We start from the raw sequence: 72,089 nt of genomic DNA on the forward strand, positions 1-72,089 counted from the left end.
TAAAACAAAAATTTAGTACGTATAGTAGTATGAATGATTGATTATAACTAGGAGCCTTGTAGAAAAAAGGGATAAACAAAAACCGCAACTCGAAAGCGCAACACTCCGATCACTAACACAACGAGCAAAGGATAAGCTAACGCAAGATCATATATATAAAGAGTATCAAAAACAGGAATATCAAGACTCAAAATCCGGCTGCGAAGGTAACCGGTTCGAGCATAGCAATATATACATATAATAAAATAAGGAAAACCCCAAGAAAAACCCAAAGGGACATAAATACCGAAAACCTAATCTCCAAAATCCCCTCTAGAAGGAGTCATCACAGTTTGTATTATTTAATGGAGATAAAAGTATCTAAACAAGATATATAAATCAAGATAGAGTCCCGAGAACAAGAATCTTCGCTAATCCCGAAGTCCCCAGCATGCCTCAACGAGAAGCCTCGCGTCCTGCATCTGAAAACCACAAAATCCGCATGGGTGAGAACCAGAGGTCCCCAGTACGGTAACAGCTTCCACATATATAATACATAATAATAGAGGAAAGCCGAAGGCAATCCTAGAACTTCCTCCAGGAAATATCAAAGCTTATAAACAAGCTAAACCGTAAGCGGCAACTAACTAAAGATCCTTCAGTCTAACTAATACTTCCCTTTCTACTTCCTTCAGACCTCCCAACAACCAGCAGGAGTATAATATAGCAAACACAGTTATATCAGACAAGAGATTTACAAATAGGAACAAATAAGGCATTTAGGCAATTAGCAAGTAATATGCAGTCAAATAGGCAATCTCAAACAATTCATGTAGTATGCTTATGATGCATGCCTGTCCCTAGTGGCTGATGATATCATCTGTCGGTTATAGAGCCAACCCGACAAGTCCTGGTAGCTAGCCATTGGACTGTCCCTCTGTCGTGCATCCCCAACTCGAGTTATACTCATCATAAACTTGATCATAATCATGATCCATATCCATCACCCTCACTGGTGAATATTTATCCATCACTATCACTGGTGAATATTTATGGGGGCGAGCTCATCCGGGCCTTTCACAGTGCTCGGCCACACTTACGACATAGGGTCAAAAGAGCTTCGAGTCTCAACCTGGAGCACATGGTGGCTAGCCATTGCTACTACCCAGGGAAACCCTCATCTCCAATGGTGGAAGTGCAAACCTTCACAATTCAATCAACATCATATATGCATTTATACTTGGCCATAAACATGGCTCCGCTGTAACACGGCAATAATCTAGCCATCCGGCTCATGGTTAAATCCATAACCAGCCAATTCATTAACAATTACGGCCCTTCGGCCCATGGCACAACAAGCACTTCCACCGCCATTATCCGCATCTCACATAATCATCTTTGATCCTCAATGATCATTCATTTTTCCCTTGCTTCACTCGCAAGTTACCACATTCACTAGCCCTTTTTCTCATGCTAGGCATATCATAATGATTTAAGACATAAGTGGTGAGATCGGAGGCTTAGAAGTATGAAATTTGGCTTTTAAAACTCAAAAATCAACTTTGGGATGAAAACAGGTCCACGCGTACGCGCACTCCACGCGCACGCGTGGATGGCGCTTTCTCGAAGAACGGCGCGTACGCACCAAGTGCGCCTACGCGCGAGGGGTCATTCTGCTAAAAATTTTCTAAGTTAAAAGCTGCAGAATTTACAGATTCAAACCCCAATCTTCCGACGGACATAACTTCCTCATTTTAAATCGTTTTTCACTCGTTCTTCGAACGGCATGGACATCCCGGATCCAATTTCATTTCTAAACAGATTTGGCACAAATCAAAGATCCGTAGTCCAAGTTATGTTCTGTCAAAGTATGCCCAAAAACCATGTTTTTATACAAAACCACAAGGTGCCATTTTCAAAACAAGCCACTTTCAACTCTTTTCAAAATCAATCAAACATGCCAATTTCAATCCTTCTCTTTGAAATCATTCAAAATGTACCAAAATCAACAACAAGCCATCCTCAACTCACACATTGACACTTTACCAAGGTTTCCAAAACCACATCCAACCATTTTAACACTTCTCAATCAAATGGCTAAAGGACAAACACAATATCATGTCATACATCCTTCCTCATCCCAATTTCCAATAATACCATTTCCAATTAACCATCATTATACATAATCAACATCATAATCACCATCAACATGGTACCACCCATCAATTCAACCTCAATCATCCATCAAGCATATATCACAACATGCATTTCTCATATTTCACACAATCAAGGCATCAATATTCATAATCACATATATGAACACATCATATATTTCAACCATTCAACAACACCAACAATTCAATGCCTATCTTAGGGCCTCTAGCCTAAGTATTTCCTACCACATTACATATTAGATACGGGAAACTAAAACCATACCTTAGCCGATTCCCCAAGCTCAACCGGAGCACTTCCAAACCACTTGTCCACAAGCTCTCAAGGTATCAACACCTCCAAGAACAGATTTTATCACACAAAACCCTCTTCCAAGCTTTCCAAAATCACCAATCAAGCTCCAATATTCACATATACACAACCTAAGCCACAATCATCATACCCATACACAACATCTCAATACCCAAACATCATAGAACAACAAATTATACTAGGGTTGAGAATCTTACCACACCCAAGGTCCAAGGAGACAAGATTAACCTTCTCCTTCAAGGGAGTTGGGTCCTATAACATCAAAGAACCCAAAATCTCAACATTTTTGCTCATGAAACTCGAAATCAAGGGCTGGAATTTCGAACAGTAAAACGTGGCTTACCTCAAGATTGATTGTATGGGTTTTGTAGAGCTCTCCGCGGTGAACGCGTGGCCGCAAACGGAGCGGCAATCGGAGCTCTAGATCAAAAGTTATGGTGGTTTGAAGATCAAGTGAGAGAAGGAAGTTGAGAGAGTGTTCTTCCCCCTTCCATCTCAATTTTCAGCGTGTTTTGGTGTTGTGTGAGGAGAGAGAGTGCTGAAAACTAGGGTTTTGGTTTAGTTATGTTGGGCCAAGGGCCCACTTTGGGTCCGGTTGGTCCGGTTTGGCCCGTTCGGTCCAATCTTGGTCCGATTTCTATAAAATTGGTACCGAAATTCTCGTCTCAATTTCCTCTATCACATTTAGCCATAAAAATAATATTTTTGGCTTTCTAGAATAAATTCTCATTTATGGGTTAATTATCCATTAATTAACCGGGTCTTACATTCTACCCACCTAATTGGGAATTTTGCCCACAAAATTCAAATTCAATTACCTGAGAATAAGTGCGGGTAATCCGTTCGTATCTCCGACTCAAGTTCCCAAGTGTGTTCTTCAACACCGCCTCGACTCCAAGCCACTTTGACTAATGAAACCTCTTTTCCACGCAATCGTTTGATACTAGTATCGTCAATTCTAACTGGAGCCACTGGAAGCGTCAAATCTTCTCTTAACTGAACTGATTCAGTTTCTAACACATGGCTAGCATCAGGAGTGTACTTCCGAAGCTGTGACACGTGAAACACATCGTGCAGGTTCGAAAGATGAGGTGGTAGAGCCACCCGATACGCCACCGGCCCAATCCTCTCCAGGATCTGAAATGGACCAATGTATCGAGGATTCAACTTCTTTGCTTTAATCGCTCTACCTACTCCTGTGGTCGGAGTAACCTTCAGGAAAACATGATCTCCTTCCTCAAATTCCAAGGGCTTCCGCCTCTGATCGGCGTAACTCTTTTGGCGACTCTGCGCCGTAAGCATCCTGTCTCGGATTTTCTTGACTTGTTCAGTGGTTTCAGCTATCATTTCTGGCCCCAACAAGCCTTTCTCTCCAGCTTCATACCAACATAGTGGAGATTGACATTTCCTCCCATACAATGCCTCATACGGAGCCATTCCGATGCTCGCATGGTAACTATTATTGTATGCAAACTCCACTAACGGCATATACCGATCCCAACTCGTCGGTTGGTCCAAAACACAAGCTCTCAACATATCCTCTAGTGTTTGGATCGTCCTCTCAGATTGACCATCTGTTTGAGGATGGTAAGCTGTACTCAAGCTTAATCGGGTTCCAAAAACTTTCTGAAATGCACCCCAGAACCTCGAAGTGAAACGAGGATCTCTATCAGAGATTATAGTAGCAGGTACACCATGGAGTCTCACAATCTCCTTTATGTATAACCGAGCTAGCTCCTCAAGGGTGTAAGTCATCCGAATGGGCAAAAAGTGAGCTGACTTCGTCAGTCGGTCCACAATCACCCAGATAGCATCAAAACCAGTCCTAGTCCTTGGCAATCCCGACACAAAGTCCATTGCAATACTTTCCCACTTCTATTGCGGAATCTCTAAAGGTTGCAACATCCCGGAAGGTCTTTGATGTTCAATCTTTACCTTTTGACAAGTTAAGCACTTTGAAACATATTCCGCCACATCATTCTTCATACCCGGCCACCAAAACATCACCTTTAAATCATGGTACATCTTAGTACTTCCCGGGTGAATGGAGAATCCGCTTTTATGTGCCTCCTTTAAGATATCTTGCCTCAAAGTGCCAACATCCGGCACCATGATCCTACCCTTGAATCTCCATAACCCATCTTTCTCTTCCGACACTCTCCACTGTTTTCCTTGCTCGATAGCCGGTAACACCTTCCATAACGCTTCATCATTTTCATGAGCCTTTAGGAGTTCGGACTTAAAGTCGCTCGAGATTTCTAATCGGCTCAAACACAAGGTTCTAGATACTTCTCGAGCACCAATTTTTAGACTCTCGAATCCCTTGAGCAACTTCTCCTCTTGAAGCATCATCCAAGACGCATATAACGACTTTCGACTTAACGCATCCGCCACTATATTCGCCTTTCCAGGATGGTAATTTAACTCAAAGTCGTAGTCCTTCAACAATTCCATCCACCTTCTCTGCCTCATATTAAGCTCTTTCTGATCAAAGAGATACTTCAAGCTCTTATGATCAGAGAAAACTTGGAACTTAACCCCATAGAGATAATGCCTCCACACCTTCAAGGCAAACACAACCGCAGCGAGTTCCAAATCGTGCGTAGGGTAACTAACTTCATGAGGTCTCAACTGTCGTGAGGCATACGCCACCACATTATGGTGCTGCATCAGCACGCACCCTAGGCCCTTTAACGATGCATCACAGTACACCTCAAAAGGCTCGTTCGGCTCAGGTAACACTAACACAGGTGCAGTGGTCAACTTTTTCTTCAATGTATGAAAGCTCTCCTCGCACTCAGGAGTCCAAACAAACGGAGTGTCTTTGCGAGTTAACTTTGTCAACGGCAAAGCTAATTGCGAAAAGCCTTTGATGAACCTTCGGTAATAGCCAGCTAAACCCAGAAAACTCCTTATCTCAGTTACTGTGGTTGGTTGCTTCCAATCCATCACAGCTTCTACCTTGGTTGGATCTACGGCTATTCCCTTCTTACTCACCACGTGACCCAAAAACTTCACCTTATCCTTCCAAAACTCACACTTAGACAGTTTCGCATAGAGTTTCTTCTCTTTTAGAATCTGCAACACGGTCCTCAGGTGTTCCGCATGCTCTTCTTCAGTCTTGGAGTAAATCAGTATGTCGTCAATGAAGACAACAACGAATTTATCCAAAAACGGACGGAATACTCTATTCATGTAATCCATGAATACTGCAGGAGCGTTCGTCAACCCAAAGGACATTACAGTGTACTCGTAATGACCATAACGAGTCCTGAAAGCGGTCTTAGGGATATCCTCACCCCTCACCCTTATCTGGTGATAACCGGATCGCAAATCAATCTTAGAGAAAACCCCAGCTCCTTGTAACTGATCCATGAGATCATCAATCCTCGGCAATGGGTACTTATTCTTTATGGTGACCTTGTTCAGCTGCCTGTAATCCACACAGAGTCGCATACTTCCATCTTTCTTCTTTACCAGTAACACTGGAGCTCCCCACGGGGAAACACTTGGTCGGATAAAGTTCTTACCCAACAATTCCTCTAACTGAGACTTTAGCTCGGCCATCTCTAACGGTGACATCCTATAAGGAGCACTTGAGATTGGTCCCGCCCCAGGCACCAATTCAATAGCAAACTCGACCTCTCGGTTAGGTGGAAATTCCTCAATATCATCGGGAAACACTTCCGGAAACTCACACACTACCGGAATCTGATCCAACCTTTGATCATCACCCGAAACACCCGCGGTTAACAACAGGATACCCTGACATTCGGTTCCAGAACAGTTCACCATCATTGAATTCAAGTAATAATTATTCACCACAACCGGCCCTTCTGTATCCTCCGGCATAAAGTACACCGACTTGGTAGAACAATCAAGCAGGACATGGTTTTCGGATAACCAGTCCAATCCCAAGATAAGATCAAGACCGATCATCGGTAAGCAGATTAGATTATGGACAAAATCACGCTGCTTGAACCTAAACGAAACTTTCGGGCATCCTAGTCTAGTTACCATAGCTTCATGGGTAGCATTATACACTTTTAAGTCATAACCTAAGGTTACGATCTTCAACCCTAACTCATGGGCTTTCTCAAATGCAACGAATGAATGTGATGCTCCCGAATCAAATAAAGCATTTAAAGTTTGACCAGCCATTTCACAGTTACCTCGAATGAGTGTCTCGGATCCCTCTGCACCCACAGCTGAGGTGGTGAACACCCGACCCGTCTGTTGTGCTTTCCCAGCACCTTGCTTTTGCTTCTCTGGACAACTTGCGGCTTTATGCCCCGCCTTTCCGCAATTGTAGCACAAACCCCATCCGGCCTTGCATGGTACTCCCGGATGGTGACTCCCACACCTAGTACAAGCTTGTTCATTCTGAGGTTGCTTCCCAAACTTCTTCCCTTGGAAATTGTTGTTGTTGTTGGGCCTCCTGAAAGAGCTCCCCCTCTTGAAAGACGGACCTCTAGGTGCAAAGCCCTTCCCTCGGTTCTGTGGAAATGAACCTTTGTGACTCCCTTTCTCAGCGGTTGCCCTTTTCACACACTCCTCAGCAACCCTACACTTGTTCACTAATTCGGAGAAAGTCCTAATCTCCATTGGTCCTACTGAACTGAAGATATCACTCCGGAGTCCTCCTTCATACTTAACACACTTCCATTCCTCATATTCCACCGGAGTCCCTTGGCACATACGAGAGAACCTGAACAGCTCCTCAAACTTGTCAGTATACTCTGATATGGACATAGTACCCTGCTTCAGTTGTAACAATTCAAGTTCCTTAGCCGTCCTAGCAGAAGTCGGAAAGTACTTCTTATAGAACTCTTCTTGAAAGACATTCCAGGTGATATAGTCATCACCCTGCTGCAGAAGACGTCGGATGCCTTGCCACCAATGCGACGCCTCACCGGTGAGCATATAAGTGGCAAACTCGACACGCTGTCCTTCAGGTACCACTTGTGCTTGTAATGCTCGCTCTATAGCCTGAAACCATGTATCAGCCTCAGTCGGGCTAGTAGTTCCCTTGAACTTAGGCGGATTAACCTTCAAAAAGTTTGCCAAGGTCATCGGACCCTGAACTCCACCTCCATCATTACCATGGTTGTTCATCTGTTGACCAAGAGCCTCAGCAGTGGCTTGCATAGCAGCAGCCATGTTCTCCAACGCAGCCATAAAGTTCACCGGGTCATTAGGATTATTCTCCGGTGCACGAGCATTCGTACGACCTCTCGCACTACCTCTACCGCGTCCACGAGGCGCCATCTGGTTCCTATACACACCCAACAATCGATATTAAGTTGATCAGTCTCAATATCGGAAGTCTAGTGCTTCAAAGTCCCAAATGCATGCTCATGAACGTTTATGCCAATTATATCAAGCAGATATACTAATAGCACATAACACACACACAGAGAATGCACAGAAGCATAGTCAGTCCATCCCTCAGGCTCTATAGGAACGAACTGCTCTGATACCATAATGTAACACCCTACCATACAGAGACTTATGCTTAAGTCATAATTCAGAGATGGCAAGGTATTACGACCTCTAAAACAAAAATTTAGTACGTATAGTAGTATGAATGATTGATTATAACTAGGAGCCTTGTAGAAAAAAGGGATAAACAAAAACCGCAACTCGAAAGCGCAACACTCCGATCACTAACACAACGAGCAAAGGATAAGCTAACGCAAGATCATATATATAAAGAGTATCAAAAACAGGAATATCAAGACTCAAAATCCGGCTGCGAAGGTAACCGGTTCGAGCATAGCAATATATACATATAATAAAATAAGGAAAACCCCAAGAAAAACCCAAAGGGACATAAATACCGAAAACCTAATCTCCAAAATCCCCTCTAGAAGGAGTCATCACAGTTTGTATTATTTAATGGAGATAAAAGTATCTAAACAAGATATATAAATCAAGATAGAGTCCCGAGAACAAGAATCTTCGCTAATCCCGAAGTCCCCAGCATGCCTCAACGAGAAGCCTCGCGTCCTGCATCTGAAAACCACAAAATCCGCATGGGTGAGAACCAGAGGTCCCCAGTACGGTAACAGCTTCCACATATATAATACATAATAATAGAGGAAAGCCGAAGGCAATCCTAGAACTTCCTCCAGGAAATATCAAAGCTTATAAACAAGCTAAACCGTAAGCGGCAACTAACTAAAGATCCTTCAGTCTAACTAATACTTCCCTTTCTACTTCCTTCAGACCTCCCAACAACCAGCAGGAGTATAATATAGCAAACACAGTTATATCAGACAAGAGATTTACAAATAGGAACAAATAAGGCATTTAGGCAATTAGCAAGTAATATGCAGTCAAATAGGCAATCTCAAACAATTCATGTAGTATGCTTATGATGCATGCCTGTCCCTAGTGGCTGATGATATCATCTGTCGGTTATAGAGCCAACCCGACAAGTCCTGGTAGCTAGCCATTGGACTGTCCCTCTGTCGTGCATCCCCAACTCGAGTTATACTCATCATAAACTTGATCATAATCATGATCCATATCCATCACCCTCACTGGTGAATATTTATCCATCACCATCACTGGTGAATATTTATGGGGGCGAGCTCATCCGGGCCTTTCACAGTGCTCGGCCACACTTACGACATAGGGTCAAAAGAGCTTCGAGTCTCAACCTGGAGCACATGGTGGCTAGCCATTGCTACTACCCAGGGAAACCCTCATCTCCAATGGTGGAAGTGCAAACCTTCACAATTCAATCAACATCATATATGCATTTATACTTGGCCATAAACATGGCTCCGCCGTAACACGGCAATAATCTAGCCATCCGGCTCATGGTTAAATCCATAACCAGCCAATTCATTAACAATTACGGCCCTTCGGCCCATGGCACAACAAGCACTTCCACCGCCATTATCCGCATCTCACATAATCATCTTTGATCCTCAATGATCATTCATTTTTCCCTTGCTTCACTCGCAAGTTACCACATTCACTAGCCCTTTTTCTCATGCTAGGCATATCATAATGATTTAAGACATAAGTGGTGAGATCGGAGGCTTAGAAGTATGAAATTTGGCTTTTAAAACTCAAAAATCAACTTTGGGATGAAAACAGGTCCACGCGTACGCGCACTCCACGCGCACGCGTGGATGGCGCTTTCTTGAAGAACGGCGCGTACGCACCAAGTGCGCCTACGCGCGAGGGGTCATTCTGCTAAAAATTTTCTAAGTTAAAAGCTGCAGAATTTACAGATTCAAACCCCAATCTTCCGACGGACATAACTTCCTCATTTTAAATCGTTTTTCACTCGTTCTTCGAACGGCATGGACATCCCGGATCCAATTTCATTTCTAAACAGATTTGGCACAAATCAAAGATCCGTAGTCCAAGTTATGTTCTGTCAAAGTATGCCCAAAAACCATGTTTTTATACAAAACCACAAGGTGCCATTTTCAAAACAAGCCACTTTCAACTCTTTTCAAAATCAATCAAACATGCCAATTTCAATCCTTCTCTTTGAAATCATTCAAAATGTACCAAAATCAACAACAAGCCATCCTCAACTCACACATTGACACTTTACCAAGGTTTCCAAAACCACATCCAACCATTTTAACACTTCTCAATCAAATGGCTAAAGGACAAACACAATATCATGTCATACATCCTTCCTCATCCCAATTTCCAATAATACCATTTCCAATTAACCATCATTATACATAATCAACATCATACTCACCATCAACATGGTACTACCCATCAATTCAACCTCAATCATCCATCAAGCATATATCACAACATGCATTTCTCATATTTCACACAATCAAGGCATCAATATTCATAATCACATATATGAACACATCATATATTTCAACCATTCAACAACACCAACAATTCAATGCCTATCTTAGGGCCTCTAGCCTAAGTATTTCCTACCACATTACATATTAGATACGGGAAACTAAAACCATACCTTAGCCGATTCCCCAAGCTCAACCGGAGCACTTCCAAACCACTTGTCCACAAGCTCTCAAGGTATCAACACCTCCAAGAACAGATTTTATCACACAAAACCCTCTTCCAAGCTTTCCAAAATCACCAATCAAGCTCCAATATTCACATATACACAACCTAAGCCACAATCATCATACCCATACACAACATCTCAATACCCAAACATCATAGAACAACAAATTATACTAGGGTTGAGAATCTTACCACACCCAAGGTCCAAGGAGACAAGATTAACCTTCTCCTTCAAGGGAGTTGGGTCCTATAACATCAAAGAACCCAAAATCTCAACATTTTTGCTCATGAAACTCGAAATCAAGGGCTGGAATTTCGAACAGTAAAACGTGGCTTACCTCAAGATTGATTGTATGGGTTTTGTAGAGCTCTCCGCGGTGAACGCGTGGCCGCAAACGGAGCGGCAATCGGAGCTCTAGATCAAAAGTTATGGTGGTTTGAAGATCAAGTGAGAGAAGGAAGTTGAGAGAGTGTTCTTCCCCCTTCCATCTCAATTTTCAGCGTGTTTTGGTGTTGTGTGAGGAGAGAGAGTGCTGAAAACTAGGGTTTTGGTTTAGTTATGTTGGGCCAAGGGCCCACTTTGGGTCCGGTTGGTCCGGTTTGGCCCGTTCGGTCCAATCTTGGTCCGATTTCTATAAAATTGGTACCGAAATTCTCGTCTCAATTTCCTCTATCACATTTAGCCATAAAAATAATATTTTTGGCTTTCTAGAATAAATTCTCATTTATGGGTTAATTATCCATTAATTAACCGGGTCTTACATTCTACCCACCTAATTGGGAATTTTGCCCACAAAATTCAAATTCAATTACCTGAGAATAAGTGCGGGTAATCCGTTCGTATCTCCGACTCAAGTTCCCAAGTGTGTTCTTCAACACCGCCTCGACTCCAAGCCACTTTGACTAATGAAACCTCTTTTCCACGCAATCGTTTGATACTAGTATCGTCAATTCTAACTGGAGCCACTGGAAGCGTCAAATCTTCTCTTAACTGAACTGATTCAGTTTCTAACACATGGCTAGCATCAGGAGTGTACTTCCGAAGCTGTGACACGTGAAACACATCGTGCAGGTTCGAAAGATGAGGTGGTAGAGCCACCCGATACGCCACCGGCCCAATCCTCTCCAGGATCTGAAATGGACCAATGTATCGAGGATTCAACTTCTTTGCTTTAATCGCTCTACCTACTCCTGTGGTCGGAGTAACCTTCAGGAAAACATGATCTCCTTCCTCAAATTCCAAGGGCTTCCGCCTCTGATCGGCGTAACTCTTTTGGCGACTCTGCGCCGTAAGCATCCTGTCTCGGATTTTCTTGACTTGTTCAGTGGTTTCAGCTATCATTTCTGGCCCCAACAAGCCTTTCTCTCCAGCTTCATACCAACATAGTGGAGATTGACATTTCCTCCCATACAATGCCTCATACGGAGCCATTCCGATGCTCGCATGGTAACTATTATTGTATGCAAACTCCACTAACGGCATATACCGATCCCAACTCGTCGGTTGGTCCAAAACACAAGCTCTCAACATATCCTCTAGTGTTTGGATCGTCCTCTCAGATTGACCATCTGTTTGAGGATGATAAGCTGTACTCAAGCTTAATCGGGTTCCAAAAACTTTCTGAAATGCACCCCAGAACCTCGAAGTGAAACGAGGATCTCTATCAGAGATTATAGTAGCAGGTACACCATGGAGTCTCACAATCTCCTTTATGTATAACCGAGCTAGCTCCTCAAGGGTGTAAGTCATCCGAATGGGCAAAAAGTGAGCTGACTTCGTCAGTCGGTCCACAATCACCCAGATAGCATCAAAACCAGTCCTAGTCCTTGGCAATCCCGACACAAAGTCCATTGCAATACTTTCCCACTTCCATTGCGGAATCTCTAAAGGTTGCAACATCCCGGAAGGTCTTTGATGTTCAATCTTTACCTTTTGACAAGTTAAGCACTTTGAAACATATTCCGCCACATCATTCTTCATACCCGGCCACCAAAACATCACCTTTAAATCATGGTACATCTTAGTACTTCCCGGGTGAATGGAGAATCCGCTTTTATGTGCCTCCTTTAAGATATCTTGCCTCAAAGTGCCAACATCCGGCACCATGATCCTACCCTTGAATCTCCATAACCCATCTTTCTCTTCCGACACTCTCCACTGTTTTCCTTGCTCGATAGCCGGTAACACCTTCCATAACGCTTCATCATTTTCATGAGCCTTTAGGAGTTCGGACTTAAAGTCGCTCGAGATTTCTAATCGGCTCAAACACAAGGTTCTAGATACTTCTCGAGCACCAATTTTTAGACTCTCGAATCCCTTGAGCAACTTCTCCTCTTGAAGCATCATCCAAGACGCATATAACGACTTTCGACTTAACGCATCCGCCACTATATTCGCCTTTCCAGGATGGTAATTTAACTCAAAGTCGTAGTCCTTCAACAATTCCATCCACCTTCTCTGCCTCATATTAAGCTCTTTCTGATCAAAGAGATACTTCAAGCTCTTATGATCAGAGAAAACTTGGAACTTAACCCCATAGAGATAATGCCTCCACACCTTCAAGGCAAACACAACCGCAGCGAGTTCCAAATCGTGCGTAGGGTAACTAACTTCATGAGGTCTCAACTGTCGTGAGGCATACGCCACCACATTATGGTGCTGCATCAGCACGCACCCTAGGCCCTTTAACGATGCATCACAGTACACCTCAAAAGGCTCGTTCGGCTCAGGTAACACTAACACAGGTGCAGTGGTCAACTTTTTCTTCAATGTCTGAAAGCTCTCCTCGCACTCAGGAGTCCAAACAAACGGAGTGTCTTTGCGAGTTAACTTTGTCAACGGCAAAGCTAATTGCGAAAAGCCTTTGATGAACCTTCGGTAATAGCCAGCTAAACCCAGAAAACTCCTTATCTCAGTTACTGTGGTTGGTTGCTTCCAATCCATCACAGCTTCTACCTTGGTTGGATCTACGGCTATTCCCTTCTTACTCACCACGTGACCCAAAAACTTCACCTTATCCTTCCAAAACTCACACTTAGACAGTTTCGCATAGAGTTTCTTCTCTTTTAGAATCTGCAACACGGTCCTCAGGTGTTCCGCATGCTCTTCTTCAGTCTTGGAGTAAATCAGTATGTCGTCAATGAAGACAACAACGAATTTATCCAAAAACGGACGGAATACTCTATTCATGTAATCCATGAATACTGCAGGAGCGTTCGTCAACCCAAAGGACATTACAGTGTACTCGTAATGACCATAACGAGTCCTGAAAGCGGTCTTAGGGATATCCTCACCCCTCACCCTTATCTGGTGATAACCGGATCGCAAATCAATCTTAGAGAAAACCCCAGCTCCTTGTAACTGATCCATGAGATCATCAATCCTCGGCAATGGGTACTTATTCTTTATGGTGACCTTGTTCAGCTGCCTGTAATCCACACAGAGTCGCATACTTCCATCTTTCTTCTTTACCAGTAACACTGGAGCTCCCCACGGGGAAACACTTGGTCGGATAAAGTTCTTACCCAACAATTCCTCTAACTGAGACTTTAGCTCGGCCATCTCTAACGGTGACATCCTATAAGGAGCACTTGAGATTGGTCCCGCCCCAGGCACCAATTCAATAGCAAACTCGACCTCTCGGTTAGGTGGAAATTCCTCAATATCATCGGGAAACACTTCCGGAAACTCACACACTACCGGAATCTGATCCAACCTTTGATCATCACCCGAAACACCCGCGGTTAACAACAGGATACCCTGACATTCGGTTCCAGAACAGTTCACCATCATTGAATTCAAGTAATAATTATTCACCACAACCGGCCCTTCTGTATCCTCCGGCATAAAGTACACCGACTTGGTAGAACAATCAAGCAGGACATGGTTTTCGGATAACCAGTCCAATCCCAAGATAAGATCAAGACCGATCATCGGTAAGCAGATTAGATTATGGACAAAATCACGCTGCTTGAACCTAAACGAAACTTTCGGGCATCCTAGTCTAGTTACCATAGCTTCATGGGTAGCATTATACACTTTTAAGTCATAACCTAAGGTTACGATCTTCAACCCTAACTCATGGGCTTTCTCAAATGCAACGAATGAATGTGATGCTCCCGAATCAAATAAAGCATTTAAAGTTTGACCAGCCATTTCACAGTTACCTCGAATGAGTGTCTCGGATCCCTCTGCACCCACAGCTGAGGTGGTGAACACCCGACCCGTCTGTTGTGTTTTCCCAGCACCTTGCTTTTGCTTCTCTGGACAACTTGCGGCTTTATGCCCCGCCTTTCCGCAATTGTAGCACAAACCCCATCCGGCCTTGCATGGTACTCCCGGATGGTGACTCCCACACCTAGTACAAGCTTGTTCATTCTGAGGTTGCTTCCCAAACTTCTTCCCTTGGAAATTGTTGTTGTTGTTGGGCCTCCTGAAAGAGCTCCCCCTCTTGAAAGACGGACCTCTAGGTGCAAAGCCCTTCCCTCGGTTCTGTGGAAATGAACCTTTGTGACTCCCTTTCTCAGCGGTTGCCCTTTTCACACACTCCTCAGCAACCCTACACTTGTTCACTAATTCGGAGAAAGTCCTAATCTCCATTGGTCCTACTGAACTGAAGATATCACTCCGGAGTCCTCCTTCATACTTAACACACTTCCATTCCTCATATTCCACCGGAGTCCCTTGGCACATACGAGAGAACCTGAACAGCTCCTCAAACTTGTCAGTATACTCTGATATGGACATAGTACCCTGCTTCAGTTGTAACAATTCAAGTTCCTTAGCCGTCCTAGCAGAAGTCGGAAAGTACTTCTTATAGAACTCTTCTTGAAAGACATTCCAGGTGATATAGTCATCACCCTGCTGCAGAAGACGTCGGATGCCTTGCCACCAATGCGACGCCTCACCGGTGAGCATATAAGTGGCAAACTCGACACGCTGTCCTTCAGGTACCACTTGTGCTTGTAATGCTCGCTCTATAGCCTGAAACCATGTATCAGCCTCAGTCGGGCTAGTAGTTCCCTTGAACTTAGGCGGATTAACCTTCAAAAAGTTTGCCAAGGTCATCGGACCCTGAACTCCACCTCCATCATTACCATGGTTGTTCATCTGTTGACCAAGAGCCTCAGCAGTGGCTTGCATAGCAGCAGCCATGTTCTCCAACGCAGCCATAAAGTTCACCGGGTCATTAGGATTATTCTCCGGTGCACGAGCATTCGTACGACCTCTCGCACTACCTCTACCGCGTCCACGAGGCGCCATCTGGTTCCTATACACACCCAACAATCGATATTAAGTTGATCAGTCTCAATATCGGAAGTCTAGTGCTTCAAAGTCCCAAATGCATGCTCATGAACGTTTATGCCAATTATATCAAGCAGATATACTAATAGCACATAACACACACACAGAGAATGCACAGAAGCATAGTCAGTCCATCCCTCAGGCTCTATAGGAACGAACTGCTCTGATACCATAATGTAACACCCTACCATACAGAGACTTATGCTTAAGTCATAATTCAGAGATGGCAAGGTATTACGACCTCTAAAACAAAAATTTAGTACGTATAGTAGTATGAATGATTGATTATAACTAGGAGCCTTGTAGAAAAAAGGGATAAACAAAAACCGCAACTCGAAAGCGCAACACTCCGATCACTAACACAACGAGCAAAGGATAAGCTAACGCAAGATCATATATATAAAGAGTATCAAAAACAGGAATATCAAGACTCAAAATCCGGCTGCGAAGGTAACCGGTTCGAGCATAGCAATATATACATATAATAAAATAAGGAAAACCCCAAGAAAAACCCAAAGGGACATAAATACCGAAAACCTAATCTCCAAAATCCCCTCTAGAAGGAGTCATCACAGTTTGTATTATTTAATGGAGATAAAAGTATCTAAACAAGATATATAAATCAAGATAGAGTCCCGAGAACAAGAATCTTCGCTAATCCCGAAGTCCCCAGCATGCCTCAACGAGAAGCCTCGCGTCCTGCATCTGAAAACCACAAAATCCGCATGGGTGAGAACCAGAGGTCCCCAGTACGGTAACAGCTTCCACATATATAATACATAATAATAGAGGAAAGCCGAAGGCAATCCTAGAACTTCCTCCAGGAAATATCAAAGCTTATAAACAAGCTAAACCGTAAGCGGCAACTAACTAAAGATCCTTCAGTCTAACTAATACTTCCCTTTCTACTTCCTTCAGACCTCCCAACAACCAGCAGGAGTATAATATAGCAAACATAGTTATATCAGACAAGAGATTTACAAATAGGAACAAATAAGGCATTTAGGCAATTAGCAAGTAATATGCAGTCAAATAGGCAATCTCAAACAATTCATGTAGTATGCTTATGATGCATGCCTGTCCCTAGTGGCTGATGATATCATCTGTCGGTTATAGAGCCAACCCGACAAGTCCTGGTAGCTAGCCATTGGACTGTCCCTCTGTCGTGCATCCCCAACTCGAGTTATACTCATCATAAACTTGATCATAATCATGATCCATATCCATCACCCTCACTGGTGAATATTTATCCATCACCATCACTGGTGAATATTTATGGGGGCGAGCTCATCCGGGCCTTTCACAGTGCCCGGCCACACTTACGACATAGGGTCAAAAGAGCTTCGAGTCTCAACCTGGAGCACATGGTGGCTAGCCATTGCTACTACCCAGGGAAACCCTCATCTCCAATGGTGGAAGTGCAAACCTTCACAATTCAATCAACATCATATATGCATTTATACTTGGCCATAAACATGGCTCCGCCGTAACACGGCAATAATCTAGCCATCCGGCTCATGGTTAAATCCATAACCAGCCAATTCATTAACAATTACGGCCCTTCGGCCCATGGCACAACAAGCACTTCCACCGCCATTATCCGCATCTCACATAATCATCTTTGATCCTCAATGATCATTCATTTTTCCCTTGCTTCACTCGCAAGTTACCACATTCACTAGCCCTTTTTCTCATGCTAGGCATATCATAATGATTTAAGACATAAGTGGTGAGATCGGAGGCTTAGAAGTATGAAATTTGGCTTTTAAAACTCAAAAATCAACTTTGGGATGAAAACAGGTCCACGCGTACGTGCACTCCACGCGCACGCGTGGATGGCGCTTTCTCGAAGAACGGCGCGTACGCACCAAGTGCGCCTACGCGCGAGGGGTCATTCTGCTAAAAATTTTCTAAGTTAAAAGCTGCAGAATTTACAGATTCAAACCCCAATCTTCCGACGGACATAACTTCCTCATTTTAAATCGTTTTTCACTCGTTCTTCGAACGGCATGGACATCCCGAATCCAATTTCATTTCTAAACAGATTTGGCACAAATCAAAGATCCGTAGTCCAAGTTATGTTCTGTCAAAGTATGCCCAAAAACCATGTTTTTATACAAAACCACAAGGTGCCATTTTCAAAACAAGCCACTTTCAACTCTTTTCAAAATCAATCAAACATGCCAATTTCAATCCTTCTCTTTGAAATCATTCAAAATGTACCAAAATCAACAACAAGCCATCCTCAACTCACACATTGACACTTTACCAAGGTTTCCAAAACCACATCCAACCATTTTAACACTTCTCAATCAAATGGCTAAAGGACAAACACAATATCATGTCATACATCCTTCCTCATCCCAATTTCCAATAATACCATTTCCAATTAACCATCATTATACATAATCAACATCATACTCACCATCAACATGGTACCACCCATCAATTCAACCTCAATCATCCATCAAGCATATATCACAACATGCATTTCTCATATTTCACACAATCAAGGCATCAATATTCATAATCACATATATGAACACATCATATATTTCAACCATTCAACAACACCAACAATTCAATGCCTATCTTAGGGCCTCTAGCCTAAGTATTTCCTACCACATTACATATTAGATACGGGAAACTAAAACCATACCTTAGCCGATTCCCCAAGCTCAACCGGAGCACTTCCAAACCACTTGTCCACAAGCTCTCAAGGTATCAACACCTCCAAGAACAGATTTTATCACACAAAACCCTCTTTCAAGCTTTCCAAAATCACCAATCAAGCTCCAATATTCACATATACACAACCTAAGCCACAATCATCATACCCATACACAACATCTCAATACCCAAACATCATAGAACAACAAATTATACTAGGGTTGAGAATCTTACCACACCCAAGGTCCAAGGAGACAAGATTAACCTTCTCCTTCAAGGGAGTTGGGTCCTATAACATCAAAGAACCCAAAATCTCAACATTTTTGCTCATGAAACTCGAAATCAAGGGCTGGAATTTCGAACAGTAAAACGTGGCTTACCTCAAGATTGATTGTATGGGTTTTGTAGAGCTCTCCGCGGTGAACGCGTGGCCGCAAACGGAGCGGCAATCGGAGCTCTAGATCAAAAGTTATGGTGGTTTGAAGATCAAGTGAGAGAAGGAAGTTGAGAGAGTGTTCTTCCCCCTTCCATCTCAATTTTCAGCGTGTTTTGGTGTTGTGTGAGGAGAGAGAGTGCTGAAAACTAGGGTTTTGGTTTAGTTATGTTGGGCCAAGGGCCCACTTTGGGTCCGGTTGGTCCGGTTTGGCCCGTTCGGTCCAATCTTGGTCCGATTTCTATAAAATTGGTACCGAAATTCTCGTCTCAATTTCCTCTATCACATTTAGCCATAAAAATAATATTTTTGGCTTTCTAGAATAAATTCTCATTTATGGGTTAATTATCCATTAATTAACCGGGTCTTACAATAAGAGCTCCCTATTTGTATTACTATAAACATAAAGATAAAAATTTAAAGGATTATAATGTATTCGTAATGCGCAGCAAAAATAATAAAATAATCCTATTAATTTATTTTGTACTTAATATTTTATTCAAATAACATAAGATTAGATAGAAATACTTCAGTATATTTTAGTAATTTTTTTCAATTGTTTGAAAATTCTATGCGCATTCACATCGAAATTAATCTTTATTATCAACTAATTGACTAATAGACTTTTGATTTAAATTGAGAAACTTCTTCCAACTCTTTGCACATTATAAATTTTTTCTCTAGGAATCAAACTCGAAAATATTTGTGTATATAAAAGTAAAAGAATAAAATTATGTCATTTCTTTACTATTGACATACATATATAACATATAAAATTGTGACTGATTTTAAATTTAAATTTTATTTTAAATTTAAATTTTATCTTATTTTAAAATTAAATTTTATCTTGTTTTAAATTAAAATCTTATAAATTATATTACAACTCAATTTAAAATATAATTAATTAGGATAGATTTTAACTAAACTTAAAAATTTAAATTTAAAAATAAAATAATTAATTATTTTTTATTTTTATTTAATATTTTCAATTATCATATTGTATATTCTTAGCTTGCTGCTAGCAAATAATATAATAGTAGGCTAGATTCATATCAATACTACACAAAATTTAATTAAATCTACCAACATGAAAGGAATTAATTCTCGAGTAAGTTTAGTAATCTATGATAAAATAATTATAGATCTAATAATAGATAAAAAAAAATAGGAATTGTCCATAAAATCTGACAAATATAAATGTTAAATTTTAATATCCACGTAGACTATGCTATACCCTTTTTTGTCAAAACAAAATTGTAGAAAGATCAATAAGCCTAGCTTATAAATTCCATAAATTATTCTTTAACTAATAGCATGGTTTTAAAAATCGGATCGGACCGGTCAGTCGAACCGGTCCAACTGGAACCGACATTGAAAATGGTCCAGTTTGTTTCTAATAACCGTTTCTTCGCAAACCGTTAGAAAACTATTGAACGGGATGAAAATTGGTCGGTTGGATCGGACCGATAACCAGCCGGTGCTTCAGAAACGGCGCCGTTTTGAATTTTTTGAAAAAAAAAATCAACGTTGCCTTTAACTCATTCACCCAGTCATCCTCTTCCCCCAACACCCCCCAATTCGTGAATCCCTCTGAACTCAAGCAAACTTAAATCACCAAACTAAAACCCTAGGCTCTCTCTGCATTTTGCAATGGTTCTGCCGGAGTGCTGCCACCGTCCGTGCTGTCGGCGCCGTTCGTGGCCTGGCCCTCTCTTGTAGCTCGGCGTCCTGCTTCCCCCTGTCATTCGTCCGACCTCCGTGGCTTCTCTGTTTTGTTAGCTTGGAGCAACTTGCTGGCGTATCGCCGCTCGCCATCGTCTTCCTGGTCGCCGTCCGTGTCTCCATCGAAGGTTAGTGTCTTTGTTTGTTTTGTTCGTGTCTCCGTCTTCTCTCCCCAGAGCCTCTGTTTGTTGATTTTTAATGTGAAATTGTGAAATTGCTAATTTTTGTTGATTTTGTGCTGCTGCTCTTTTTTTAATTTCTGAAATTTTTGTTGAAATTTTCTTGCTGCTGCTAAAAATAAAAATGAAATCATTATTGAAAATTTTGTTTAGGGATTAGGGATTACTTGATTCTGTTTGTAATGTTTGTTGAAATTTCAGGTTTAGTGTGATTATGGATTATTTGTTGCTGTTAAAATTTCAGGTTCAGTGTGTTTAGAGATTACTTGTTGCTGTTTGGCACTTGCTACTGCCGTTTTAGTGTTTTTAAACTGTTGAATCAGCTGTTTTTGAATTTTTGTTGATAGATTTAGGGGTGTGCATGAGTCGGGTGAAACCGGGTTTGATGTGATCCAGACCCAATCCGAAATATATACCGGGCCTATTTATTAGACCCGAACCCGGCCCTAGACCCGATGAAACCTATACACTTTCGGGCCACGATTATATCGGGTAAAAACCGGGCCGTTAACATTACATTACCTTGATACCTTCTTATAAGCTAGCATGTGAAAATATCTAAATTTCTAAGACTCCAACCATTATTTGACATGGTAAAATTCACTTAGAAAAATATAACAAGAACCAACTCTTCTCTAAAATTAAAGCATAACTGGTGCACGAAATTGTGATGTCACATTCATAATTTGTCACAACTTTGATACAACTAACCAGCAAGTGCACTGGGTCGTCCAAGTAATACCTTACGTGAGTAAGGGTCGAATCCCACGGAGATTTTTGGTATGAAGCAAGCTATGGTCACCTTGTAAATCTCAGTCAGGCAGATATAAAGTGATAATGGTGTTTTCAAATATTATATAATAAAATAGGGATAGAGATACTTATGTAAATCATTGGTAGGAATTTCAGATAAGCGAATGGAGATGCTTTTTTTTCCTCTGAACCTCTGCTTTCCTGCTATCTTCATCCAATCAGTCTCACTCCTTTCCATGGCTGGCTTTATGTGATACATTACCACTGTCAATGGCTACTTTCGGTCATCTCTCGGGAAAATGATCCAATGCCCTGTCACGGCACGGCTAATCGTCTGGAGGCATCACCCTTGCCAATGGCTTCATCTTATCCTCTCAGTGAATAATATGCTCACGCACCCTGTCACGGCACGGCTATTCATCTGTCGGTTCTCGATCATGCTGGAATAGGATTTACTATCCTTTTGCGTCTGTCACTAACGCCCTACAATCGCGAGTTAGGAGCTCGTCACAGTCATTCATTCATCGAATCATACTCAGAATACCACAGACAAGGTTTAGACCTTCCGGATTCTCTTGAATGCCGCCATCATTCTAGCTTACGCCACGAAGATTCCGGTTAAGAGATCTAAGAGATATTCATTCTAGCTTATTTCATGTAGAACGGAAGTGTTTGTCAGGCACGTGTTCATAGGGGAGATGGTGATGAGCGTCACACATAATCATCACCTTCATCACGTTCTTGGGTGCGAATGGATATCTTAGAAGCGAAATAAGATGAATTGAATAGAAAACAGTAGTACTTGCATTAATCTTTGAGGAACAGCAGAGCTCCACACCTTAATCTATGGAGTGTAGAAACTCTACCGTTAAAAATACATAAGTGAAAGGTCCAGGCATGGTCGAGATGGCCAGCCCCCAAAACGTGATCAAAGGATCATAAGGTAATCCAAAGATGTCAAATACAATAGTAAGAGGTCCTATTTATAATAAACTAGCTACTAGGGTTTACATGAGTAAGTAATTGATGCATAAATCCACTTCTGGGGTCCACTTGGTGTGTGCTTGGGTCGAGCCTTAACTTTCCACGTGCAGAGGCCATTTGTGGAGTTGAACGCCAGGTTTTGATCCATTTTTGGCGTTCAACTCTGGTTTTGGATCCTTTTCTGGCCCTGGACGCCAGATTTGGGCAGAAAGCTGGCGTTGAACGCCAGTTTACGTCGTCTATTCTTAGCCAAAGTATGGAGTATTATACATTGCTGGAAAGCCCTAGATGTCTACTTTCTAACTCAATTGGAAGCGCGCCATTTCGAGTTCTGTAGCTCCAGAAAATCCACTTTGAGTGCAGGGAGGTCAGAATCCAACAGCATCAGCAGTCCTTCTTCAACCTCTGAATCTGATTTCTGCTCAAGTCCCTCAATTTCAGCCAGAAAATACCTGAAATCACAGAAAAACACACAAACTCATAGTAAAGTCCAGAAATGTGAATTTAACATAAAAACTAATGAAAACATCCCTAAAATTAACTAGATCCTACTAAAAACATACTAAAAATAATGCCAAAAAGCGTATAAATTATCCGCTCATCACAACACCAAACTTAAATTGTTGCTTGTCCCCAAGCAACTGAAAATCAAATAGGATAAAAAGAAGAGAATATAATATAAATTCCAAACTATCAATGAAACATAGCTCCAATCAAATGACCGGGACTTATAGCTTTTTGCCTCTTGAATAGTTTTGGCATCTCACTTCATCTATTGAGGTTCAGAATGATTGGCATCTATAGGAACTCAGATTTCAGATAGTGTTATTGATTCTTCTAGTTCAGTATGATGATTCTTGAACACAGCTATTTTATGAGCCTTGGCCGTGGCCCTAAGCACTTTGTTTTCCAGTATTACCACCGGATACATAAATGCCACAGACACATAAGTGGGTGAACCTTTTCAGATTGTGACTCAGCTTTGCTAAAGTCCCCAATTAGAGGTGTCCAGGGTTCTTAAGCACACTCTTTTTTTTCTTTGGACCTTGACTTTAACCGCTCAGTCTCAAGTTTTCACTTGACACCTACACGCCACAAGCACATGGTTAGGGACAGCTTAGTTTAGCCGCTTAGACCAGGATTTTATTCCTTTTAGGCCCTCCTATCCACTGATGCTCAAAGCCTTGGGATCCTTTTTATTACCCTTGCCTTTTGGTTTTAAGGGTTATTGGCTTTTTGCTCTTGCCTCTTGGTTTTAAGAGCTTTGGCTTTTTCTGCTTGCTTTTTCTTTCTATATATTTTTTTTTATTCGCCTATTTTTTTTTCTGCAAGCTTTGTTCTTTGCTACTTTTTCTTGCTTCAAGAATCATTTTTATGGTTTTTCAGATTATCAAATAACATGTCTCCTAGTCATCATTCTTTCAAGAGCCAACATATTTAACATTCTTAAACAACAACTTCAAAAGACATATGCACTGTTCAAGCATACATTCAGAAAACAAGAAGCATTGCCACCACCTCAATATAATTAAGCTAAGTTCAAGGATAAATTCAAAACTCATGTACTTCTTGTTCTTTTGAATTAAAATATTTTTCATTTAAGAGAGGTGATGGATTCATAGGACATTCATATCTTTAAGACATAGTTACTAACTACTAATGATCATGTAATGAAGACACAAACATAGATAAGCACCATAACATAGAAAACGAAAAAAAACAAAAGAAATAAGAGCAAGGAATGAATCCACCTTAGTGATGATGGCGTTTCAATGATGTTTTTGAGCTCTTCTATGTCTCTTCCTTGCCTTTGTTGCTCCTCCTTCATTGCTTTTTAGATCTTCTCTGATTTCATGAAGGATGATGGAGTGCTCTTGATGTTCCACCCTTAGTTGCTTCCAATAATTGTGTGGAAGAAAATGAATCCCCTGAGGTATCTCAGGGATCTCTTGATTTGCAGTCAAATGTTCTACCACTGAGCTATAGACCCTTGATGGAAGCTTTTGTCTTCCCTTTCCTCTTTCTAGAGGTTTCTCTGGCCTTAGGTGCCATCAATGGTTATGGAAAAAACAAAAAAGCTATGCTTTTACCACACCAAACTTAGAATGTTGCTCGCCCTCGAGCAAAAGAAGAAAGAATAGAAGAATAAGAAGATATGGAGGAGATGGAGGGATCTGTGTATGGATGTGAGTGGTGAATGGAGAACAGAAGGGATGGTCATGAATGGAGAGAGAGAGGGTGAGGTGGGTGAGGGATTCACAGATCCTGAGATGATCCTGTGGTGTCCACAGATCTTGAGGTGATCCTGTGGTGTCCACAGATCCTGAGGTGTCAAGGCATTTACATCCCTACACCAATTTAGGCATGCAAAATGCCCTTGCACACAACTCTGGGCGTTCAGTGCCAGGTTGGTGCCCATTTTGGGCGTTCAACGCCAGACAGATGCTCCTCCAGGGTGTGATTTTTCTTCTGCTGTTTTTGATTCCGTTTTTGATTTTTTTGTTTGTTTTGTGACTCCACATGATCATGAACCTATAAAGACATATAACTAAGAAAAATATAGTTAGATAAATAAAAATTGGGTTGCCTCCCAACAAGCGCTTCTTTAATGTCAATAGCTTGACAGTGGGCTCTCATGGAGCCTCACAGATGTGCAGAGCTTTGTTGAGACTCTCCAACACCAAACTTAGAGTTTGGATATGGGAGTTCAACACCAAACTTAGAGTTTGGTTGTGGCCTCCCAACACCAAACTTAGAGTTTGACTGTGGGGGCTCTGGTTGACTCTACTTTGAGAGAAGCTTTTTCTGCTTCCTCTCCATAGTTGCAGAGGGAGATTCTTGAGTTTTAAACACAAGGGAGTCCTCATTCCATTGAAGGACTATTTCACCTCTGTCAACATCAATCACAGCTCTTGCTGTGGCCAGGAAAGGTCTTCCTAGGATGATGGGTTCATCCTCTTCCTTTCCAGTATCCAGGACTATGAAATTAGTAGGGATGTAAAGGCCTTCAACCTTTACTAACATGTCCTCTACTTGTCCATAAGCCTGTTTTCTTGAACTGTCTGCCATCTCTAATGAGATTTTAGCAGCTTGCACCCCATAGATTCCCAGTTTCTCTATTATAGAGAGGGGCATGAGGTTTATTCCTGAACCAAGGTCACACAGAGCCTTAAAGATCATGGTGCCTATGGTGCAGGGTATTATGAACTTTCCAGGATCCTGTCTCTTCTGAGGCAATGTCAGTTGATCCAGATCACTTAGTTCATTGATGAACAAGGGAGGTTCAACTTCCCAAGCATCAATGCCAAATAATTTGGCATTCAGCTTCATGATTGCACCAAGAAACTTGGCAGTTTGCTCTTTAGTAACATCCTCATTCTCTTCAGAAGAGGAATACTCATCAGAGCTCATGAAGGGCATAAGGAGGTTCAATGGAATCTCTATGGTCTCTAGATGAGCCTCAGAGTCCTTTAGTTCCTCAGAGGGAAGCTCCTTATTGATCACTAGACATCCCAGGAGGTCTTCCTCCTTGGGATTCACGTCCTCTCCTCTCCTCACAGGTTCGGCCATGGCGCTTATGTCAATGGCCTTGCACTCTCCTTTTGGATTCTCTTCTGTATTGCTTGGGAGAGTACTAGGAGGGATTTCAGTGATCCTTTTACTCAGCTGGCCCACTTGTGCTTCCAGATTTCTAATGGAAGATCTTGTTTCATTCATGAAACTTACAGTGGCCTTAGACAGATCAGAGACTAAGTTTGCTAAATTAGAAGCATTTTGTTCAGAGTTCTCTATCTGTTGCTGAGTGGATGATGGAAAAGGTTTATTATTGTTAAACCTATTTCTTCCACCATTATTAAAGCCTTGTTGAGGCTTTTGATCCTTCCATGAGAAATTTGGATGATTTCTCCATGATGAGTTATAGGTGTTTCCATAAGGTTCACCTAAGTAATTCACATCTGCTATTGCAAGGTTCTCAGGATCATAAGCTTCTTCTGCATAAGAAGCCTCTTGAGTACTGTTGGATGCAGCTTGCATTCCATGCAGACTCTGAGAGATCATATTGACTTGCTGAGTCAATATTTTATTCTGAGCCAATATGGCATTCAGAGTATCAACTTCAAGAACTCCCTTCTTCATAGGCGTCCCATTACTCACAGGATTCCTTTCAGAAGTGTACATGAACTGGTTATTAGCAACCATGTCAATGAGTTCTTGAGCTTCTGCAGGCATTTTCTTTAGGTGAATGGATCCACCTGCAGAAGTGTCCAGTGACATCTTTGATAGCTCAGATAAACCATCATAGAATATATCCAGGATGGTCCATTCTGAAAGCATGTCAGAATGACACTTTTTGGTCAACTGTTTGTATCTTTCCCAAGCTTCATAGAGGGATTCACCTTCTTTCTGTCTGAAGGTTTGAACATCAGCTCTAAGCTTGCTCAGCTTTTGAGGAGCAAAGTACTTGGCTAAGAAAGCCGTGACCAGCTTATCCCAAGAGTTCAGGCTGTCTTTGGGTTGAGAATCCAACCATAATCTAGCTCTGTCTCTTACAGCAAAAGGGAAAAGCATGAGCTTGTAGACTTCAGGATCTACTCCATTAGTCTTAATAGTATCACATATCTGCAAGAATTCAGTTAAGAACTGAAAAGGATCTTCAGATGGAAGTCCATGAAACTTGCAGTTCTGCTGCATCAGAGAAACTAATTGAGGTTTCAGCTCAAAATTGTTTGCTCCAATGGCAGGAATGGAGATGCTTCTTCCATGTAAATTGGAATTAGGTGCAGTAAAGTCACCAAGCATCTTCCTTACATTATTATTATTTTCGGCTGCCATCTCCTTTTCCTGTTCGAAAATTTCTGAAAGGTTATCTCTGGATTGTTGTATTTTAGCTTCTCTTAATTTTCTCTTCAGAGTCCTTTCAGGTTCTGGATCTGCTTCCACAAGAATGTTCTTATCCTTGCTCCTGCTCATATGACAAAGAAGAGGGCACAAAAAAATAATAATAATAATAGAGATCCTTTATACCACAATATAGGGATCCCTGTGTGAGTAGAAGAAGAGGGGGAGACAAAGAATGTAATATAATGGAAGAAACACAACTGTGAGGATGGCAGAGATGTGAGATGAGATGTTAGGACATGAATGAATGAATAGAATAAGATGGGGGAGGGATAATTTTCGAAAATTATTTTGAAAAAGAGTTAGTGATTTTCGAAAATGGTTTTTGAAAATTGATAGTATTTTTTCGAAAATTTTTTTTTAAAATTAAAAATAAAAATAATTAGTTAATTAAAAAGAAATTTTTGAAAAAGAGGGAAGATATTTTCGAAAATTAGAGAGAGAGAGTTAGTTAGGTAGTTTTGAAAAAGTTAAGAAACAAACAAAAAGTTAGTTAGTTAGTTGAAACAGATTTTGAAAAGATAAGAAGCTAGGAAGTTAGAAAATATATTTTTTTGAAAAAGATAAGATAAGAAGATATTTTTGAAAAGATATGATTGAAATTAGTTTTGAGAAAGATTTGATTTTTAAAATCACAATTAATGACTTGATTCATAAGAAATCACAAGATATGATTCTAGAACTCAAAGTTTGAATCTTTCTTAACAAGCAAGTAACAAACTTCAAATTTTTGAATCAAAACATTAATTGATTATGTTATTTTCGAAAATTTGATATAAAAATAAGAAAAAGATTTTTGAAAAATATTTTTAAAATTTTCGAAAATAACTAAGAATTTTGAAAAAGATTTGATTTTTGAAAAAGATTTTGAAAAAGACAAGATTTTCAAATTGAAAATTTGATTTGACTCATAAGAAACAACTTGATTTTTAAAATTTTTTGAAAAAGTCAACTCAAATTTTCGAATTTGATGAGAGAAAAAGGGAAAGATATTTTTTTTTTTTTTGAAATTTTTATGAAAAACATGAAAATTATGCAATGCATGAAATTTTTAGATCAAAACAATGAATGCATGCAAGAATGCTATGAATGTCAAGATGAACACCAAGAACACTATGAATGTCAAGATGAACATCATAGACACAATTTTGAAAAATTTTTAATGCAAAGAAAACATGCAAGACACCAAACTTAGAATTCTTTAATGCTTACGCACTAAGAATTCAAGAATGCATATGATAAACACCATACAGCACAAAACAAAAAATCATCAAGATCAAACAAGAAGACTTACCAAGAACAACTTGAAGATCATGAAGAACACTATGAATGCATGAAATTTTCGAAAAAATGCAAGATGCATATGCAAGTGACACCAAACTTATGATATGACTCAAGACTCAAACAAGAACCACAAAAATATTTTTGATTTTTATGATTTTCTAATTTTTTTGGATTTTTATTTTATATTTTTCAAAAAATTATTTTGAAAAAGAAAATAAGGATTCCAAAATTTTTAATATGAATTCCAGGAATCTTATGCTCTAAAGCTCCAATCAAAGGGTCAGGCATGGCTTAATAGCCAGCCAAGCTTTAGTATGTAACTCAGACATGACACGCCTGACATTCCTTACATTCAACAGCCAATTGGCTAAGAAAGATAAAGAAGCTCTTCTCTTGAGTATAAGAATTGAGACATGGCTTTACAGCCAGCCAGGCTTCAACATGCTTCATGAAACACTAGAATTCATTCTTAAAGATTCTGAAGCCATAGAATAATTTATTTTTGAAAACATTTTTTATTAAAATTTTTTTTTTCGAAAACAAAGGAGAAAATTTTGAAAGATTTTTGAAAAATTTTTGAAAACAAAACAAAAAGAAAATTACCTAATCTGAGCAACAAGATGAACCGTCAGTTGTCCAAACTCGAACAATCCCCGGCAACGGCGCCAAAAACTTGGTGCACGAAATTGTGATGTCACATTCATAATTTGTCACAACTTCGATACAACTAACCAGCAAGTGCACTCAGTCGTCCAAGTAATACCTTACGTGAGTAAAGGTCGAATCCCACGGAGATTGTTGGTATGAAGCAAGCTATGGTCACCTTGTAAATCTCAGTTCAGGCAGATATAAAGTGATAATGGTGTTTTCGAATATTATATAATAAAATAGGGATAGAGATACTTATGTAAATCATTGGTAGGAATTTCAGATAAGCGAATGGAGATGCTTTTCTTTCCTCTGAACCTCTGCTTTCCTGCTATCTTCATCCAATCAGTCTCACTCCTTTCCATGGCTGGCTTTATGTGATACATCACCACTGTCAATGGCTACTTTCGGTCATCTCTCGGGAAAATGATCCAATGCCCTGTCACGGCACGGCTAATCGTCTGGAGGCATCACCCTTGCCAATGGCTTCATCTTATCCTCTCAGTGAATAATATGCTCACGCACCCTGTCACGGCACGGCTATTCATCTGTCGGTTCTCGATCATGCTGGAATAGGATTTACTATCCTTTTGCGTCTGTCACTAACGCCCTGCAATCGCGAGTTAGGAGCTCGTCATAGTCATTCATTCATCAAATCCTACTCAGAATACCACAGACAAGGTTTAGACCTTCCGGATTCTCTTGAATGCCGCCATCATTCTAGCTTACGCCACGAAGATTCCGGTTAAGAGATCTAAGAGATATTGATTCTAGCTTATTTCATGTAGAACGGAAGTGTTTGTCAGGCACGTGTTCATAGGGGAGATGGTGATGAGCGTCACACATAATCATCACCTTCATCACGTTCTTGGGTGCGAATGGATATCTTAGAAGCGAAATAAGATGAATTGAATAGAAAACAGTAGTACTTGCATTAATCTTTGGGGAACAGCAGAGCTCCACACCTTAATCTATGGAGTGTAGAAACTCTACCGTTAAAAATACATAAGTGAAAGGTCCAGGCATGGCCGAGATGGCCAGCCCCCAAAACGTGATCAAAGGATCATAAGGTAATCCAAAGATGTCAAATACAATAGTAAGAGGTTCTATTTATAATAAACTAGCTACTAGGGTTTACATGAGTAAGTAATTGATGCATAAATCCACTTCTGGGGCCCACTTGGTGTGTGCTTGGGTCGAGCCTTAACTTTCCACGTGCAGAGGCCATTTGTGGAGTTGAACGCCAGGTTTTGATCCATTTCTGGCGTTCAACTCTGGTTTTGGATCCTTTTCTGGCGCTGGACGCCAGATTTGGGCAGAAAGCTGGCGTTGAACGCCAGTTTACGTCATCTATTCTTGGCCAAAGTATGGACTATTATACATTGCTGGAAAGCCCTGGATGTCTACTTTCTAACTCAATTGGAATCGCGCCATTTCGAGTTCTGTAGAGCCAGAAAATCCACTTTGAGTGCAGGGAGGTCAGAATCCAACAGCATCAGCAGTCCTTCTTCAACCTCTGAATCTGATTTTTGCTCAAGTCCCTCAATTTCAGCCAGAAAATACCTGAAATCACAGAAAACACACAAACTCATAGTAAAGTCCAGAAATGTGAATTTAACATAAAAACTAATGAAAACATCCCTAAAATTAACTAGATCCTACTAAAAATATACTAAAAACAATGCAAAAAAGCGTATAAATTATCCGCTCATCAATAACCATAATCAATACTAATATTGTCTAATAACACCAAATATTTAAATCAATATAAATAATACAATATATGCATTAGTCTAAAATCTTATGCATTTTAAACATAAAACATTAACTTATAGTCTTATAATAACTAATAACATAAAATATTAAGGTTTACAATACTTAAATTCCACATAAGAATAGCCATCATCCATCACTAATAATACAAAATATTAATTGTGTATGATGACTGGGCCACCGGGCCGACTTCGGGTGACCCGAGCCATGGCCTAGACCAGACCCGAAATAATGACCGGGTACCCTTACCCGACCCTAGACCCGGTGAAATCACACCAAAATAGCCCCTAAAGTGTTCGGGGCTGGACTGGGTCTTCGGGCCGGGCCGGGCCATGCACACCCCTAGATAGATTTATTCATTTCAGGATTTAGGGTGATTATTTGTTGCTGTATTTTAATTTTAGTTGCTGATTGTTCTTGATTTCTGGCTCTTTTTAGTATGTTGTGCTGATTGTTCTTGATTTCTGGCTGTGTGAATGTTGTTCTGATTTCTGGCTCTGTGAATATTGTTTTGTTTTTTTAAGGCCCTATTTTGTTCAATTTTCATTTTGTAGGAAATTGTTTGGGGTATATAAGAAATAAGAAGGAAGACTATCCCAACAGCTACTCTTTTGATTGATTCTATGCCCCCACAAACTTGAACATAGAATAGAATTGAGGAGAGAAATCCTTCATTATTTCATCATTGGTTTGTTTATGGCATTGCATATTATTGTAGTTTGTTTGTTTTTTTATTCATTGAACTTTCACAAAATTAATTGTTTATAATCTCCTTTTGTCCAGAATAAACAATTCTTGAGTCCTTACTTAACTTTAACTTTATATCAGGTGGATTATGTGCTGTTATACAAGTATAAGATTTCTCCTTGAATATAGTATATGCAGTCTAATTCTGATTTCATGAACCAGCATTTAGTGAAGCAAAGCCACGTAACTTTGTTAGGAGAAATTTAAAATTTAGGATATATATTTAAAATTTATTTACCATGGTTAGACTGGTTGGACCTGTAAACCAATAAACCAATAATTAGAGCAGTTCGTTGATCGATCCGATTCTCAGAACCTTGACTAATAGCCATCATAAAAACTTTTAAAAATAAAGAAAGAATCTATTTAGATAATTTTTTTTTTTAAAATTGTCAAAACAGAAATATCAAAATTTATAGCAATTAAAATCGATCCCTCTATTAATAAGAAATTCAATTGAAATAAAATTAAGAAATTCTTTCTCAGCAAATTTATATCTTTAAATTCGAAAATCTAAAATTATAAGTCCTCTAAATCTATCTAAAATAGATTAACATAATAATGAAGATTCTGAAATAAAATAATTAACATGAAAAGGTGAGAATTTAACTGAAATTCTTAATTAAAAAAAAAAACTATCAGAAATAGTAGGATAATGTATATAATGGTAAAAAAACTAAGGGATATTCATAACTATACCTATAATAACTTGGAAAAAACTTTATTCAAGATAAATAATTATAATGACAAGTAATACAGAAGATATTTATAAATCTTATTAAGATAAGAAAAAGACCTCTTTGAAAGAACAAACCTCCTAAATTCTCTGTGATTCTAAGAAATAAGTAAAGAAGCCTTTAAAACAATAGTAATCTGCAAAATGAAGTAATGGAGTTTGAGACAAATAAAATCCCTAGAAGGTAGTCAAGAAGCTAATGTTTTCGCACAGGTTAATTTTAGGCAATGACAACAAATAAACATTTACTTAAAGAAAACCTTCAAAACTTATATCGAGAAATATCTATTATCTATATGCGAAAAAATAATTTAATCGAAAATATAAAAAGAAATGTAGAAAGAGAAAATGCTTTTATCCTAAATTAATAGAAGAACTATATCAAATGTTAAATCAAACACTTGAAAATACAAAATAAAAAATTCTCTATACAGAAGAAATAAGAAATGTTAAAAATCCATTTATTTTAGACAATTTTCAAAATAGAAAAAGATAATTAAAAATATAAAATTCTAACAGTCTACCAATTTTAAATAATCTATAGAATTTAATTAGTCATGAGAAAAGTATTAAAATGATAATAAAATAGAAATAAAAAAATATTATTATAAAATTTACAAAAAATAGTAAAAGGGTAAAACAATCCTAAAATAAAATTTTTGGGCACAAAAATTTAAATTTTAAACAAAATGACAAAAATTGGTATAAAAAACAAAGGGACAATTTTAAAAAAATAGCAACACTTTTAAATAAAGATAATATTTTTATATCATGTCACGTATCAAAATCTAATATATTACAACTTTAGTTAAACGATAAGATCAAACGTTCTTATTTAAAAATATTATTGACATTTTTTCTGAAATATCTACCTTATTTTTAACATATTTAGATATATAATGTACTTAATTAATTGACCCTAAATAAATATTATAGGTTATTTATCAGAGAAATATAAAGAAAGCAGACGAGACAACTCTATAGTCTGAATATATAAAATATTTTCTTAGAGAAAATAAAATAGTTAAAAACAATCCCTATATAGGAAGTCCTTTGTATAATAAACTACAATTAGAATAAAAGAAGATTTCGTCTAGAAAAATATTTCTAAAACTTACTCCTCGTTACTTTTTCGCAAATTATATATATGATATTGAACTATCTAGAAAACCTTGAAATAAGGGAAGATTTTAATTTTTATAAAACAACAACGTTAATTGATAATGAAAATAAATTGTCTTTAAATCTGATTTGGATCTAAAAGCAAAACAAAATTTTGCTAAGAAAAATACTTTAAAAGAACTATTTAGTAGAGAAAATATAATATATTATAAAAAATCCAGTTAGAAGCACTTATAAAAATAAAATCTGCTAATAGAAAATTAGAAATAGCACTAATATAAGTGATGAAGAAATTAATAAATTAAAAAAAATAAAAATCATAAAAAAATCTAAAATATGCTGATTCACATCAGTATTATAAAAGTTTTAATTAAATCTACCTACATGAAAGGTATTAATTATTCAGTAAATTTAATAATCTATGAAAAAAGAATTATAGATCTGATGACACATCATGTAAGACTTAAGACTTTGTAACTTTTGAAAAATTTTATTACGAACTAATTTTAAATTATTTATTTATTAACAGCTTTAATTTTAGAAATTATTTTATTAAAAATAATTAAAACAAATTTTGATAAATTAAATTTAAAATAAATTAAAGTTTTTATTCAGCTTTATAATTATTGATTTTTTTTTACAATTTAAAGTTTTAGAAAGATAAAGATAATGAATTAAATAATAAATTAAATAGGAGCGATTATAGTTAGAAAATTTAGCAATCAGAATTTGATAATTTAAATATGATATTTGGACTCAGTGGATTTTTTTGAGTCAGAAAACATAGTTTTCTGCGTAAAAACGCGCACTGAAATTTTGACCAGCAGTACCGATTGAGATCTGTCTGGTACTATAGCTGAGAAAATTAGTTATAAGTGAATAAGGTTAAGAAATTAGGATTTATAATTAGGAAAGGTAGAAATATTTAAAATGCGATTTAAAACCCTAATCTTAAAGGTTTTGGCCCAAAATTGGGGCAACGGACAAAAATAAGTAAACCGGGCCCAAGTGGGCCCAAGACCCAACATATATAAACATTAGTTACGAGCATTTCAACTCATTAACCTTAAAGAAAGGGGCTTGGGGCGCTGAAATGGAGAAGGGAGGAAGAAGAGAGAAAATCCTAACTCCATCAAACTTCAAATCACCATAACTTTTGATCCGGAACTCGGATTGACGAGTTGTTTGCGGCCACGCGTTGCTCTTCTCATCCTCTACAATTCTATCTAAGTTTTTTGGTGAGTAATCCACTGTCCTCTGCCTAGTTTTTATTTTCCTCTTTAAATTCGAATTTGGTTTGGGTTTTGAGGAAATCTTGTGATTTTGGTTATTTAGGAGTGCTCTAGTATGAGCCATTGGTGATATTCATCACAAAATTTCGTGGGTTAAGATAAGGAACCCTCTAACCCTTGAGATTTATCATTTTCGTGAACCCTAGGTTGATGTATATATGTGAAATTGGTTATATTAGTGTATTTAGTGATTTTGGTGCACAATTGGGAGGTTGGTGTTGCTTGTGGAGCTTTGGTGAAGTTTGGAGCTAAGGGTTGGTGGAGACTTCCAAGAAGAAGCTCAATTATTTTGGCTACAAGAGGTACGGTTTCAGTTTCATTTAAGTACCGTGTGGTGTGATGAGAATTCCTAGGCTAGATGCCCCTAGGATTAAGTTTGGATTGTGTAAATGGTCGGTAATAATATGCATAGTTGATATGTAATGTGAATTAATGATTGAGTTGAGAATTGTGTGGATTTGTATGTTTGGTGTGTTGAGAATTTGATGAATTGGATAATGAATATTGGTTTGTGGAATATGCATTTATATTGTGAATTTGGGCCGGAGGCCGTAGATTTTGGGCCGGAGGCCGGAAATAGGTAAGGAAGGTAAGTTGATGTGTGTATTGCGTGATGATATAAGAGATTGGATGGATTTTAGATATTGAATGTGTGAATAATTGGTTTGGTTACTAAATAACAAGGTTTGAGGAATTGAGGTGTGAATTTGATAGTTTTGGGTGAAATTGTGTAAATGAGGAAGGTTTGGTTTGGTTGAGTGTAGTTATGTGAATGTGGTTGGGTTGTGGTCATTTGGATGAGTGAAAATAAATTTGGCTTGTAAACATTGGAAAAATTGGTGATTTCTAGTTTTGGGTAAAAACTAATTTTTGACCAACTTTGGCGGTTCATAACTCAGTCCACGGAGTTTAGAATTTTTCAAAATTGGATTTTTATGGAATTTTATTCAATGATCTTTCCAACGGTTCAGAAATGGTTGAAAAAAGAATTTTGTAGAAGAAGTTATGTGTATTGGAAGTTTGGGGTTTGAAAATGTAATTCTGCAGCTTTTTAATTTAGTAAAAATTTTGGAAAATTGTGCTTCCACGTGCACGCGTAGCCGGCGCGCACGCGTCAGTCTCAATATTTACTCATCCACGCGTGCGCCTGGCCGACACGTACGCATCGCTGCACGGTTGCGAATGCCTCGTAGAAAATCCAGAGAGTTGTGCGAGTATTGTGCTGGTTTTGTGCGAGGAGCACAAAACGCACCCACGCGTACGCGTGGCTGACGCGTATGCGTTGCTCTGCTTTTCTGCCATCCACGCGTGCACATGGGCGATGCGCACGCGTCACTTTGTTTTTCTGACTTCCACGCGTGTGCGTGGACGACGCGCACGCGTGACCCTGTTTTAAGCAAAAGTTGATTTTTGAGTCTTTAAAGCCGAATTTTAGACTTTTAACCCTCCATTCTCATCCTCTAAGTCTTAAATCCTTATAGTATGCCTAGTAATGGAAAGAAGTTAGGATATGTGGTAACTTGTGGATGAAGTAAAGTGAGAATCAATGATGAATGATGAGTAATGATGATTGTATGAGTTACTGAAGGTGATGATGGAAGTGCGGTGTATGCCGTGAGCTGAAGGACTGTATTTAATAATGATTATTGGCTGGTCATGGGTTATGTTATGAGCCGGATGGCTATGGTAAATATTGGTTTATGGCTGAAAATGAAAATATAACTTTAAATGATTGTTATCTTGAGCTCTCTTTCTCGAAAGTGCGACCCCAAAGAGTGAATGAAGGTGAGGATCCCCTTCTTTGTTCCTCCTGGTATTGTAAAATTGCCTCCAGCGAGATGGTAGGAGGTTAGGATCCCCTCCTTGGTTTCTCCTGGGCATATGAGAACATACCTCCTGGGTAGATGCAAGGGTTGTGGTTTCGCCCCACTTGCTCCAGGTTGGTTAGTATAGAGGCTCCCCGGGTGTACGCAAGGGTTGTGGTTTTGCCCCACTTGCCCCGGGTTATGATGAGTGATGTATAAAATGTGCAATCATGTGATGTATAAATGACGATATGGTCTTGATGAATGATTATGGAGTTATGAATGAATATGTATTTGTGATACCTGGGTAGTAGCAAAGGTCGTGGTTCCCGCTTGCTCCAGGTCATTGTCTGAGAATTGGTAATAATGAAGAGTGATTATGAATGAATGTGGTAAATGAATAATGATGGAAAATGTTGAATGTGAGTATGCTTGTGTTTTCTCTCTGGTTGTAAGGGCAACATGGCGCATATACCCTCTAATGGAGACAGCGCGCATATACCCTCTAATGACGACAGGGCGCAGATACCCTCTAATGGTGACAGGGCATGTATTTCCTCTAATGATATTAATGCGCAACAGAGAGACTGTGCCCGGATTAGCTATCGGACACATCGGGTTGGCTTGATAATCGACAGATGATATCATTAGTGATAGGGCAGGCATACATCATTTGCATATGTTTGAATTGTTTGGGTTTGCCTATTTGTTTGGATTGCTATATCATATATGCTATGTTACCTGACTATATGCTATCTGTTCTACTTGTACCTTAATTGTGTTTTACTTGTCTGTATTGTTTGTGTTTGTACAACTGAGAGGTCCCTCATGCTGGTGTCGGTTGACGCTGAGGGCTGTTCTTGTTGAAATGGAATAATGATATGATTAATGTAAAATGATGATTACTGAATGAGAGAATCTGAGCTCCCTGCGTAGACGTAGTGAAGTGAATTCACTTGCTCCAGGTGAGGATATGATGTATTGATATAGAATTACTGAGACAGAATAACTGGTGACAGTTTTGTTTATGATTCTGATTCTGATCCATTGGAGAGTTAGAGAGAGTTGGGAAACATGAGGAAGATGAATTAGACTTAGCATTCCCTTATGACAGTTGCCTGTTTATGGATTAGCGAGAACATAGGATGAATATTTGGTGAAAGGAAGTTTAGGATGCTTAGTGAGTTTTTATTACAACGCATTGTATTTATTTGGTATTTTTACCGTACTGGGAACCCATGGGTCGGGGGTTCTCATTCTGTATATATCTCTTGTTTTTCAAATACAGGTCCAAGTGCTCAGAGGTGTGCTGTGGTTCATCTGAGAGCTGGCAAAGATCTTTACATTCTCTACTTTATAGTTTGCTTAGAATCTCTCCACCTTTATTTGAAAAGCTTTATTATGTATTGAACTCTTTTGAACTTGCCTATAGAGGCTCTTATGTTTCTTTTGGGAGAGATTAGGAGTTTCTGTTGTCAACTACTTTTATACTGTACCCTAGCCGGCCTAAACTTCATGGGTCGCGAATATTGGCTATTTACTTATGTTATATATTTATACACTATGGTGCGCAGAAATTGTGACGGTTCCATTTCTTGGTAACGGCGCTAAAAACTCAATACGCACGTTCATAATCTTAGTTCTTTGTCACAACTTCGCACAACTAACCAGCAAGTGCACTGGGTCGTCCAAGTAATAAACCTTACGTGAGTAAGGGTCGATCCCACGGAGATTGTCGGCTTGAAGCAAGCTATGGTCACCTTGTAAATCTCAGTCAGGTGGATTCAATTGATTATAGAGATTTAATAATTAAAAGATAAATATAAAATAAAGATAGTGATACTTATGTAATTTATTGGTGAGAATTTTAGATAAGCGTATAGAGATGTGTTCGTTCCTCCTTAACCTTTGCTTTCCTATTATCTTCATCCAATCATTCATACTCCCTTCTATGGCAAGCTGTATGTTAGGCATCACCATTGTCAATGGCTACATCCTGTCCTCTCAGTGAAAATGGTCCAATGCGCTGTCACTGCATGGCTAATCATCTGTTGGTTCTCGATCATACTGGAATAGGATCCATTGATCCTTTTGCGTCTGTCACTACGCCCAGCACTCGCGAGTTTGAAGCTCGTCACAGCCATCCCTTCCCAGATCCTACTCGGAATACCACAGACAAGGTTTAGACTTTCCGGATCTCAAGAATGGCCGTCCATGGATTCTAACTTATACCACAAAGATTCGGATTAAGGAATCCCAGAGATACTCATTCAATCTAAGGTAGAACGGAAGTGGTTGTCAGGCATGCGTTCATAGTTGGGAATGATGATGACTGTCACGATCATCACATTCATATTAAGGTGCGAATGAATATCTTAGAATCGGAATAAGCTTGAATTAAATAGAAAAACAATAGTACTTTGTATTAATTCATGAGGAACAGCAGAGCTCCACACCTTAATCTATAGTATGTAGAAACTCTACCGTTGAAAATACATAAGTGATGAAGGTCCAGTCATGGCCGAGAGGCCAGTCCCCAAACGTGATCTAAAGATGAAACTAAAGATGTAAATACAATAGTAAAAAGTCCTACTTATACTAAACTAGTTACTAGGGTTTACAGAAATGAGTAATTGATGCAAAAATTCACTTCTGGGGCCCATTTGGTGTGTGCATGGGCTGAGCATTGAGATTTACACGTGTAGAGGCTTCTTTTGGAGTTGAACACCAGTTTGTAACCTGTTTCTGGCGTTTAACTCCACTTTGCAACCTGTTTTTGGTATTTAACTCCAGAATGCAGCATGGAACTGGCGTTGAACGCTAGTTTGCGTCATCTAAACTCGGGAAAAGTATGGACTATTATATATTGCTGGAAAGCCCTTGATGTCTAATTTCCAAATCAATTGAGAGCGCGCCATTTGGAGTCTTGTAGCTCCAGAAAATCCACTTTGAGTGCAGGGAGGTCAGAATCCAACAGCATCTGCAGTCCTTGTTCAACCTCTTGAATCTGATTTTTGCTCAAGTCCCTCAATTTCAGCCAAAAATTACCTGAAATTACAGAAAAACACACAAACTTATAGTAAAGTCCAGAAATGTGATTTTTATTTAAAAACTAATAAAAATATACTAAAAACTAATTAAATTATACTAAAAACTATGTAAAAAACAATGCCAAAAAGCGTATAAATTATCCGCTCATCACAACACCAAACTTAAATTGTTGCTTGTCCCCAAGCAACTGAAAATCAAATAGGATAAAAAGAAGAGAATATACTATAGATTCCAAAATATCAATGAAACTTAGCTCCAATAAGATGAGCGGGACTTGTAGCTTTTTGCCTCTTGAATAATTTTGGCATCTCACTTTATCCATTGAAGTTTAGAATGATTGGCATCTATAGGAACTCAGAGTTCAGATAGTGTTATTGATTCTCCTAGTTCAGTATGTTGATTCTTGAACACAGCTACTTTATGAGTCTTGGCCGTGGCCCTAAGCACTTTGTTTTCCAGTATTACCACCGGATACATAAATGCCACAGACACATAACTGGGTGAACCTTTTTAGATTGTGACTCAGCTTTGCTAAAGTCCCCAATTAGAGGTGTCCAGGGTTCTTAAGCACACTCTTTTTTTTTTTGCTTTGGACCTCGACTTTAACCGCTCAGTCTCAAGCTTTTGGCTTGACACCTTCACGCCACAAGCACATGGTTAGAGACAGCTTAGTTTAGCCACTTAGGCCAGGATTTTATTCCTTTAGGCCCTCCTATCCACTGATGCTCAAAGCCTTGGATCCTTTTTATTACCCTTGCCTTTTGGTTTTAAGGGCTATTAGCTTTTTCTGCTTGCTTTTTCTTTTTCTTTCTTTTTTTTTTCGCTATATTTTTTTTTCTTTTTTTTCTGCAAGCTTTTGTATTCACTGATTTTTATTGCTTAAAGAATCATTTTTATGATTTTTTAGATTATCAAATAACATTGCTCCTTTTTCCTTATTCTTCAAGAGCCAACATATTTAACATTCATAAACATCAAATTCAAAAGACATATGCACTGTTCAAGCATTCATTCAGAAAACAAAAAGTATTGTCACCACATCAAAATAATTAAACTAGTTTCAAGGATGAATTCAAAACCATGTACTTCTTGTTCTTTTGTAATTAAAACATTTTTCATTTAAGAAAGATGATGGATTCATAGGATATTCATAACTTTAAGGCATAGACACTTAGACACTAGTGATCATATAGTAGAGACACAAACATAAATAAAACATAAAGCTAAAAAATTGAAAAACTGTAAAATAAATAGACAAGGAGATTAAGGAATGAGTCCACCTTAGTGAGGGTGACGTCTTCCTCTTCTTGAAGAACCAATGGTGCTTTTGAGCTCCTCTATGTCTCTTCCTTGCCTTTGTTGCTCCTCCCTCATGGCTCTTTGATCTTCTCTAATCTCATGGAGAATAATGGGGTGCTCTTGGTGCTCCACCCTTAATTGTCCCATGTTGGAACTTAATTCTCCTAGGGAGGTGTTGATTTGCTCCCAATAGTTTTGTGGAGGAAAGTGCATCCCTTCAGGCATCTCAGGGATTTCATGGTGAGGAATTTCCTCATGCTCATGTTGAGGTCCATGATCTCTTATTTGCTCCATCCTTTTCTTAGTGATGGGCTTGTCCTCTTCAATGAAGATGTCTCCCTCTATGTCAATTCCAACTGAATTGCAGAGGTGGCATATGAGGTGAGGAAAGGCTAACCTTGCCCAAGTGGAAGACTTGTCAGCCACCTTGTAAAGTTCTTGAGGTATAATCTCATGAACTTCCACCTCCTCTCCAATCATGATACTATGGATCATGATGGCCCGGTCTATAGTAACTTCAGACCGGTTACTAGTAGGAATGATTGAGCGTTGAATGAACTCTTGCCATCCCCTAGCCACTGGTTTGAGGTCATGCCTTCTTAGTTGAACCGGCTTGCCTCTTGAGTCAATTTTCCATTGAGCTCCTTCCTCACATATGTCTATGAGGACTTGGTCCAACCTTTGATCAAAGTTGACCCTTCTTGTGTAGGGGCGTGCGTTTTCTTCCATCATTGGCAAGTTGAACGCCAGCCTTACATTTTTCAGACTGAAATCTAAGTATTTCCCCCGAACCATGGTAAGCCAATGCTTTGGATTCGGGTTCACACTTTGATCATGGTTCCTAGTGATCCATGCGTTTGCATAGAACTCTTGAACCATTAGGATCCCGACTTGTTGAATGGGGTTGGTGAGAACTTCCCAACCTCTTCTTTGGATCTCAAGTCGGATCTCCAGATACTCATTCTTTTTGAGCTTGAAAGGAACCTCAGGGATCACTTTCTTCTTGGCCACAACTTCATAGAAGTGGTCTTGATAGACCTTTGAGATGAATTTCTCCATCTCCCATGACTCAGAGGTGGAAGCAATTGCCTTCCCTTTCCTCTTTCTAGAGGTTTCTCTGGCCTTAGGTGCCATAAATGGTTATGGAAAAACAAAAAGCTATGCTTTTACCACACCAAACGTAAAATGTTTGCTCGTCCCCAAGAAAAAGAAGAAAAAAAGTAGTAGAAGAAGAAGAAAATGGAGGAGATGGGGGAAGAAGATGTATTCGGCCAAGGAGAAGAAGAGAGGGTTGTGTTGTGTGAAAATGAAAAAAGGAGTGAGGGGTTTTTATAGGAGTGAGGGAGAGTGTAGGGTTCGGCCATTAGGGTTGGGTTTGGGAGGGAAATTAGTTTGAATTTTGAATGTAGGTGGGGTTTATGGGGAAGAGAGGATGGATGTGAGTGGTGAAGAAGTGATGGGAAAGAGTGATTGAGGTGATTGGTGAAGGGTATTTAGGGATCCTGTGGGGTCCATAGATCCTGAGGGGATCCTGTGGGGTTCACAGATCCTGAGGGGATCCTGTGGGTCCACAGATCAAGTGGGGTCAAGGACTTAGCATCCCTACTCCAATTAGGCGTGTAAAACGCCCTTGCTGTGCAATCCTGGCGTTTAACGCCAGACTGTTGCCTGTTTCTGGCGTTAAACGCCCAAATGTAGCTTGTTTCTGGCGTTTAACGCCAGGCATATGCTTGTTTCTGGCGTTAAACGCCAGCTTGGTGCCTGTTTCTGGCGTTAAACGCCAGACAGATGCTTGTTTCTGGCGTTTAAACGCCAGACTGCTCTCCTCCAGGGTGTGCTATTTTCAATGCTGTTTTTCATTCTGTTTTTGATTTTTCAGTAGTTTTTGTGACTTCACATGATCATCAACCTAATAAAACACGAAATAACAAAAGGAAAATAAAATAGATATGATCAAATAACATTGGGTTGCCTCCCAACAAGCACTTCTTTAATGTCAATAGCTTGACAGTGAGCTCTCATGGAGCCTCACAGATAATCAGAGCAAGGTTGGAACCTCCCAACACCAAACTTAGAGTTTGAATGTGGGGGTTTAACACCAAACTTAGAGTTTGGTTGTGGCCTCCCAACACCAAACTTAGAGTTTGACTGTGGGGCCTTTAGTTGACTCTGCAGTAAGAGAAGCTTTTCATGTTTCCTCTCCATGGTTATAGAAGGAGATCCTTGAGTTTCAAATACAAGGTTGTCCTCATTCAGTTGAAGGACTAACTCTCCTCTGTCCACATCAATCACAGCTCTTGCTGTGGCTAGGAAGGGTTTTTATAGGAGTGAGATCAGCAGGGATGTAAAGGCCTTCAACCTTTACTAACACATCCTCTACTTGTCCATAAGCCTATTTTCTTGAGTTGTCTGCCATCTCTAATGAGATTCTGGTAGCTTGCACCTCAAAGATCCTAAGTTTCTCCATTACAGAGAGTGGCATTAAGTTTATTCCTGACCCCAGGTCACACAGAGCCTTCTCAAAGGTCATGGTGCCTATGGTACATGGTATTAAGAATTTGCCAGGATCCTGTTTATTTTGAGGTAATTTCTGCCTATCCAATGCATTCAGTTCATTGGTGAGCAAGGGAGGTTCATCTTCCCAAGTCTCATTACCAAATAATTTGGCATTCAGCTTCATGATTTCTCCAAGGTATTTAGCAAATTGCTCTTCAGTAATGTCTTCATCCTCTTCAGAGGAAGAACACTCATCAGAGCTCATGAAGGGCAGAAGGAGGTTCAATGGAATCTCTATGGTCTCTAGATGAGCCTCAGATTCCTTTAGTTCCTCAAAGGGATACTCCTTATTCTTCCTCACTAGGAATCACGTCCTCCTCCTCCTCTTTGGGTTCGGCCACACCATGTAAGGCTATGGCCTTGCACTCTCTTTTTAGATTTTCTTCTGTATTGCTTGGGAGAGTACTTGGAGGGATTTCAGTGACTCTTTTACTCAGCTGGCCCACTTGTGCCTCCAAATTCCTAATGGAGGACCTTGTTTCATTCATGAAACTCACAGTGGCCTTAGATAGATCAGAGACTATATTTGCTAAGCTAGATGGATTCTGCTCAGAATTCTCTGTCTGTTGCTGAGTGGATGATGGAAAAGGCTTGCTATTGCTGAACCTGTTTCTTCCACCATTATTAAAGCATTGTTGAGGCTTTTGTTGATCCTTCCATGAGAAATTTGGATGATTTCTCCATGAGGGATTATAGGTGTTTCCATAGGGTTCACCCACGTAATTCACCTCTGCTATTGCAGGGTTCTCAGGATCATAAGCTTCTTCTTCAGAAGATGCCTCTTTAGTACTGTTGGATGATTCCTTCAATCCATTCAGACTCTGAAAGATCATATTGACTTGCTGAGTCAATATTTTATTCTGATCCAATATGGCATTCAGAGTATCAATTTCAAGAACTCCCTTCCTCTGAGGCGTCCCATTACTCACAGGATTCCTTTCAGAAGTGTACATGAACTGGTTATTTGCAACCATGTCAATGAGTTCTTGAGCTTCTGCAGGCGTTTTCTTTAGGTGAATGGATCCACCTGCAGAATGGTCCAATGACATTTTAGATAATTCAGACAGACCATCATAGAATATATCCAGGATGGTCCATTCTGAAAGCATGTCAGAAGGACACTTTTTGGTCAGTTCCTTGTATCTCTCCCAAGCTTCATAGAGGGATTCACTTTCTTTTTGTCTGAAGGTTTGAACATCCACTCTAAGCTTACTAAGCTTTTGAGGAGGAAAGAACTTAGCTAAGAAAGCCGTGACCAGCTTATCCCAAGAGTTCAGGCTATCCTTAGGTTGAGAGTCCAACCATATTCTAGCTCTGTCTCTTACAGCAAATGGGAAAAGCATAAGCCTGTAGACCTCAGGATCAACCCCATTGGTTTTAACAGTATCACAGATCTGCAAGAATTCAGTTAAGAACTGAAAAGGATCTTCAGATAGAAGTCCATAAAACTTGCAATTCTGTTGCATCAGAGAAACTAGTTGAGGTTTCAGCTCAAAATTGTTTGCTCCAACGGTAGGGATTGAGATGCTTCTTCCATGTAAATTGGAATTAGGTGCAGTAAAGTCACCAAGCATCTTCCTTGTATTGTTATTATTTTCGGCCATGCCTCCTTCTTTTTCAAAAATTTCTGTCAGATTTTCTCCAGAGAGTTGTGCTTTAGCTTCCCTTAGCTTCCTCTTCAGAGTCCTTTCAGGTTCAGGATCAGCCTCAACAAGAATGTTCTTATCCTTGTTCCTGCTCATATGAAAAAGAAGAAAACAGAAAAGAAAATATGAAATCCTCTATGTCACAGTATAGAGATTCCTTTATGTGAGTAGAAGAAGATATGAATAGAAGAAGGAGAATCCAAACACAAGGGTGAGGAGTAGGTTCGAATTCTTGGGTGAAAAGGGATGTTAGAAGATGAACAAATAAATAGAAGGAGGTGAGGGAGAAGAATTTTCGAAAATTAGATAAAATAAAATAAAAGTATTTTTGTTTTTAAATTAAAAATTAAAATTAAAAATTCGAAAATTAAGCAAGGAAAATTAAATCAAAGTAAATTAAATTTAAAACAAATAGTTAATTAAAAAGGAAATTTTAGAAAAAGGGGAAAGTGATTTTCGAAAATTAGAGAGAGAGAGAGAGAGAGAGAGAATTAGTTAGGTAGTTTTGAAAAAGATATGATTGAAACAAAAGGATAGGATTAATTGAAAAAGATTTGAAAATTAATTTTGAAAAGATAAGAAGTTAGAAAAGATTTTGAAATTGATTTTGAAAAGATGTGATTGAAACTTATTTTGAAAAATATTTGAAAAAGAAGTTTAAAAAAAAGATTTGATTTTGAAAATTAAAGTTGATTACTTGACTAACAAGAAACAAAAAGATATGATTTTAAAATTTAAAGATTGAACCTTTCTTAATAGGCAAGTAACAAACTTAAAAATTTTGAATCAATCACATTAATTGTTAGCATTAATTTCGAAAATCTGAAATAAAAATAAGAAAAAGATTTTGAAAATAATTTTGAAAGTTTCGAAATTTATAAAAGAAAAATGAAAAAGATTTGATTTTTGAAAAAGATTTGAAAAAGATAGAATTTTTTAAATTGAAAATTTGATTTGACTCATAAGAAACAACTAAATTTTAAAAAGTTTTGAAAAAGTCAACTCAAATTTTCAAAAATTTATGAGAAAATAAGGGAAAAATATTTTTTTGATTTTTAAATTTTAACAAGGAAAGAGAAAAACATCAAAAAGACTCATCAATGCATGAAAATTTTGGATCAAAACAAAGGAAACATGAAAGAACACTATGAATGCAAAGATGAACACCAAGAACACTTTGAAGATCATGATGAACATCAAGTATGTATTTTTGAAAAATTTTTAATAAAAGAAAACATGCAAGACACCAAACTTAGAAATTTTTAATATTTAGACACTAAGAATTCAAGAATGCATATGAAAAACAAGAAAAGACACAAAACAAAAAATTTTAAAGATCAAACAAGAAGACTTATCAAGAACAACTTGAAGATCATGAAGAACAAGAAAGAAACTCAATGCATGTGTTTTCGAAAATTTTTTAAGAAAAATAAAAGAATGCAATTGACACCAAACTTAAAAATTGACACAAGACTCAAACAAGAAACACAAAATTATTTTTGATTTTATGATTTTATTAATTTTTTGGATTTTTCGAAAATTATTTAGGAAAAACGAAAAAGAAAAAAATTATTTTAGTATTTTTTTTATATTATTCTCGAAAATAAGAAATAAAAAGCTTAAAAATAAAATAAAATTACCTAATCTGAGCAACAAGATGAACTGTCAGTTGTCCAAACTCGAACAATTCCTGGCAACAGCGCCAAAAACTTGGTGCACAGAAATCGTGACGGTTCCATTCCTTGGTAACGGCGCTAAAAACTCAATACGCATGTTCATAATCTTAGTTCTTTGTCACAATTTCGCACAACTAACCAGCAAGTGCACTGGGTCGTCCAAGTAATAAACCTTACCTGAGTAAGGGTCGATCCCACGGAGATTGTCGGCTTGAAGCAAGCTATGGTCACCTTGTAAATCTCAGTCAGGCGGATTCAATTGATTATAGAGATTTAATAATTAAAAGATAAATATAAAATAAAGATAGTGATACTTATGTAATTCATTGGTGAGAATTTCAGATAAGCGTATAGAGATGCGTTCGTTCCTCCTGAACCTCTGCTTTCCTATTATCTTCATCCAATCATTCATACTCCCTTCTATGGTAAGTTGTATGTTAGGCATCACCGTTGTCAATGGCTACATCCTGTCCTCTCAGTGAAAATGGTCCAATGCGCTGTCACTGCATGGCTAATCATCTGTCGGTTCTCGATCATACTGGAATAGGATCCATTGATCCTTTTGCGTCTGTCACTACGCCCAGCACTCGCGAGTTTGAAGCTCGTCGCAACCATCCCTTCCCAGATCCTACTCGGAATACCACAGACAAGGTTTAGACTTTCTGGATCTCAAGAATGGCCGTCCATGGATTCTAACTTATACCACGAAGATTCGGATTAAGGAATCCCAGAGATACTCATTCAATCTAAGGTAGAACGGAAGTGGTTGTCAGGCACGCGTTCATAGTTGGGAATGATGATGACTGTCACGATCATCACATTCATATTGAGGTGCGAATGAATATCTTAGAATCGGAATAAGCTTGAATTGAATAGAAAAACAATAGTACTTTGTATTAATTCATGAGAAACAGCAGAGCTCCACACCTTAATCTATAGTGTATAGAAACTCTACCATTGAAAATACATAAGTGATGAAGGTCCAGGCATGGCCAAGAGGCCAGCCCCTAAACGTGATCTAAAGATGAAACTAAAGATGTAAATACAATAGTAAAAGGTCCTACTTATACTGAACTAGTTACTAGGGTTTACAAAAATGAGTAATTGATGCAGAAATTCACTTCTGGGGCCCACTTGGTGTGTGCATGGGCTGAGCATTGAGCTTTACACGTGTAGAGGCTTCTTTTGGAGTTGAACGCCAGTTTGTAACCTGTTTCTGGTGTTTAACTCCACTTTGCAACCTGTTTCTGGCGTTTAACTCTAGAATGCAGCATGGAACTGGCGTTGAACGCCAGTTTGCGTCATCTAAACTCGGGCAAAGTATAGACTATTATATATTTCTGGAAAGCCCTGGATGTCTACTTTCCAACGCAATTGAGAGCGCACCATTGGGAGTCCTGCAGCTCTAGAAAATCCACTTTGAGTGCAGGGAGGTCAGAATCCAACAGCATCTGCAGTCCTTCTTCAACCTCTTGAATCTGATTTTTGCTCAAGTCTCTCAATTTCAGCCAGAAATTACCTGAAATCACAGAAAAACACACAAACTCATAGTAAAGTCCAGAAATGTGATTTTTATTTAAAAACTAATAAAAATATACTAAAAACTAACTAAATTATCGTAAAAACTATGTAAAAAACAATGCCAAAAAGCGTATAAATTATCCGCTCATCACACTGTCCTTCTCTTATTATCCTTTATGCCTTTATCTGTATATCACTTTTGACTTCACGCTTTATCTTTTAGTTGTCGATGCATGAGTGATACAACTGTGCGATTTTATTTTTACTCCTTTTAAGGCTTCTCGATTAATACTTCCTTCAAATTTACTTATAATTATGTATTAAAAATCCACCTGAGAGTCGTACCATCATAATATCATTGATTTATGACTCGAGCATAAGGATTTGAATATTAGGGTGTTACAGTCGAGGTCTTCATCATCACCGTCCATAGAGGTTCACGAACACAGGGAAAGTGCTCGAGAGGAGGTGAAGCCGTTGCGGCACCGTCGCCGAGTCTCGTCGCTATCATCGTCATGTATGGAGTCGTCGCCGCATGCTCCGTCGCCGCTGCTGGTGATGGGTTACCAAGCCTCTGCCGCTGGAAAGCGGCGCTACCGTAGCTGAGATCCATTGTCGGTAAGGGTTTTGAGTTTGGTTTCCGTTCTTTTGAATTTGCGAGAACGTTATTGTCACTGCATGTTTGTTACAGTCACCATCACCGGAGTTCTGGTCACCGCTGTCACTTGAGGTGGCTGTCGGGGCTGCTGCCAAATCAGTTCGGAGACCGCTGCTGCTTCAGTCTCTTATTACAGTAAGTATCTCAGTTTCGGAAAGCTCGCGTTAGTGTTCTGCTATGTGTTATTAAGGTTTTTACGATATTAATATTTTAGGATTGAGTACCGAGGTTGCATATTACAATTAAAGCTATTTCTGTTGTTGCGAAAGTAAGCGGAGCTGTGGATGCAGCCGCCGCTGATTGTGGGCCGAGAGGAAAAAGGTTTCTTGATGCGTTTAGTTTATGGTTTCAACTTTTCGAGGTAGGAGTTTTTCTAAAGACTTATCTTATATTTCAGAATTATTATAAATAGATATTGATATGGGAAAATATATTTTTGGTAATTATGTAAGTCTTATGTATTGTCTGGTCTATCTTGGGTGAATGTGACTGTTTATTTGATTGAATTACTGATTGATTTTGTCAAACTAGTGATTGTTGAATTGGTTTTCTGGAGTTTTCAAAATGGATTTAATCTATTGGAGTTGGTTTGATTTGAAAAAGGTTTATATGGGATCCGAGAAGGGTGGCAAAGTCCGAGTTTTAGGGGAGATACTGGTGAAATTTCGTTATAAAATTTAAGATTTTGTTTAAAATGTTATTTAGAGAAAATTTGGAATTTTGAGAAATTGTGTTATCTGATTTTGAATTTACTAAGAAAAGAATGAATTATGCTATGATTTTGAGTTATGGAGAAAAGCATTTTTTTGTTGGGTTTTATTTATTAAGAAAATTAATATATTTTTAAGTTCGATTTATTTAGAAAAGAATTACCTTTTGACTTTAATGTATTTAAGAAAAGTATTTTATTTTGAGGTCGATTTAAATATGAGGAGACTTATGTTTTGAATTTGTTCAAAAACCTATATTCGAAGGAGTTTTTAATGAACTTAAAAGTAATTGAATTTTGATTGATTAATTTCGTTTTTGTGACATCTTGGAAAGAGTTAAAGTATTTTTTAAATTCTGATTTAGCAAAACGGAACAATTTCTGAGCCTTTGAGAATGTTTTAGATTTAAGAATAAAACTGAATTGGTTTTGGTTTAAATGAATTGGTTTTGTTTTAAATGATTTGGTTTTGGTTTAAGTTTCATTTTGATTGATTCAAATTCAGAAGCTATGATTTTATGAATCTTTAATGAATTTAAGAAAATAAAATTGGTTGTTCTTCCCTAAAGCCTTAAGACCTTACCGTGGATTTTCATTGATGACTCTTGATTTTAAAGTAGTTAAGTGAATGATTCAAGAATGAATGATTTTTGAGTTTTCAATGAGATTTACAATTGATATGATTTTGAAGTTGCTTGACGTTTTCGGAGAATGTTACCAAAGCGGTTTGGTTTTAAAGAAAATTGATTTGAGAAAAAGTGACTCTTAGCGAGATGTGAACTGAATACGTTTTGTTTTTGAAAGTAAGTGAGCCAAGAATAATTTTTAAATCGGGATAAAGATGAGTTTGGTTTTGATTGATATGAGATTTGTTAAGTTACGAAAGTGTGCAGGGCACTATATCCCTGGACAGTAAGCCAGACATTATATCCCTGGGGTAATGTGAGGACGCTCACATCCCTTCGAGTCATAAGAGTGAGCCGGACACTATATCTCCAGGGGTACCTATTTTTATTTGTGACCGGAAGGCAACATCCTAATGGGATGTGTCAAGTATTCTTGTTTGTATTTGAACCTCATTACTTGTTTTTATGACTATAATTGGTTGGATTGTGTTGAATTAGATATTGATTGAGTTACTTAGGACTGAGGTCGTGACTGATTATGTGATGGACAGGAGACTGCGGTTGGTTTGTGTTTGAAGTTTAGTAAAGTATGAAAAGTCAAATAGTTCAACATAGACTTAATGAACCTAAGTTTGGAACAGGTTGGTCATTCATACTATTTAGAAAAACTTTTAAGATTTTTTTATAAGAAAGGAAAAGGTTCTTTGTAAGCTATCGATAATTAATTGATTTCTCTTTTAAAAAGGATTTTGGATTTTGAGTGTTAAACCAGTGGGTTTTGAAAAGGTACATGAGACGAGCAACGATCAGTGTATTTGGAAACAATTTTTTTAACCCTCTACTGAGAACCCTGTAAAGGATGATATTCTCACTCTCCTACGGATTTTTCTTTTCAGGATATGGACGAAGACGATTATGAAGAGTTTATTTAGTTTTTGATTATACGATGTTTTGTCTTAGTTATTATTTTTTCCCTCTCCTTTATCCTTATATTTTTTGTAAAAGGGATAGGAGTTGTGGTATGTAATGCTTATAAGTTATTATTATGTATGTATATCTATAACAATATATAATGCCAATACATGGGTTTGGTGTCCAAAATTCTTTTCCAATTTTGCCCATCCTAATAATCTATCCCACTATATGTCAATTTCACGTTAAAAAACTTCTACTACCTCATCTTCTCTCTTATCACATACATTCACGCTCTCTCTTATCTCATTAATTCACAATCACAGAACTTCTATAATTATCTCTCTCCTCTCTTACTATCTATCATATCAGATTAGTGTTACTGCATAATAAAAAATATTTTTCTTTTCTTATTCATCTTCGCTTGCATCCTTTTCACTTTACTTAAATATAATATAAAACCTAATATAAGGATAATTGGTGTCTAAATTTAAATTCCAATATTGTTCCTAAAGAAAGGTTTATTACTAAAAAATTCTTTCATCAGTTACGTTAAATAAAAAAATTTCTATCCACTTTTTCACAGTAATCTCATTAAGATTTTTGTATTGGATGTAAATTATTGTTACAAATTTTTTTTATTTGGATATATTTTTAAAGAATAAAAATAAAATAGTTCAATAGGGACAATTTTTAAAAAAATAAATTTACACAGAATAATTTTTCTCTTATCATACTCTTCTAATATACTCTAGGTATTTACACAATATATAATGTTAATTGGCGTCTAAATTTAAGTTCCAATATTACCCTAGAGAAGTTTATTATTACGTTGAATAAAAAAACTTTCACACATTTTTTCACAGCAACTTTATCAAGAGTTTTCTATTGGATATAAATTATTCATGCGAATTTTTTTTATTATGGATATGCTTTTAAAAAAATAAAAGTAAAATAGTTTAATAGGACAATATTTTTTTGAAAAAATTTACATAGAATAATTTCTGTACCAATATATCAGGATTCATTTTAAATATAATATTCATTCATCTAAATTCATTCGTGGAGTACCTTATAAAAATTATATTTAAGTATTTTTTTTATCTTATAACCATTTTATATTTTGAAATTCAAAATTTTGTATTTTTATTTTTATTCAAGCTTTATTTTTATGTTTTATTTTAGTTATGTTAATAAAAAATATTAACATTAGTTTTAATGTTTAACTTTTAGGATAAATAAAAAGATAACATTTTTTTATAATTTTGATAATTAAAAAACTATTTATTATAGAACAAATTATGCCTATTTCTTGACTATAGGAATATATATAATTTACTCTTAAATGTAATCAAAATAAATATATATTTATTTAATTTTTTAAATTTTACATTAATTATTAAAATCATGGTATAATGGATGTACTCCTATAAAAAATGAAAATGACTTTATAACTATTTTTTTTTTTGGAAAAAAACATGACTCAATGTGTAACACCCTAACTACCAAAGCTCACGCTTCCAGCTGCGCGACTCTGATAGCTCGGACATTACGACGACTTTTATACTATTTAATACTAAAATATGAGCCTGTTTGAAACTTTAAACCGCAATACCGCTCCCAAAAATACTTTTGCTATACAACGTACATCCATGCATACCATACAACGTACAGAAACTGATAAAGAGTACATACATATATATATATATATATATACATATATATAAATATTATTACAAGCATTAACCAATACAATTCCTATCCCTCTTACAGAATATATATCAAGATAAAGGTGAGGATACAATAAACCATAACTAAAACAATACAGAGCATCACAACAAAAATTAAATAAGCTCTTCGTAACTTCTGCGCCCATATCTTGAAAGGGGAAAAATGTAGGGGGGGGTGAGAACATCATCCTCGAAAGGGTTCTCAGTAGAGGGTTTTTGGGAATTACTGTAATAGGATACATGAAGATAACCGCACCAGTGATTAATAACTGTCTTATGCCTCTTTTCAAAAACAACAGTTTTCAATAAGGTAAAGTCGGAAATCTTTTCTGAAAGAGGAACCGTTCAATTCTCAAAAACACCAAAAGCCTTTCAAAAAGGTTTATCTATGCTGAACCAAAATAGCCTTTCATATTTTTCCAAATCAGAAACACAAAACCGAAACCAACCATCGGTCTATCTCAATCCAACCACGGCCCTAGGCCCAAACAATCCAACCACGGCCCTAGGCCCAAAGAATCCAACCATCAACCAAATCACCACAATCCAACAGAGTCCCAATTGCAAACACAGATAGGAAGTTCAAGCACAAACAAACAATTACAGCAAGTAGAACAATTAGCAGTTAATCACAAAGGCAAACCAAGTACAATATGCACACCCAAACAATGTCACATAGATGCATATGATGCATGCCTGTCCCTAGTGGCTGATGATATCATCTGTCGGTTATATAGCCAACCCGACACGTCCTGGTAGCTAACCATGGACAGAAACACCCATCGTGGAGCAAGTAGGTTTGAGCTACAACCCCATTGCTACTACCCGCTCAACCCAGAGCCAGTGGAATAACCACTACTGCGGCTACTACCCAGGCAGGTGTTTAAAAGCTCAACCTGGAGCGAGTGGAATCACCACTACTACCGCTACTACCCAGGCGTCACAGTGTCTGACCTGGAGCAAGTGGGACGAACCACAACCCTTGCTACTACCCAGGTATCTCAAACATATATTCATTCAGTTCCAGCCATGGATCAACATCCATCTCAGCCATCCGGCTTAAATTCAAAATTCATAGTTAGCCATACGGCCCATAACTCATTCAGCATTCAGCCATAAATCAATATCATACACAGCCATTCCGGCTCACGGTTCAATCCAAAACCAGCCAATATTCATAATCATACACAGCCATTCTGGCCCATAACAAAACAGCACTTCCACCGTTCAACATCATTAAATTCATAAAACCGGAATTTAAGCCATAAATTACTTTTCTCAAGCCGTTTCACTATGAAATCAAATTTCAACTCTTTTTAGCCTTGGCTTTAAAGATCTCATTTTCTTAAATCATCTCAGGCTCATATGCCAAATTTACTCAAAGTGAGTCTCCTTTTGAAAACAAAGCCACTCTCGGCATTCTCTTTCCAAAACTTCCAAAACCATGGCAAGTTAAGGATTTATTTCAAAGTACTCAAAATCACTCATCCAACAATGGGATTTTATAACAAAAGCTTCTCGGCAGAGTCCCAAGTCTTTAGGGAAGGTCATCTTACATCAATTCTTTAAAATTCATTGAAACTCTTAAAATTATAGATTCTCGGTTCAAGTAAATAAAACTGAATTTATTATGAAACTGAACCATACAAAATCACAAGTTCCAACCCGGTCCAAAATCAACTCATTTGAAACAGAATTAGTTCATTTGAATCAAACCGCTTTCAGATTTCTTTTTGGAACTCATTTTTCCAATTCTTCTAAAATGCCTCAAACTTGATTACTCAATCAAAAATCTAGGTTCCTTTAAAAATCACTAAAAACTCATTTTTATATTGAAATCAATATTATAGCATCATTCTTTCCTTCAGTGATTCAAATGGTAAAAATAGTTCAGTTCTAAATAAGCCGAACTCAACGTATAAGGTTCATCAAATAAATTAAGCTTGAAAACATAAATATCCTTTTAATAAATCAAATAATACAATCTCTCAAATCCAACCTTTTTTTAAATAACCTTTCAACCAAGACTAAGAGTTTATAGAAATTTCGGCAGCACCTCCCCTAAAACTTGGACTTTTGCCACCCGGTTCGGGTCCCAACTAAACCGTTCCTCATTCCTTTTCAACAACACAAAACCAGAAATCAATTCAAAGCAGGCTAAATCCAACAATCGCCTCAGTGGCGTATCTCAAGGATACCATTTCAAAATTAACTCAATATCAATCGATGTAACTCATTTCCAAAGCTTTAAAGAATCAGTTCGGCAATAAATCATTTGTCCATAACCAAGTCAATTAAAGTAAACCAGGCTGAATTCAAAAGTGCATTCGACTTTTCACATCATTGAAATAACTGACTCAATTCAAACCAATCCTCAACGGTTTAAACTCAGATTTCAAATCTTTAAAGAATCAACTTTAAAACATTACATTTCATAAAGCCGCACAACAATTCAGCCAAACCAACATCTATAATCATTCGAGTCAATCAAATAATACATAAGGCAATTACAATCACCAAATACACAATATCTCACATCAGTATCCATATGTAATAATTCCAATACATAAAACATAGTTTTTGGAAAGTGCCCCTTCCTCAAAACGCAAATTCCATAACCCAAACGCGTCACATAATCCTTTTTGCATCGACCCGAGATCAACAATCAAAATCCCGGCAGCCAAAACCTCAGTTTCAAGCCACTTTCGCAACAGTCTCAACACTCTAATCGCAACATACAACAACCAAAACTCAATTGTATAGCAATTAACGCCACAAACCTCAGCGTGAGATAACAGAATAGTAACCAAAAGACTTTCAAACCGAAAATGCTTACCGAACCGAAGGAGAAACGGTTAAACTGAGACAGCGGCGGTCTCCGAACCGGTTCGGCGGTAACCCGGCAGCCACCTCAAGCGGCAGCGATGACCTGAACCATATGCAGTGACAATGAGGTTCCCAGAAACTCAACGGAAAGGAGAACCAGCTTAAAATCCTTACCGACGAAGCCTTTCAGCGACAGCAGCAGCATTTCCAGCGGCAGAGGCTTACCGGCGCACCCTCATGAGCGGTGACAAGGCCCCCAACAGCAGCTGGGCACATCGGCAGGAACAGCTCCGCGACGGTTCTCCTCTGGCGGGGCTCCCCCTCTCTTCCTCGCGACAACACCGGCGACGCTGGCGGCGAGCAATTTGGTGACTGGGCGGCGCGACCCTTTTTCCCTTTCGCGGTCCTCCCCTTCACCTCAGATTTGCTCTGTGACGGCGTAGGGATGGTGGCGCGGCTGGACTGGGCGTGGCCTCAGTGGCAATGGCGAGGCAAAACGGTGACCCACGACCACCCTCTTCCTCGCGTAGCCCTCTGTTTCGACCTCTCTCTTCGCCTCGGACCTGACGGCGGACTCCAAGGCGGCGCGACGCGGTGAGCTTGCAGCTGCCACGACGGACTATGGCGGCAACTTCACGGCCAGCGGCGATGCTGTTAGGCCATGGCGGCGATGCTCTTCTCCCTCTCCTCCTCTCTGCTTCTGTCTCAGTTTCTTCTGTGGTGAAGGGAGTAGTGTTTGCATTGCGGCTGTTAGGTTTAGTGGGAGAGGGTTTCGGCTGAAGCAAATGGGGGGTAGGGTTCATTTTCTTTTTGAAAATTAGGGTTAAGGGCATTATGGTAATTTCACATAAAATTGGGAATAATATAGTAGTTGAAACCCAATGTAAATCCAACACTTATTGTATATAGAAAATACTATTTGCTCATCAATTTTTACAAATTATTTTCAATAAAATGCCCAAATCAAACAATTAGAAATAATATACTTAATTTCTTCATTTTTCCAAAATAGCAATAGTAATATTTAAAATATTACTTATCTAATCTAAATCATATAAAATCCTTATTATTTCATAACTATCAACTTTATAATTCAAATATAGAAAATAATCCAATAATTATAAAATTGGATAATAATCATAACTTATCTCAAGTTCAATAAATCAAAACTTGCCTTAATTATCCTTAATAAAATAATCTCTGAAATTAAGGCTATAAATAACTATATGATTTGAGACTTGATCATAATAAGACTTTTCAAAGTTCTGGGTGTTACATAATGACTATAGAGTATAATTTAAACAACAATAGATAAATAACATAAGTAATAAAAAATAGACATAAAATTTAATTTTTTTGATATTTGGTACAAAAATAAATATAACAAAATAAATTACTGTTCTCATACATTATAACATAAAATTTAACATTATCCTTTTCTAGAGCCATCTATTTTTTTAGTTTTTATCCTTATTTTTGTACTTTATTTTAATTTTATTAAACCAAAAAGTACTAATGTCATTTAACTTTAATTTTTAACTTTTATTATAAATGAAAATATGTGACTTTGAATGTATTAGATAATAAAAAAACTCATAATAAAAAAAATTTAAATTTACTCATTCATTATATTTATAAGAGTGTAGATGATTCACATAAGAGTTATGAGATTTTTTTTGAACTTTTATTTTAAAGTAGTATTCACTTCTGAGTGTAATAATTATGAACTAATATATGTTGGTAACTAATTGCGATTGAAGAGAAGATAGAAAGAGAATAAAAACGGAGGAAGGAAGAGAGAACAAGCTAATATAAGAGTGATGGTGAGGCATATGTAGATAGATAATAATAAGAAAAAAGAGTAATGAAAACAAAAATTAAAAATTCTAAAAGAATAATAAGACTAAAGGTAATTTAATTAAAATATTGAATATAAAATTATAAGAAATAAAATATTTTTAGCTATTAAAATAATGCGAGAGAAAGAGATATTTCAATATAAATTTTTATATCTGTTTCAAATTAAATATAATTGAGAAATAAATAAATTTACAAATATTTATAAATTTTATCTTTATTGTTACACATAGTAACAACATAATGATTTTAGTATTATACCTAAATTAATTTAAATTCAATTATTCTATATATTAAAGAAATTAAATAACTAATACATTTTTTTATTTTTTATTTCATTATTCTATACAAAATTTTTGAATGCTTGATATCTTAACTTTTTTTTTTAAAATGATAAAATATGACTTAACAAGTAAGTATGAAAAATAAGTATCTTTATAATAGTTATACATCTTGATATGGCGGTTACAAATATAAGTCATAACTCGGCATCGCGCGTTATAGCTCGGCTTAACAAGCTATAAATCGTCCAAACGGTACTCATAATATTACCGTCTGATCTTACGGCGCAATGGTCGGATACATTGCAAATCTTCTACAGACCGAGATAATCACACCAAATGTAACTGACAAGGACCTCGGCCTGTATAAAAGAAGGTAAGATATTTTCTTTAGGTAGGCAATTAAGATACAATACTGACTTAAGCATTGGAGTGCCTTTGCAGGTACACTCCCCCTCTCCTCACTCACGAGTTGCGAAGGGAAAGTTCGGACAAGAGAAATTTATAGTTCGGTATTCAGGAGGAAAGCTCGGCAACTTGTTGTTGACTGCTAACCTATTCTCCAGTACTTTCAGGCAAGAACAATTGGCGCCCACCGTGGGGCCGAAATAATATAAAGCCCTTTTCTTTTCTCGGCCCCATTACCTTCACATACACCCATGGCCGATGCACAACCTCCTTCCCCGTCCGAGCTCCTACAGATGGTGATCGAGCTTCAACAGGCAAATCAGCGCATGGCGCAAGAAAATTAGAAAATGGCTGACCAGATCGCCGAGTTGAACAATGCTCGGATAGAAAATAACAACGATCGTCAACCACAACAGGAAGACAAGGAACACCAATCTGACCCATCACATGTTTTTGAAACTATTCGGATTCAGCCACGAGACGAAGAAGCGCGGCCTGAAGATGAACATAAGGAGCCCGACAATTCTGTGGGACCCTTCACACCAGATGTGATGAATTTTGAACTGCCACGAAGGTTCACCTTACCAATGACTCTTATCCTCTATAACGGGCTTGGTGACCCAAAGAAGTTCCTCAAAAAATTCCGATCAATAATGATCGTTAATGGTGCATCCAATCATGTTTTATGTCGTTGCTTTCCATCTTATTTGGACGGCCCTGCACTTAACTGGTTTTGTGCTTTGCCTGTAGGTTCATTCTCTAGGTTCCAGGAGATGGCCAAGCTATTTGAAGATCATTTTGCTGGATCTACTATTTATTTGCATGATTTAGATTATCTGAATACAATAAAGCAAGGCCAGAATGAGAGATTGAAAGACTACATGACTTGCTTCACAAAGGTCGCAATGAGCATACTAGACCTCCACCCCGAGGTCCATTTGCATGCCATTAAGAGTGGACTTCGACCAGGAAAGTTCCAAGAGACCATCGCTGTAGCCAAGCCAAAGACCCTTGCCGAGTTTCGCAAAAAATCCAAAGGACAAATCGATATCGAAGAACTCAGACAAGCTTGGAAAGCCGAAAAAACACAATACATAGACGAGGATAAGATACAAAACAGTAAGAAAAATTTTAAACTAACTCCTCGATTTGAATCCTACACACAGTTCAACATAAAGCGGGAAGACATCATCATAGAGATGCTGAACTCAAAATTGATCAAACCCCCGAGGAAGGCCGGCACCTATCAAGACACAAAGAACGTGGATAAATCCAAATACTATACTTTCCACCAGAAGCACGGCCACACCACTACGAATGTGTGGTCACAAAAGACCTTTTAGAAAGGCTAGCTCAGCAAGGTCATCTTGACAAATACATTAGTGGCCACATACAGAGGTGTACACCATCCTTTACTAGAAACACCTCATCAGAACCACAACATCGGGGAAAAGAGAAGGCGTCTGCAAGCCCATATGAACCACCTCAAGGTGTAATCAACTGTAGCTCAGGTGGGTACGCAAGTGGAGGAGCATTAAGCTCGGCTAAAAAAAGGCCTGTCCGAGCAATGTGTTCCGTGGAAAGAACTCAACACGAACCGATAACAATCCCTCAATTTCCGCAAGTGATATTCACACGTGCCGACTTTGATTACAACATTCAAAATTTGGATGACCCTGTGGTCATATCTCTTTAATTGGGTGATCTGCTGGTAAAAAAGGTGCTATTAGATCCAGGGAGTAGCGCCGACATTCTATTTTATTCCACCTTTCAGAAAATGAAGCTCAGCGACAACATCCTCCAATCATCGAGTGGAGACTTAGTCGGCTTCTCAGGTGAAAGAGTCCCTTTATTGGGATCAGTGTGGTTACAAACAACACTGGATGAGCACCCTCTATCCAAATCCTCTAATATTCAATATTTAGTGGTAAATTGTTTTAGCCCATATAATCTTATACTTGGCCGATCATTTTTAAACAAGTTCGGCGCAATTGTAACCACAATTCATCTCTGCATTAAGTTTCCTGTGCAGGACGATCAAATTGCAACTATCCATTGCGACTACAAAGAAGCGCGATAGTGCTACAACATCAGCATGAGACTACCGAATCGCTTAAAGCAAGCCTAGGTCAACAATGTCCACATTTCCAAAAACAACTCGGTCTTGGCCGACCTAGGCCCAAGAGCCAAATTTCTCGAATGGTCCACACCAACAGGTGAGTTACAAAAAGTATATTTCAATAATAATCCTAACAAATACACCTATGTAGGTACAACCATCAGCACGGCAGAACTAAATGCAGTACAAACCTTTCTACAAAAGCAAGCCGACCTGTTCGCCTAGAAACCATCTGATATGCCCAGCATTGACCCCCAAATCATTGCCCATAAACTAGCAATCAACCCTTCTGTCCGACCAGTATAGCAGAAAAAAAGAAACATCGGAGATGAAAAGAGAAAGGCGTCATTGGAAGAGACTCAAAAGCTAATCAATGCCGACTTTATCAGGGAAATACGGTTCACCACCTGGCTAGCCAATGTTGTAATGGTAAGAAAACAAAACGGTAAGTGGCACATGTGCGTCGACTTCACTGATCTAAATAAAGCATGCCCGAAGGATTCATATCCTTTACCATCCATAGACTCTTTGGTGGATAACGCCTCTGGTTATGCCACCTTAAGTTTCATGGATGCCTATTCCGGTTACAACCAGATCCTTATGCACCCTTCTGATCAAAGTAAAACGGCCTTTATTAGTGAATTTGGTAATTATTGTTATAAAGTTATGCCTTTTGGACTAAAGAATACATGGCAACTTATTAGCGTCTCTTGGACAAAGTCTTCGCCAAACAGATCGGTAGAAATATGGAAGTCTTCGTTGACGACATGGTCGCCAAGACAAAGGTCGGCCATGACCATATCGCCGACCTCGCCAAAATATTTGATCAAATACGGCATTACAACATGCGTCTTAATCCTGAAATATGTGCTTTTGCCATTCAAGGTGGTAAGTTTTTGGGTTTTTTACTAACTAGCAGGGGTATCGAGGCCAATCTAGACAAATGCCGAGCAGTACTAGAAATGACGAGCCTAAATATAATAAAGGAGGTGTAGCGCCTGACAGGAAGACTTGCTACACTTTCCCGATTTGTACCATGTTTGGCTTCAAAATCTTTTCCTTTTTTCCAAACACTTAAAAAGAAAACCACTTTTCAATAGAATGACGATTGCAAAAGAGCTTTCAATACTCTTAAAACAATTCTATCGCAACCGCCAGTTCTACAAAAACCCTTACAAGGGGAAGAACTTTCCTATACTTGTTAGTTACTGACTGGGCGATAAGCTCTGCTCTAGTTACAGAAAGGAACAAAGTTCAATAGCCAATTTATTTCGTTAGCAAGACGCTACAACATGCTGAAGTCAATTATCCAAAGATAGAAAAACTAGCGTTAACAATGGTATTCTCAGCGAGGAGACTCCGGCCTTATTTTCAGAGCCATGTTATTCATGTTCGGACCGACCAACCATTACGCTAGCTCTTGCATAAACCTGAAATTGCAGGACGACTTGTCAAATGGTCTGTCGAGCTGTCTGAGTTTGACATCAGATACCAAGGACGGGGTCCGATTAAGTCACAATTCCTTGCCGACTTCATAGCAGAATTGACAATCCCAACAGCAGATGACCATACAGTACAATGGACATTATACATTGATGGTTCATCAAACCCCCAAGGGTGTGGCACAGGAATCAGGCTGGAAGGCGATGATGGCTTCATTTTGGAACATTCCCTTCACCTTTCCTTCAAAGCTAGCAACAATCAATCCGAATATGAGGCTCTAATTGTAGGACTTTGGCTCTATTTAGATCTCCATATATCAGCCATAAAGGTATACTGTGACTCACTATTGGTAGTACAACAGGTAAATGACATTTTTCAAGTCAAAGATCCACTGCTTACTAAATACTTATTATTAGTAAGACATTTGATCTCCCAATTTATAAACTTTGAAATACAGCTTATACCACGAGATCAGAACCATAGAGCTGACATTTTATCTAAGCTCAGTAGCACACAATCTCCACTATCCACATTACATCAATCCACTTTACATACTCCAAGTGTTACGCTAGCAGATGTTTTAAGTGTCACACAGGAACAGGATTGGCGGAGCTCCTTTATACATTATTTAAAAACAGGTGAAACACCATCCAATGTAGAAAACACAAAGAAATTCCGACGACAAGCGTCATTTTTCACACTACAAAATGGCTCTTTATATAGACGAGGATATTCTCGGCCCTTAGTGAAATGCCTCTCAACATCTGAAGCCGAGTTAGCACTATCTGAGGCTCACGAGGGAATTTGTGGAACACACACCGGAGCTCGGAGTTTAGCTTTAAAAGTCCTCCGTGCCGGTTTCTTTTGGCCTACTTTACAACAAGATAGTCATAATAAAGTTCGGAGCTGCGAAAGCTGCCAGAAGCACGCACCCATCATACACATTCCAGTCGAGCATCTACATCACTCAAACATCAGTTGGCCTTCAATCATTGGGGGCTCGATATACTCGGCCCATTCCCAATGGCGGCGGGCCAGGTAAAATTCCTATTGGTTGCAATTGATTACTTTTTAAAATGGGTCAAAGCCCAGCCCTTATCTAAATTACATCTCAACAAATGATCTCTTTCGTCTGGAAAAACATTATCTGCCGCTTTGGCATTCCTCAACACATCGTTACTGACAATGGTCGCCAGTTTGTCGATCAAAAGTTTACCTCTTTTTTGCAGAACATTAAGATCAAACACCACTTCGCCTCTGTTGAACATCCTCAAACAAATAGATTGGCAGAAGCAGCGAACAAGGTAATCATACACGCCCTAAAGAAAAAATTGGTTGATGCAAAAGAACTATGGGCCGAGATTATACCAGAGATTCTGTGGGGATACAACACCACACCCCAATCCTCAACAAAGGAAATGCCATTCTGACTTGTATATGGCTCCGAAGCCATGATAGCATTGGAAGTTTCACAATGTTCCATCAGAACTCAAGTCGACGACCATGACGAAGCTCGGCGCGCCGACTTAGATACTATTAAGGAGATCAGGGATATGGCAACAATACATCAATGTGCAACACAACAAGTCAAAGCTCGGTGATACAATAAAATAGTCAAGCACCGATCATTTCAAAAAGGCGACCTAGTACTAAGAAAGACAGAAACTGCTTGAAAGCCGTCTACGCATGGAAAGCTTGCCGTAAATTGGGACGGTCCATATTGAATTGCTGAAGTACTCAGAAATAGAGCCTACCGCCTAGAATATTTAGATGGTATGACTATACCTCATACTTGGAATATTCGCTCTCTGAAGCAATTTTATAGTTAAAAAGTCAGGAACAGGCTTGTACTCTTTTTTCTACTACCAAGATTTTTCCCAAAAAGGTTTTGCTTGGAGGGGTTTTAACGAGGCTTGCCTACCCGCACCTTTGTAACTAAAAGGTTTCCGAATTACAGAGACATCCTCATATCTTCTTTAACTATAATTATCTTATTTACAATTTAACTCTGGCCGAATGTATGCTCTGCAAATTATAACTTACTTTAATATGTTAACAATCTTTAACTTATCCCTTCTCGAGGATACAATGATTCAATTATTAGTGAATATACCAAGTTCTAATATATTTCTATCAATTAATAAGCTCAAAAGCCTTTTTTCAGTATACCGGATAATAGTGAAAGGCTATCTATCAAAGCAAACATCAAATTGCAAAATCATTCAACACTAACGGTCAAAACATACTCCCTTTATGGGCTACAATTGTACGCATGTATCAAAAAGCTCTCAAAACAGAGCAACACAAGTTCAACAGATAACAAAATTACAAAAGTTACAAATTCTCATCTTCATCCTCACGACACCGTCGTCTTCCACCATCACCCTATCACGGACGATCTTTCCAGGATCCATTTGGGAAATATCAACTTCGGGGGCCAAGAACTTCACATGTAGGGACTCTCTTTCAAACCCCTCCACGAAAGAATTCAAAATCTCAACTTTCTTTTTCTTCTCCATATCTTTCAACTGAGCAGAAACTTCAACCATTCGAGCTTCCATACTAGACAAATCAGCCTCCTTCTTCTTCAAATCCTCCACCCCTTAGCATAATTTTCTTTCATGACCTTTAGTTGTTTCTCCGTGTCAGTCAATTTTGCCTGCAGTTCAGCAATAGTATTCTTACTCTCAGACAATTCCTCCTTTAATGCATTGTAATCCTCTTTTTCCCCAACCAACTTCTTATATTTGACCTCCTGACTTCGACCCAAACTTGCCAAACGCAACCCAACTACCTACAAAATAGATAAGTAAAAACAAACAACTAAACATCGTAAAAATAATAATAATAATAATAATAATAACAACAAAACCAAACATAGATGCATGTATTGTCCAATGGCGCTTTCGCCGACCACATTTTCCAGAGAAACATCAGCCGAGGATTGACAAACCTCGTCAGCCACAACCATATAAGGGAAATTCTTTCCCAAACCGATAAGCCATCGCTATGCTCGAAAGCTTCGTGAAGTTTATTTCTGATTTAACATAAAGGCATGAATTTCCTCTAAAGGAACATCCCTACCCCTCTCGCTAGATTCCTCGGAGGAATCCACAACATCAGATTTTCTCTTTTTAGGTATCACCTTCCTCTGCCTTGGAGGAGGCTGATTCACTTCTCCAGCAATACTGACCTTTCCCAGATTGGACGACAAAACTTCTTTTTCCAAATTTTTGTTTTTAAACCGAGCCCTCAAAGAAGTAGCTGAAACACCAGGATACTTACCACCTGAATGCCAAAAAATAACATCACAAATTAGAAAAAACTTTTCAAAATGAAAAGAACAATCAATCTGACATATAACTCACCCATGTATTCTATCACAGCCTGTTTGTTTTCTTCCCGTTGGAGAAGATCAGAAACAGAGATAAAATCTTTTCGATCAATTGCCTCTACCAGGAACTCAGTCAAACATACATTCCTAGGACTAATAACTTCAGCACCAAGAATGTTCTGAGGTTCCGAACACCACCACAACGGAAACTTCTCAGCCAAATCCTCATCCATATAAAACGGAAAATCATCTTCCATACTTCTAACCTTAAGGTACATCTCTTTAAAATCCTTGAAGGAAGACTTAAATAGCTTAAAGATCCCAAACCCAGGGGTACTGTTCAGATTAACCCTCCCCCTTTCCAAACCCCTTTTGCTTGAAACAGTGAGAAGAACAAATCAATTGAAGGGTTCTCCTCAAGATATTCCATTAAAACTTCAAAGCATCGCAAAAATTCCCAACCATTAGGATGGAGTTGTGATGGAGCACTGATGAGTCTATATTTTCCCGATATATTTTAACTTGATTTGGATGGATTTTATCACATAAACTCACACTTAAGCACCAAAATAGCATACTTTTCTGTTTTGTCCCCAATTTGTCCTTAAATGTGAAAACATGCAATTTTGTGCTTGAAATGAGCAATTTAATTCTACTTTTATTCCATTTGATTCCATGACATGTTCGTTGAGTGATTTCAGGCCTTGGAGACAAGAATGAATAGCCAAAAGTGGAAGAAAGCATGTACATGAAAGAACACATGAAGAAAATAATGAAAAGCACACACAGACAAGTGTGCATACGCACAAGCTTGCGTGCGTGCACACAAGAGGAAATTTGTATGTGTGCGTGCGCACAAGTACCTATGCATATGCACAGGAGAACTTTAAGCAAAGTGTGCGTACGTACACATCTGTGCGTATGCACAGGACCCTGCACGTGGTTTCATTAATGAAACACATGCTGCGCGATTTTGGAGGCCTTTGGCCCAGTTTTGGAAGCTCCAATGTTGAATGGGAAGTGCTATATCAAGGGGGATTGAAGACATATGAAGGCATTAGATTAGAAGGCCACATTTTTACATTTTTAATATAGTTAATTAGGAGTAGGAGTAGTGTAGAGTAGATTGCTCTCCTAGGGTTTCATTTCCATCTCCATTATAGCATTTTATAGCAAGCTTTTCTTTGGATTTTTGCTCCTTTTATTGTAAGTACTCTTGATCTTCTCTTTAATTATATTACCTTTGCCTCATTTTCTTATGGTTCAAGTTACTTTGTTTATATATGCAATTTTGAGTTTCTTGAAGTTTTGATAGATAAATTTAATGTTTCTTGCTTCCTTTATGTTTGATTGCTTGTTTATATTTGATTTTGTGAATAGTTGGTTATATTTATCCATTTTTCTTTACAATTTCCCATGTTTTACTTTTTATGCACACAAGGTGTTTGTGGAAATGTCAACTTTAGATTTTGAGTAGATTTTCCCACCTTGGCTTGTGATTTGAATTCCTAGGATACTAGAGTCATGATGTCCGACATTTAGTGGTAATTCTTGGGTAGTTAGTTGACTCTTGTTTCCATTGACGCTAGCTTTTTATCAACTAGTTTGGTAAGTTAGCTAGGACTTATGGATTAAGGTCAACTATGCTTGCTTGACTTACTCCTCGATGTTAGGGGTTAACTAGGCGAGATTAACTCATCATAATTATCATAGTTGTGGTTATGGCGATGATAGGATTCCTTGGATCCTCTTATTCCCAACTCAGGGCTCTTTATTGCATTTATAGCATTTTCACTAGTTTTAATCTCATCTTCTCTTTACTTGCATTAATTACAATTTTGATCATTCCTTAGTTCTTTTATTTCTTAGTTCCTTTAATCTTTAGTTTTTTTATTTGAAAAACCCCTTTTCCTCACAACCGAAAGCGTAGCATTTCCAATTGCATTCGAAGGGAGAACGACCCGAGGTTGAAAGACTCTTGGTTTATTTGTTTTGATTTGAATTTAACATTTGATTGATGTTCAATTGTTGGGTTTGGACTATACTTGCGACGTCAATCCTATTTTTAGTGTGAAAATCCAAACCTATGCTTTTGGGCGTTGTCAAATTTGGCACCGTTGCCGGGGATGTGATGAATCCACATTTCATGGTATTTATTTGCTCTATTTGGGTGGATTTCATCAAATTTTCTTGCACTTGTCCATTGAAATATCATAGTTTCATGATTTCTTCCTAAATTATGTATAAAAGTGAAAACATGCTTTTTAGGCCATATAATGTCTAATTTTTATCCACTTTAATTTCATATGATGCCTTGATGTGTTTGCTAAGTGATTTCAGATTTCCAAAGCACGTATGGGTTGAAGAAGTGAGGAAAAGAGCATGCAAAAAGGAAGAAACCATGAAGAAATGGAGTTTCGAAGTTTCAGCACACGTGCGTACGCACAAGTGTGAGTGCGTATGCATAACGAAGATTTGCGAGCGACGCATATGCGTGGATGGAATTTTTGCCAGGTGACGCGTACGCGTGACCCGAGTTACGTCATCTCATTAATTGCAAATCGCTGGGGGCGAATTCTTGGCCTCCAAAACCCAGTCTAACACATTTCTGAAGCTATTTCAACCCAAATTCAAGTGGAAACAAGGGAGGAGAATTAGGGCTAGTTTTGCATCATGTAGTTTATTTTATAGAGAGAGAAGCTCCCCCCTCTCTCTAGAATTAGGGTTAGCTAGCTTAATTTTCTTGTAATTTCTACTTTTGATTCTTGTTTTAATCTAGTTTCTTCTACCTTTCTTTACTTTATTGTCTTAATCTCTTTAGTTTATCATGTTAATTTCTCATTTTATTGCTTTTTATGCTTATGAACACTCTTGTCATTTTCATTTACATTTAATGAAATTTATGTTTTCATGTCATTTATTGCTTCCTTTAATTGTTATTGTCATTTTCTTGCTTTTGGTATTTTAGAATTTATTTTATTGTAATTTAATATTATTTTATTCTCATGCACACCAAGTGTTTGATAAAATGCTCGGCTTAGTTTTTACATAGTTTTCCTTCACTCTTGGCTTGGTATTGATGACTTTGGTGATCCTTGAGTTATTGATGTCCATTCTTATTTGATATATTAGAGTAGTTAGTTGATTTGGTTTCCCTTGACTCTATGTGACCCTTTAGTGTTGACATAGGACTTAGGGATTGGAATTAACTATGCCTATTTGACTTATCTTCGATGTAAGGTTGACTAAGTAGGATTAACTCTTCATAATCATCATGTGTTTGTGGTCAATGGCTAGGATAGGTAGCCTTAGCTCTCAATTGCTTGCCAAGAGGTTTTCTTGCATTTTAAGTTTCCTTCCCTTGCATTTAATTGCTTTGACTTTTATTGCCTTGACCTTTAATTCCTTGCATGTTTATTTTATTGCTTTGATGTTTAATTTCTTGCATATTTAGTTTTTACACTCTTGCTTGAGAAATTAGGTATTTGGGTAGAATTGAGTTGTGGATGTCCATTCTGCATTGTGTGAGATAGTTAATTGGTTTGATTTCTATTGACGCTAGTCTTTCACTAAGTAATTAGTGAGTTGACTAGGACTTATGGATTGAGATCAATTACGCCTTTTGACTAATTCTCAAGGAGGATTAACTAATTTGGATTGATTCCATACAATTGCCATGTTTGTGGTCCATAACCAGGATTGGAATCCGAAATTTCCCAATTCTTGCTAAGAGTTGCCTTTTACATTTCTTATATGCTTATTTACTTTCTTGCTATTTACTTTCTTGCATGCTAAGTTACCTTTCAGCACTTTAATTTCTTGCAATTTATAATACTTGCTCTTTCTTGCATTCCCAACCCCCAATTTCCTCATAGCCAATAATATTACATTTCATTGAAACTCCTAGGGAAGACGACTCAAGGTTGAATTACTCTCGGTTTAAATTAGAAATATTAAACTTTGATGTTTAGGATTTAATTTGTCCGTTTGGTCTATACTTGCAACGTAAGTTAACTTGAGTGGAAAAATCCAAACCGGTGCAAAATCTTACTCATCATATTTTTTGGCGCCGTTGCCGGGGAGTTGCAATGGTGTAAAGTTAGTGGCTAGTGTATATATGTTAATATGTAAGTAGCTTACTTTTTGGTTGTCTTTGTTGATGGTTAGGATTGGGATCCCAGAGGACATTGGACATTCAAGCATTTGGTGGGAAAGACAAGCACAAACCACCATAGCAAGGGCTCTCCCAATTGTCTAACTTAAAGACATTAAATAAAAGTGTTTGGTAACATTGTTCTAACTCTTCTCTTTTTGTATATATTTTGGTTTATTGCATTTTGTTTGATTGGTGAGCTTAGGATTAGTTTAATTTTGAGTTTAGATAGGTTAATTTTGGTTTGGATCATGAATTTATGAGTTCTTGCATGTTTTGGTGTTTGGTCTTGATTGAACTAAGGCTTGGTAACTTAGATTTTGAAAGAAAAAATTTTTGAAAAATAGGGCATTTGTGCGTACGCACCCACCCATGCGTGCGCACACTACTTCTATTTTCCGCGACCTGTGCATGCGCACCAATCTGTGCGCACGCAAACGTATGATTTTGCCCTCTGTTCGCAGCGTTGGCACAGCCTGTGTGTATGAACCCCTGCCCTCTTATACTTCTGTGTGCGCGTACGGACCTGTGTGCGCAGCCACACATGATCCCTTTAAAAAAAAAAATTCGCCTTTCTGTGCGTGGGCACAAGCCTGTGCCCACGCACACCCCAAAACAAGGCCCTTCTTGGCAGCGTTGGCACGCATAGTGCGAATGCACAACCATTCTCTTTTCGCTCATCAACGCGTACGCGTGCTTCATGCGTACGCGTCGCCTTTCACTTTTTGCCACACCACGCGCACGCGTCCACGACGCGTACGCGTGACACCCTGTGCGTGCGCACAGCCATTTGTGCATATGCACGCCCCTATTTTCAACCCCTACACTTATTTTCTTCTCTTCTCTCAACTTCTTCTCTTCTTTTCTCTTCTCCTCTCTTCTTTCCCTTCTTCGACGACCACTCACCACTACACTCCACCATTCACGACACTCACCTTTAGTTAGTTAGTTAGTTAGTTAGGTAGTTAGTTAGTTATTTAGCTTAGTTAGTTTAATTTTCTATCTTGATGCTAAGTGTTGGATAATTGAGTTGATTTATTGATTGTGTTGAGATATTGCTGCTGAATTATTATTGTTGTTACTATTTATTGAGGTTGTAAATTGTTGCTTGGTGTTGAGTTTTTCATGATTAATTTTGTCCATACCAAGTACTCATAATATTGCCTTTGAGAATCTCCTTTGGATTTCTAAATTGCATGTTTGATCGCCATGTAATTTGATTTCATTTATCTTTAGATAGGCAATTTATTCTTAGTTGATGCATTTTTTGTTAGGTGATGCTTGTTTATAACTGATTTTTAATTTAAGTCACCTAATTTGATGCGTTAACATTGAGAATTATGAAATTGGATCATAAGCTTACCTAATGACACTTTTTGAGCTTTTTAAGCTTTGTGTACTATTCTTGTCATGTTTTCCACTTCATGCCAATTAAGTGTTGCTTCGTTATCCAATTCACAATTCCTTAATTCTTGCTTGAATACTTTCATGCCTCTTTATTTCTTGTTTGTTTATCTTTGCATACAAGCTCTTTTAAAGTATTTCAAGCACACTAGAATGAGTGAAGTGCATATTATTTTGCATACTTGTGACCTAGTTATCCATGCTAGTATGTGTGTGTTCTAAAGCGTGCACAACTTAGAATTCACACACTTGTTTCTTCATGTCACAAACTTATTCACTCACCTCATTCTAGTGAATATCACCTCATTCCAACATTCCATGCTTCCTTATTTTTCCATTAACTTTTCTTATGGTGTTATTTCTTACTTTTCATGTATGATGTACCGTATGCAACAAGGAAAGCGGGAGGAAAAGAGCATAGCAGCCAATTGATCCGCCAGCTGAAGGTGGCAATCTGAAGTCACTTCACCCCCTAGCTCACCTTTGAGTGCACGGAGGACCGTGTAAACCTTTAAGTGTGAGGAGGTCGTCACAGATCGACCATCTTGGGTGACATACTCTAATCCTAACACTTTCATCTTCTTTTTGAATATTTAGTTGCACTTTTCTTTTCTTAGTTTGTACATATGTTAGTACTTTAATTGCATTTCTCTCAGTTTATTGTATTTCTTTGCATATGCATAATAAGCTTAGTCAATTTAATGAAATTTTCCAAGAAAAAAAATTCTTGATAGGGCATTATCATCCTAATTGATTTGAGTTGGGACTTTTGATTGAAACTTGCTTGAAATATATTGTGGAACATGCTTTTGAGTCATGAACACACAACCTTGTGAGTTTTTAAGTCTCATTGTGTGGTTACAATATATAACCACTATCTTTATTCTTGTGTGTGTTATTCTTTTTTTATGATTGCTATTCATATACTGGGTCGAGCTGTCCGACCCGAAATATTTAGCGACAAGTCGACCGATCTCTTCAGGTCAGACTACTCGACCTCTTCCCCAAAAGCTCGGCCAAATCACTACAGAGGCCCAAGAAGG

The 72,089-nt window shown here is 38.2% G+C and overlaps 2 non-coding genes across 2 annotated transcripts; both read left to right on the plus strand.

Annotated features, from left to right (window-relative positions):
• Nucleotides 1-26,864: 26,864 nt before the first annotated feature.
• On the plus strand, nt 26,865-26,968 carry LOC112781395 (small nucleolar RNA R71). Its single transcript, XR_003192173.1, has one exon. It is a non-coding gene; the product is annotated as a small nucleolar RNA R71 (small nucleolar RNA).
• Nucleotides 26,969-44,846: 17,878 nt separating this feature from the next.
• LOC112780299 (small nucleolar RNA R71) lies at nt 44,847-44,954 on the plus strand. The gene has a single exon (XR_003191145.1). It is a non-coding gene; the product is annotated as a small nucleolar RNA R71 (small nucleolar RNA).
• The last annotated feature ends 27,135 nt before the right edge of the window (nt 44,955-72,089 follow it).

Source organism: Arachis hypogaea, chromosome 19 (genome assembly GCF_003086295.3).
Source record: "Arachis hypogaea cultivar Tifrunner chromosome 19, arahy.Tifrunner.gnm2.J5K5, whole genome shotgun sequence".
NCBI classification, from domain to species: domain Eukaryota; kingdom Viridiplantae; phylum Streptophyta; class Magnoliopsida; order Fabales; family Fabaceae; genus Arachis; species Arachis hypogaea.